Genomic DNA, 72,089 nt, shown 5'->3' on the forward strand with positions numbered 1-72,089 from the left:
TATGAAGGAAGTGCTTCCAGGAGAACCTGGGAAAGGAGTGAGGGAAGCAAGATAGGGAAGGGTGCAGTTTCAGGCAGCATGTTCCAGAGAGTAGCTTCAGCCTGAGCCCATGGAAAATACTGGAATGTAACTTGGGTCTTGGGATTTGTCCCAAGCATGATCAAAGCAACTGGGCTTTAAGATTTTATATTTTATAATCCCTCTCTAAAGGCTGTGGGATTTGAGGGGTTAGTGGTGGTGGGGGTGGTGTGTGGAAAGTGAACTTTTAGGCACTTTGGGATTTTTTATGCCTGTGGGCAAGGCACTCCAATGCCAAGAAGTGTTCGCCAAAGGAAAGTTTCAGGTGTGAGGTGGATGTGGGCATGCAAGCAAAAGTGCGGCTGGAGGATGGTGCACAGAAGATTTTACCAAGGATACCAGGGGATCTCAGCGGAGCTTAGAGAATTTCCACAGCCTCTCTTGGTTCTCTCTGTCCCTACTGTGTATCTTCAGCACAAGTCCCTGTGATTCTTTCTCTTCTGGGTTGCACGATATGTTCTTAACTAATATCCTCTGATCCGTAAATTCCTGTTGTCTTTTCTTTTCTTTCTTTCCTTTTTTTTTTTTTTTTTTTTTGAGACAGAGTTTCATTCTGTCACCAGGCTGGAGTACAATGGCATGGTCTCATCACACTGCAACCTCCACCTCCCGGGTTCCAGCGATTCTCCTGCCTCAGCCTCCCAAGTAGCTGGGACTACAGGTGTGTACCACCAAGCCCAGCTAATTTTTGTATTTTTAGTAGAGACGAGGTTTCACCATGTTGGCCAGGATGATCTCGATCTCGTGACCTCGTGATCCACCTACCTCGGCCTCCCAAAGTGCTGGGATTACAGGTGTGAACCGCAGCACCTGGCCATCTGTGATCTTTCTAAATCACAAATCTGTCAGTGCTAGTCCAGTGCTCACAACCCTTCAGTTCTTACCTAAAGTCCAAGCTCTTTAGCATGACTTGCCTGATACTCTTGATCTGACCCCAAACACTTACGGCTGTACTCAAATAGCACAGTGGGTGTTATGCACTGAATGTTTATGATCCCACCCCCAAATCCTAATACCAACCCCATGGTGATGTATTAGGAGACAGAGCCTTTGAGAGTGATTAAGTCATGAGGGTGAAATCCCCATGAATGAGATTAGTGTCCTCATAAAAACACTCCAGAGAGCTCTCTCACCCTTTCAGTCATGTGGGGATGTGGCAATAAAAATCCTGGGCCTTCTATGAAACAGGAAATGGGCCCTCAACAGACACTGAATTTCTTGACACCTTGATCTTGAACTTCCCAGCCTCTAGAACTTTGAGAAGCAAATATTTGTCATTTAAACCGCCCAGTCTATGACATTTTTGTTATAGTGGCCCAAATGAGTTAAGATGCTGGTATGGCTTGCTGCTCTCTGACCTCTGGAATTCTGTAATGTTATGCCTAATGTCTAGAAAATCTTTGCCCACCTCCTCACCTGGCTCACTGTTCCTTACCTTTGAAGATCTAGCTCAATCTTTATGGCCTCTGGCTTTCCACTGTACCCTGGGCTCATGCCATTGTAATATTTGCCACACTCGTTCTCCCACCAGACTGTGAGCCTCTTTAAGAGAGTCTTGTGCCCTGTTCACATCTACATTGCATCATTCTTGAATTCTATTAGAGGATAAAGTGAACTGAAGGAGGAGCAGGAAATCTGTCTTTGCAGGGATCTGCAGAATGAATGTGATTTAAGTTTCATGGGCCTCATTCTTCAAGAGTTAGGCCAAGAGAGTCAAAGCAAAAGGTTGGTCCCCTATTATGCGCCAGATAAGGGCTGGATGTACATTGTCACATTTAGGAGACTAAATGTACATCCAGCCCATTATCCGGCGCATAGCAGGGGACCAACCTTACCTTTGGAGATTCAGCTCAATCTTTATGGCCTGTGGCTTCCCACTATACCTTGGGCTCACGCCATTGTAGTATTTACCACACTCATTTTCTAAGAGGTAGCACCATCAAGAAATCATAAAATAGAATAAGGCTCTTGAGATCAGAGACTTTTCTGTTTTCAGAGCTTTTCTGGTTTCCTAACGGTGCTACCTCTGAGAAAGAAAAATTTAACGCATATACTCAATTTGGCCTGCATCTATACTGAAAGTGGAAGAGATATTTAAGCCAATTAAATGTATATTTTTGAGGGCCTTGGATTTCAGGCGAAGACTTGGCAGTGTAGTAGATGTCAAGTATGACATGAATTAAACATGGAACCTGATTGCTATGGGTTGAATCATGTCCCCTCAAAATTTATATGTTGAAGTCCTCACCTCCAGTATCTTGGAATATGACTTTATTTGGAAATCAGGTCACTGCAGTTAAAATTCAAGATGAGGTCATCCTGGAGTTGAGTGAGCCCCTAATCCCACTGGCATTCTTACAAAAAGAATGCCACACGAAGAATCAGATATGCATATCAGGAAAATGTCATGTGAAGATGAAGGCAGAGATCGGGATGATGCCTCTAGACGCCAAGAATGTCAAAGATTGTCAGCAAACCACCAGAAGCGAGGAAAGAGACATGGGACAGGTTCTCCCTCACAGTTCTCAGAAAAACAACTCTACTGACACCTTGATCTGGACTTGTTGCTTCCAGAACTGTGAGACTACACATTTCTTTTGTTTAAGCCACCCAATTTATGACAATTTGGTATAGCAGTTTTAGCAAATTTGCACACTAATCAGTCAACTAAGAGATAGATATTAAAAAAAAAACCAGTATGTTGCAGTGTGATGAGGCTAATAGTAGCATCTGTGCAACCTACAGATGCAGCACAGAGAAGAGAAGGATTGGCTCTGAGTTTTGGGAATGAGATCTACACAAGTGGGGGGTACTGGCGAAAGGAAGGTTGCACAGAAGAGTTGCGTGAGTCAGGTTTTGAAAGCTAAAGATGATGAAGACTGATCTCTCTCTATGGCGGTTATGGCAGTCACAGATAAAGCCAACTGCTGTCCATTATTACCCCTATTTTCTCTTAAAAATCTCTGGTGGGAGCTGTGCAGAGAGGCCTTAACAGATATGGGAGCAAGCAAGTAGATTTGGGGTCTAACAGTGGCATGTGGTAAGCAGCCTGTGATCTTGCACCAATGGGTGTCATTCCACTCCCATCCCCCACCTCTGATGCAGCACACCCTTTGTTCTCCCCTTTCTTTTTTCCTTTGAGTAAATCTATTTACTACCCAGAAAAACAAGGAAGGAATAGGCCAGTTGCCCAGGGCAGATGGTGCAATGTTAACAGATGACACACAGAAAGCAGAACTCCTCAGCTCCTATTTTCCTTTTACGTTCTCCAGCAAGGCTCTTCAAATGAAATAGAACAAAAGAAACATCATCAAGAAGAAACTGAAACACAAGTCCATGAGAGATAGTGAGGGAACCCACTATCTGGTTGATTTAAATGGTTTCGTGTCTTCAGATCCAAGTGAGTTATAACCAAATAATGAAAGAACTTACAGAAAATGCCAGTGAGCCACGGAGCAGACATTCTTTTCAGTGATTTTTCAAAAAGAATTTCTGGATAATTTAAAATGTGCTTCAAACCTAGAGAAAGGCAAATGTTGCTCTCATATTCAAAGAAATATAAAAGATAAACTCACAGAAAATACCAGTTCATCCTGATTCCCTGAAAACTTTTTTGTTATTTTATTTAACTTATGTACATACAAACATACAAAGAGGAAAGGAGGGAGCAAGGGGGAGAGAGAAAATGAAGGAATGAGAGAGACACAGAAAACGGGAGAGAAAACAGAGCAGAAAAGATAAAAAAGGGAGAACAAGTTTATTAGCTTTGTGAAAATACATTGAGTTTATAGCACTCAATTTACCTATGGTTGTAACTTCAGTAATCCTGCAAAATTTTATAACAGTCAATTAAATAAGCATGATGTGTGCCTTGAGAAAATTAAGGAGATGATTAATAAGAACCAGAGGTTAATGAGAAAAAATCATGCTAAACTTGGAGCTTTTTTCCTTCCCAATTTCCTTTGCCTTGTATTTTCTTGTTTCCCCAGTGTAAGAAATTTCCCCCCCATTTTTATTTCACCCAGAGATGCAGCACTACCTACATCAAACAGAATGTGAACGTCTGCAAGTTCTACACAGTATTTCCTGGAAGCTAATTGGATCAGAAGAAAAGGCAGTGCTGATCACAGAGTTTGCCTGTCAGTCCCCAAACTGTATTTTCTATTTTCCAAGTTCCTCATCCTGAGGCTTTCTTCCCTTTCTTTTTCTGTGAGTACCCACAAATCCTGGGCTTCTTCGTTATCCACTTCCCTCTTCTTCCTGTTCTGATAATCTTCCCAGTACATTTGTCCATCCAGGAGCTGGTTGCTGGCTTGCTTTGGTCAGATGACTCCTCCTAGGGTCTGGATCCTTGATTGATGGCTGGGACCAGGAACCTCTGAGCAATCCATCCGTCCAATGCAGACTGTCCTTATTCACTATGCTTACTATGAATTCCAGTTCCCTTCTCACACATTGGGCTCATTTCTTCTTCTTGAACTATGCCATTATTTTTCCTTTATTCCATATTATTTGGACACCAACTCCTCAAAACACATCATTACCCCAGGATTAAGAGCCTGGGCTTTGGAGTAAGACTGTGCTTTTTATCTCGAAAAGTTATAAATCAGATCATATTTCTCTCTTGTTTCAAACCTTCCACAAAGTTTTCACCATGTTTAGAATAAAATCCTAACTCTTTACCACGACCTGTAAGGATCTAGATAATCTGGTCACTGCCTACCTCTGTCATCATTGCACACCACTCTTTACCTTTTTTTTTTTTTTTTTAATATGCCTTCTTTCTGTTTTTTAAACATGTCAGGTCTGTTCTTGTCTCCCAGCCTTTACACTATTTTCCCTCAGATCATCACATTCCTGGATTGTTCTATTCATGAAATTTTCAGCTAAAGTTTCTTCTTGGGGGAACCTTCCTGACTACTCTGTCTAAATCAGTCCTCTTCTCCCACTACCAGTTAGTTCCTGGCACTTTATGGTGCTGTATTGTCTTTGTGACACTTAATATCCTCTAGAATTACCTTGTGCATTTATTTGATGACTTTGTTTATTTCCCTTGCCTTGACCTCCCAGAATGTAAGTACCATGAGCGCAGGGTCTCTATCCTCAGCCCGTAGACAGTTTCTGGTATGTAGTAGGTACTCAATAAATAAAACAAATCAGTGAATGCTTGCTCCATACTTTCTGTGCTACATGGCTACGAACTAATTGTTTCCATGGGTTTTAGTTCCCTATCTTTACAATGTGGTTGGCAACTCCTGTTTCATTGGGATTTTGTGAGTGTTGAATGAGATTACACAGGTAAGATGACTAGAGCGGAGTGGGGAATAGAACAGGCACACAATAACATGAAGGGTTATTATGATATGCCACTCTCCATGGGATGCCATAGGAACACAGAGATGATTCTAACGAAGTCCTTTTCCCAGAAGTTCCCAGTCATTATGTTTGAGCGGACATTAGAGTTGCTGCAGGCCTTGGACACCACACCCCACTTTCCCTGTTGAACCTCTCCTGGGAGCCAGACTCTCCCAGGGCCTGTCACATCTGGTTGTTGGGTCATGTTCCTAGGCCTGCTTATCCACATTGCCTTGTCTTATTGTGAATAAACAACCAAGATACACTGATAATCCCCGAGATTACAAAACTAACCCAATTCTCTTTTATGGATGAAGCTATTAGACAAGTATTTCTAGGTATAACACAGGGTCTTAGTGTCTCTGTATTTTAGCAGAGAATATGACAGACATTTAGATATTATAGATGAATATGAGAATATGCCTCTTTGACATTAATTACTATTTAATTAGATAAACCTGAAAAACTCCCAATGTTTTACAAGTTTAAAAAGCACTCTTAAGATTACAAACAGTAATGAAGATTCACGGGTAGAATACTGGATCTTTGAATTATAATTTGATTTGATTATACAGGGGGTGTCTAATTTATTCACTTCTCTACCAGTCTGTTGTCACAGTATCCTGAAAGATGATGAGCCTCTGAGCCTAGTATCTCTGTCTTCTAATTATCTGAACATAGTAAGAAGGCTACAAACTGATGTATGTAGCATGATACCATTCTGCTGAAAAATACATATTCATGCATGGAAGAAAAATAGCAGAAGGACACCAACATGTTAACAGTAGAAATAATATTTCAGTCTTTTTTTCCCCCTATGCTTTTCAAACTGTGCTGCTGCTTTGACTCGTTATGACTTTTGTAGGTGGAAAAAACTAATACAAATGAACTGCACACTTTTACAGGATGGGAGAAGGACGACCTGTGAACTTTTCTTGTTAGAAAAGTCTCAGGGACTGAGGTGATTGTCAGTCTCAGAGCAGCCATATCTGAGACGAGGACCAAGGACCAAAGACCAAGTAGCTGTTTCTGAGACAAGGATGACCTCCAGAACAGGTGGAGAGTAGTTCCCAATGGTGCATCATGACAGGTCTCGGTCCCACCTTTTAAGAATTGTTATTATTTTGAAGTTAGAGTGAAGTAAACTTTGGCTTAATTTTAAGAATAAATTTCTTATAAGTATAGCTATGGAGAGAACGGCCATTTTGTTAGATTGTACAGTCCATCGTCAGCAGGTGGCCTTTCTCAAACAGAGATGCTAAAAAGAGGATTTCTATACTGGAGGGGAGTTGGACAAGATGATATTTTATATTTTCTTCTAGGTTAGTAGACATCATTATCAAATCTGCCACTCTTTCTTCTTTATTAGTTATACTATCTCTATGAGATGGATATTATTTTTATTAGTGAAGAAATTGATGCTTAGACAGGTGAAATAATTTGCTGAATACTCGAGATCTTTCAAGTTTCTTAGCTGGGATTTGAGCTTAGATCTACTTGGCCTCCAAGACCAAAATATTCTATGGTGTTCTGCTACTTTCCAATCTGTGATTCTGTACCCACTTCTTCACTTTCTTTTTCTCTTCTCTTTGTAGATTTTCACATTGCTTTCTTTCTGTTTCCATGACTTAGACAACAATGGCATCTGGTAATATATTTGACTTTGATTTGGTTCTTGGTATTGATATTTAAGGCAACGAAATAAATGGCTGACTCTTGGATAGCAGAATCATTATTTATTATTATTATTAATTATTGTTTTTGATGTAGCTGAAGAGATACTGGATTATAATCTTAAAACTTCCAATGATGAGTGTCTAGAAAAAACAATCTTAAGTGTTTAAAGATTATTCTTTTTTAATACTGAAACTAACAGTATGAGGCTTTCACTAGAAAAGTAATAGGAGACAAATTGACAGCAAATGGAAAATAAAAGCATCTGCCTTAGTGCTGTTCTCATTCTGGATTCCCCACATTTCTTTTTCTTGAAGTGTGTACCTTCTTCTTTTTGTGTGGAATTGCCAATCCTTCTACATGGATTAGTCCCAAAGAGTAGTTTCTCTGCACATTCTCCACCAGACAGTAGCTCTTCATTAGGATGCCTTGATACTCTGGTGTGGTGCCACCACATGTAAGTTACACTGAGCTCCCTGGGACTTGCAGAAGCAGGGCCCATTCTACATATGCTTCAGCCCCACTGTCAAAATCTTTGTAGTGGTAGCTCCCCGCTACATTTGAATTCTGTTGCTGCAGCAACGAGCTCAAGAAGAGCTTCTGTATGGGAATAGAGCTAAGGAGGATGCTAAGGCCCAGGTGAACTGACCCCTTGACAGCCTAACATGGAGGCTTTTATCTTTGAATTTAACACATTTGTCAACTTGACAGGAAGCTTGGGCTGCAGATTCCTGCCCTTGTGAGACTCTGAGGCCTGGCAGAAAGAGCCCAGGCATGGGAGTCAGACTCACGGGAGGGTGTGGGGGTAAATCCTGGCCATGCAACTTCCTGCGCTAGGATCTTATTTCCCCTGGCTAGAATTCTATCATCTGTAAAATGGGATAATAATGACTGTTCATGGGATTTTAGAGAAAATAAATGGTTAATTATGCAGAAACAAGGATGTGGAGATAAACGGGAATATAAGACAAACAATAGGTTAAAAAAAATCATAGCCCTGCTTCACAAATCTTTATGCCTGATTTTTACCCTACTCAAATATTTGTGAACTGTCGTGGAGATATAGTCTTTGCCTGAGTATTTTGCCAGGCTCAAAAGAGCTATCTATCTTTCAATCTGAGCAGCTTGATAATAATGCCCCCAAAACACTGTGGGATTACACATGAAAATGAATGCCAAGGAAAATAAATAAAATTGATTAACAAAGAGTAATTGCTATTTAATCACAATTTGAGAAACACATTTTTGCCCTTTATTACAGTCATTCTGTCCTTTAAACTATTGTGTTTTGTCAAAAGAACATGCACTTGCAGTGCTTGAAAGTGAAAAATAATACATTTTTCAAGTGTTCACCATGTCAGTGTCAGAACGGCAATGAAAGTAGTTATTAAAAACCTTAGCTGCACTTTCAAGTAAGAAATAAAGTAAAACATAAATTGCTTTCATGAAATGAAGCTAGTTACCATGATCAATGGTCAATAATAGTATGTGTTATTTATTCTACCATGGAGCAAGGGGCAAAGAGGTTCGAAAATGACTGGTTAAATATCAGTCTATTTTATTTAATAAGTGATAGCTATTTCCTACATTAAACAAAACTCAGTCTACTTATCCAGAGCTCATATTTCAGTCTCAAATTCAGCTTTGGCTGAATAACCAGAAGCCATCATTGTGGGCCTAAGCTGGGAGATTTTTAGTAAGGATTCTGTGACATGGTCAAACAGAAAACCAAATGGATTTGGTGAAGGCTGGATTACTTACACAAAGTCCAAAGATAAATTTAGTTGAAAATTGGTCACAGGTAGCCTTGCAGTCTCAAAGGGCATTTCTGACTAGACAAACAGCATCTACCAACATCCCCTCCACTGAAATAAACAGCTGAGTGTTCCCTTGCCACAGGCTGGGTAAATACTAACTAAACCGTCTGCCTGTATGCCAGTCGGAGCAACACTCCCTATTTTTTAGCAAAATATTTTTCCACTCTGGCCATCCAAGAAACTCTCCAAATCCAATACATTTCAATGGAGTTTTTAGGCTTCCCGATTTTTCTCACTATTTATAGCTTTCAGATGTTGGCAGGTACGGGACTACATTTTCTTCAGAATAAAGTTATAAACGGCAGCAGTGCTGTTTCATCATATGCCACACAGTATGAAGTCAGTATTAAAACAATCCTTCTTCTTTATGAATGTCAACATTGACAGAGGCTAGAAAACAAAATAAATGCCTCACCAATATTATATCAGTGGTCATATTTATATTGTGCAGAGTTTTGTGGAGTGAGGAAGAGGGAATGGGATCCGGAGGGAAAGCCCAGTCTGTTCAGGGGTAACGTCTGTTCAGGGAATAGCATTTGTGAGGCTGAAGTACAAAAGTCCAGGAGGCCAGATCTGCCCCTTCTGCGAAACTAAGGCTGAGCAGGGCATAAAAGGAATGTAACAGTGCCTCCAGGCATATAGTATTTAATAAATTACCAACTGCTTGCAAACACAACACCTTACTGGTCCTTAGAACAACCCTGGGCAATAGAATAGGTAATTATTCACCCCACTTTATGGATGAGGAAACTCAGTTTCAGAGAGATGACTTAGCCGGGGTTACCTTGCTAGAATGTTGTAGAGCCAGAAGTGGAGGCCCAGTCTTCCGATGGCTAACCTTGCTTTTCTTCCCCAACTCACACTGCTTCTCCAAGAATTCAGCCCATGGAGCTTTCCCAGGCTCACTGGAGAGATAGTCTATTCACATGTAAAGGCCAGTGAATAAAGAGAAAGAGACAGTAAAGGGATGGATTAGAGAATAAAGCCCAATATTCCAGTTGCTAGAAAAGGATTATATTGGGCAGGTTAGGAGGTGATAATCAGGCACATCTGAAATGTGGAAAAGTTGAGTTTAAATCACCAGTTTTGTCACCAACCAGCTAGGTGACCTTGGTGTCCTCATCTGTAGAGCTTTAAGGACTCCCTGGGAATTGTGGTAAAATCACCACAATGAAGCCCTTTGGGGTCACTTGAGAGACAACCTTTAAGATCTTGCCCTAGGCCACCTGTGGCAGGATTCATCAAGGAGGCATGATGTGAACTAAGGAACTATAGCAACAGAGAGGGAAAGGAGAAGGGAAATATGGACCGGGAAATAGTTGAGTCCAGTTATGGTGGCAAGGGTGGGTGTGCTGCTTATGTGGGAGAGTAAGGAGATACTTGATGGATAGGTGATACAAAAACAAAATATGTGCAAAGTTCAACCATTACCAAGTCAGTTTTATCCATGGAGCTAATCAGTCTGGACATTTCAGGTCAAAATTTACTCCTTTATCCTTTAACCAATTATCAAGACAGTTGTCCTAAGTCTTCCTTCTTTCCCTCTCCCCTTCCTCCTGCCCTCCTTCCTTCTATCTACCTTCTTTCCTCCTTTCTTCCTTTCTGCCTCTCTCCTTTCCTTCCTTTCTCCCTCCCTTCCCTCCTGTCTTTCTCTTCCTCTCTCCTTTTCTTCCCTCTTTCCTCCCTCCCTCCCTTCTACTTTGCCTGCTTGAAGACACAGACTTCTCTGGAGTATATTTCAGGAGGGGTGGATTTGTTTGTCTAGGGCAGGGCTGTCAAATACAGGTCATGCATGCTGCCACGCCCCTGCCATGACAGACAATGCTAATCAATCACTGTACTCTGGGCATGATCTCAGGATTAATTTCAAGGTGCATGGGTTGGTTAGAGTTGGCTCAAGTGACGAGAGTTGTTTGCCAACATAAATCTAGGACACAAATGGATCAAATATGGCTTTCCATTTTCAAAAAGGTTAAAGTATACTAGAAAACATACTTCCTTTAACCTTTTAAAACATTCCACCCCCACCCCCTACTGTTTTAATCTCAGCAAGAGCCTCAAGCAAAAATAGACAAATGTTATTTGAAGACATCATCTAGTGAAGCGAGAGTCTAGCAAAGATTTTTTAGAAGCCTGAATATGTTTCATGAATGAATATCATCTTTTGAATATTTTGTCATACAAATTGACTTCTGGACATTTTGATGTTTGCTTCATGTAAATTTGAATTTCCCTAGTGCTAAAATTTGGTTTCTCTGCTTTAATGCAAATACGTTATATGTGTACATAGACGTGGAAGTTATGAGCTTAGTTTCTGAAGCCTATGTCGGAATCCCAGCTCTGTCTGTTTCTAGCTGAGTGCCCTGAGTGCCCTTGAACAAGTTAATGTTACCTTTCTGAGCTTCAGTTTTCTCATACTGAAAAAAGTAGTAATCATCATTGTTATCTCACAAGCTTATGGTGAAGAGTAAATGAGATAATTCATGTATAACATTTAGCATAGTATCTTGCACGTAATAATATTCCACAAATGTAAGTTTGTGTGTGTTGTATGTAACTAGTACTGTCTATCCAGGGTGAATTAAGGACTGTGATGCTTATTGAATTGTTTGGCTAAAGTTACATTTCTTTGCTTTTGTGGGTTTAAGTCAGAGTTTTAATGCTACTTGAATTCTGTTTTGTGGTTCTATCATGATTTTTGTGTGTGTTTAAACTCCAAGAAAAATGTCCTCTTTTTTGGTAGCTGATATATTCAAACCACCAGTGCTGGAAGAAAAATAATCTGTCATTGAAGTAGATGAGAGTTGACATGACAGACTGTGCACTCTATCTTAAACATTCATAACATGCATAATATGGTCCCTATGGAATGAAATAACTCCTTTAGAGTCTTTGCAGTCCCTTGTACCATGGGTCTCCTAGAGCGAAGCCATTATAATTCTAAAGCAGCTATGCCTGCTTGGGGAATAAAACATCAAGGAAAAAAAAAGGCATTTCACATACCAAACAATTGACATTTCTATATTGTTTAGATGTGTGTGCATACATGTGCACAAAAGTATGTGGATGGTGCACATAGGTGTGTGGTGTTTTGAACTCTGGTGTTTGATATATTATTGCTTACTGGCTAGAAGTAATTTATTCAGAATCTGAAACACTTGAAATCCTGATTTTATTATGTTATTGGTCATGTGATTTTGAAAAAGCTCCCTGTTAAAATCTTAGGTAACTCTCATTTAAAATGTGGATAACCATATCTTCATACTCTTTCATAGGAAGAATAAACTCATGTGAGATAATACATGTAAAATATATAGTAAATATTTGGCACATTTCAATTTCTCCAATAATAGAGCCATTAATAATGATAAATAAGTAAAACAAGTAATTAAAATAATGTCTATGGCAAGGCAAACTGGTTTTCAGCTTCATTATTCAATGTCCTGCTTTGATTTTTATTTTATAGAATAATCATTTGCCAGCTTAAGTAATACATCATTCCTTAATTGTAACTGTCAAGTGAAGACTTCACTAATTTATGCCTCTTTGGAGAAATATAAGCACTTGAGCAAATAACTAATATTCTGACCCTGAGTTTCCTAATCTAACAGGAAAGTCTATCTCAGTGACTGCATTCTGTCATAGCCATTCCTGTTGAAAGGATGAAATGAAATAATGGATTTTACAGGTCTGTGTGAGGCACAAGCTGGCCATACAACTGGAGAAAGGATATAAAATTGTATATACTTACGAAATACTCAAATATTAATAGGCAGTGTCTAAAGAAGACCAGAGCATTTGAATAAACAAACAAATAATCAGTCCAATGGCAAGTGGAGATTTTTATATTTTCTAAGTACTCTTCTCAATTGAGAGAGTTGACTTGTGCAGTGCATGCACTGCATAATGACATTTTGGTCACTAAGTGTGAACATATGACAGTGGTCTCATAAGATCATAATACTGTATTTTTACTGTACCATTTTATGTTTACATATGTTTAGATACACAAGTATTTCCATTATGTTACAGTTGCCTACAGGATTCAGTATTCAGTACCGTGACATGCCTTATAGATTTGTAGCCTTGGGGCAATAGGCTATACCATATACTTACTTGTGTAGTAGGCTATACCATCTAGGTTTGTGTAAGTACACTCTGATGTTTGCACAATGATGAAATTGCCTAATGATACATTTTTTTAGAATGCATCCCTTTCATTAACTGACACAGGTCTGTATTTGTTTTTAATAAGAAATTACAGTACATGGTAAATTTTGCCTTTAACATTTTTTTGGAAATAAATGGCATTCCCAAAAAGCCTCCTGGGCTTGTAACTGTGCTATATTTCCATGTTAGCTACATCAAGATAATAACATTTGATCAACACAGTCTACTTGGAGTGACCAGATACTACTGGGTCTCTGTTGGTCACACTACTGTGGATATGAGACAACGAACAGATTTTGCCAGATGTTCCAGTATAAACAGCTTCTCTGCTGTCAAAACCTAGAGTTGAAGTGCAGAAGAGGGATATTTCAACCTTCTTAATACTCCAGTAGAGAAGGAGTCATTATTATTTACCCAACTTTTCAAAGGTAAACATTAAATCAATTTAACAATTTAATTTTAAGAAGAGTGTATTTGAAATTGGGAAACAAATCTACCATTTACTTCCATGGTTTTTTTTTTCTGACATCTGTAAAACAAGGCTAATGATATCCACTTCACAAGACTCTTATACAACATTAAAAAATTTTCCTGAGAAATTCAATTGTACATAACAAAATACTGCAACTATGTAAATTAGTAAGATATTCGCCTAGTCTTTTTAAATTCTCGCTGAGGTTGTGCTTAGTTTGTGGTGTTTGGAAATTAACTTGAATATTAACTCACTCAGGTTAAAATTTGGCCTCCGGAGCAAAAAAACTGTATATTTGCACTCAATTATATCAAAAAACAAGCTTTAAGCCCAGCTGGTTCTGTCTGGGAAAGATGGCAGTGGCTGGGGCAGCATCCAAGGAGCCACTGGTGCAACGGTGCACCCAGCAGTTGGGGAAAACTTTCAGCCTGGATGTCAGCAAGGAGATCATGCACAGTGCTTCCAAAAAGATGAAACTTTAGATGGGCAGAAATCAAGGGACCAGCTAAAGCTGGGTAGGAGGAAAGGGAGAGACAGACAGGAAGTTCCTGTATTTGCTGAACCTGACACAACTGCAGAGGTAAAACACCTTTTAATTTGCCCAAGGCATGAGAGAACAGCAACTCCTTTAAGAGTAAGACAAAGTTTGTCAATTTACACACAAGAGAGGGACCCACAGGCTTGCAGTCTGCTCCCGGGTTGCCATCCTTGTGATTGCCTGGGCCAGAAGTACAAGCTCATCAGTAGCTGTCTGATCTGTGGGCCTGTTGTTTGTGAAAAAGAGGGTGCCAGCCCTTGCTTATTCTGTGTCACAACAGTATGTACTCATGAAGAACAGGATATTTTGCAGCATGAGTCAAATGAGAGCCAGAAACTGCTAAAGAAGCTTATGCCATTGATGGAGAATTCTGGAAAGATGGACAACTCTGCCAAGGACTTTCTATGTCATTGAGAATTTCAAATTATGTCTGGTCTGGAGAAGGATATCAAGCACAAAGACAGGCTGTTAGAGTTGCACAGAGCTAGTTTTCAAAGGACCCAAGTCATTGATGCTGATCAGATTTTTTTGCCAGTGACTCTAACCAGTGGTTTTCCAAACTTGAGTGGGAAACCAAATGAGAAGCAAGAAGAGGAGCTGAGAGAACTTCGACATGCCTCTTGACTCTCTAAGAAGGTCACCATTGAGTTTACAGCAGGAAGATCCTGGAAGAAGAAAATCCATTAGCAGAATATCACAGCAGACTAGACGAGACAATACAGGCCATTGCTAAGGAAACCTTGAATGAGACACTGACCCCATTTTATATATCTCCTGAAGAGCCTTTGGGAGTTCTGGTAAATCTCAGCACATACCAGTCCCCTCCCCAGTGGGTTGACCATGCAGGTGCAGCCTCACAGAATAAGGCTTTCCATTCAGCAGGATTGGGACTGGAATTCAACTCATTTCAGTACTTCTTGTGAATCCAGGACCAAGACTTTCAGGGAGGTTTGACAGTGGCTCATGTCTCTCTATACATCAGGCCTGGGTTTCTCAGCTTGTTAGAGGGATTAGAAAATGATGGAGTGCAGATCCTGGTATATCTCCCACAGAGGACAACTTTGGATAGCAGTCGTAGCCAAAACCTCCCTCTGCCTTCAAGAAGTCTCAGAACTCCAGGTTACGTATCATCTTCTTCATGGGAAAGATGTGGAATTCCCCAGTGACTATCCATCAGGTTGTCTTTTGGGCTGTCTGGACCTAATTGCTTGTTTCAGAGGCAATTTAAGGAGCAGTTTCCAGACATCAGTGAAGAATCATGTTCTCCACTTGTTTTCATCTGCAAAAGTCCTCAGGAAATGGTTGTGAAGCTTCCTATTAAAGGAAACAAAAAAATCTGGAAACTGGATTGCAAGATCCATTAAGGAGCAAAGAAAGGGTAAATGAAGCAGAATAAAGATTTCTGACTCAGGAGAAAAGAAACCATACAGCACAGTGGAGTTTGGTACACTAAAATTGCCATCCACTAGTTTTTTGGAATTGAAGCAGTAGAAATCTAAAGGCTTGGCATTAGGCTTGAATCTCTCAGAATTTAAACTCTTATCAAAATCTGTATATTTTTCTTAAGGAGTATAAGGAGTATAAGAAAATCTGTATATTTTTCTTATTTATGTAGTGGCTCAAAATCTTTGAATACATTATTTATTTATTTATTTATTTTTTATGTTTTTATTTTTATTTTTTGAGACGGAGTCTCGCACTGTTTGTTGCTCAGGCTGGAGTGCGGTGGCGCAATCTCTGCTCACTGCAACCTCCAGCTGCTGGGTTCACACCATTCTCCTGCCTCAGCCTCCTGAGTATCTGGGACTACAGATGCCTGCCACCACGCCAGGCTAATCTTTTGTATTTTTAGTAGAGACAGGGTTTCACCGTGTTAGCCAGAATGGTCTCGATCTCCTTACCTCATGATCTGCCTGCCTCAGCCTCTCAAAGTGCTGGGATTATAGATGTGAGCCACTGGGCCCAGCCTTAATACATTATTTATAAAAAAACTATTTGAAAAAAAGTTCAGGGTATTTCCTATTATTTGCAGGTTAGTGAGGCTACAATCTTGTGGGTTTCTAGATGAAAAATTTTCTCTCTCATCTTTCTTTTGACGTGGGAAAATACAAGTAAGATCATGGCAAAACATGAAAAGAGGAAGAGGAGTGTGCTGTATAAGACACTGGTTGAGAGCAAGAGGTATATAGTCAGATAGACCCAAATTTTAATATAACCTCGGTTACTCACTAAACTCATTGTTGTTTATAGATTAAATTAGGTAATACTTCTTTAAGACCTTTTCAAATCTGTGCTAAGATGATACCATCCTACAAATATCAGAAATACATGAAAAAATATTAATACTCAAATTGTCTCTCAGGTAGTAGGTGAATCCCCTTTTTCTTATGCAAGGGAGATGCCTCAACTTTAAAGTGCAAGAAGTGGATCAAGCAGTAGAGAAATGGAAGATTATAGTGATGACTATTGTCATGAATCTTTGAAAGGGGTTGAGACACAGAATTAGAAGTGCAGAGTGTAGAATTTCTAAAATTTACCTTGAGATAATGTGAAAACAAAAAGATCATTAACAAACAATGAACACACACACACACACACACACACACACACACACACATGACCCTTGAACAATGTAGAGGTTAGGGACACCAAGCTCCTGTGCAGTCAGAAATATGGGTATAACTTTTGATTTCCCCAGAACTTAGCTACTAATAGCTTACCATTGATTGGGAGCCTTACTGATAACATAAACAGTCCATTAACAAATATTTGTATGTTGTATGTATTATATATTGCATTCTTACAATCAAGTAAGCTACAGAAAAGAAAATGTTATTAAGAAAATCATGAGGAAGAGAAAAAGAAAATGTATTTGCTATTCATTAAGTAGAACTGGATTATCATAAAGGTCTTTATTCTCATTGTCTTCATATTGAATGGGCTGAGGAAGAGGAGGAAAAGGAGGGGTTGGTCTTGCTGTCTCAGGGATGGCAGAAGCAGAAGAGCTGGAGGAGGTGGGAAGGGAGGCAGGAGGAGAAGTCACACTCAGTGTAACTTTTATAGGAAACTTTTGTGCAAGTGCATCAGTGCAGTTCAAATCCATGTTACTCAAAAGCCGACTGTATATACATAACTTTATAGAAATACACAATTTAATACAGCATTTACTCACTGTATAGGTTTACTCACTGTAAGTATGGCTTAGTGATTTCTAGGAATTTTATAAACTGTACAACCATAACAAAAATTCAGTTTTTTTTTTTTGAGACAGTGTCTCACTCTGTTGTCCAGGCTGGAGTGCAGTGGCGTGTAACCTCTGCCTCCCAGGCAGGTTCAAGTGATTCTCCTGCCTCAGGCTCCCAAGCAACTGGGATTACAGGTGTGTGTCACCACGCCTGGCTAATTGTTGTATTTTCAGTTGAGGTGGGATTTTACCACGTTGGCCAAGCTGGTCTCCAACTCCTGACCTCAAGTGATCCACTGGCCTTGGTCTCCCAGAGTGCTGGGATTATATGTGTGAGCTACCACATCCAGCCAACGATTCAGTTTTAAAGTACTTCTATCATCAAAAAATTGTTAATATCTTAGTCCCTTTTGTAGTCAATCACCACTCCAAAATTAAGCTTCAGGCCACCAATATCCGCTTTCTGTCTCTATAGTTTTGTCTTTTTCAAAAATTTTATATAAGATAAGTGTTACACTATATATTTTTTGTACATGGCTTCTTTCACTTGGTGTAATTTTTTTAAGTTTATTCATATTGTAGATATATCAAAAGTTTATTCATTTTTATTGCTGTATAGTATTTCATTGAATAGATATACCATATTTTATCTGTTCACCAAATGATGAACATTTATGTTATTTCCAATTTTTGTCTATTATTAATAGTGCCACTATGAATGTTCACATATAAGTATTTGTGTGGACATATGCCTTCTATTCTCTTGGATAGGTATCTAGGAGTAAAATTTGCTAGATTATATGGTGTCAGTTTATTTTCAGTTGCTATAACAGAATATCTGAGACTGGGCAATTTCTCAAAACAACAAGAGATTTATTTTGGCTAATGTTTATGAAGCTGGGAAATCCAAAATTGGGTGACCACATTTGGTCAGGGTTTAGATGAGGGCCGTGTTCTGCATTGAACATGATGGAGAAGAGGAAGGATAAGTGGGCACATGTAAATGGGAAAAAGCAGTAGGGGCAGATTCACTTTAGAATAACCTGTTCTTGTGGTTACTAATCCTGTCCGTCAAATTCACTCAGTCCCTTGAGAATTAATCTAGTCTTGTAAGAGTTGTATTAGTCCTTTTTTTTTTTCTTTTTTTTTTTTTTCGAGACGGAGCCTCATTCTGTTGCCAGGCTGGAGTGCAGTGGCACGATCTTAGCTAACTGCAACCTCTGACTTCCTGGTTCAAGCGATTCTCCTGCCTCAGCCTCCCGAGTAGCTGTGATTACAGGCATGCACCAGCACGCCCAGATAATTTTTGTATTTTTAGTAGAGATGGGGTTTCACCATATTGACCAGGACGGTCTCAATCTCCTGACATCGTGATCCGATCGCCTCAGCCTCCCGAAGTGCTGGGATTACAGGCCTAAGCCACCGTGCCCAGCCATATTAATCCTTCTTAATGACCTAATCACCTCTTAAAGACCCCACCTCCCAGCTCTACCACACTGGGGACCAAATTTCCAACACATGAATTCTGGACAACACACTTAAATCATAGCATATGGTAAATGTGATTAACTATTTAAGAAACTATCAAACTATTTTCTGAAGCATCTATGCCATTTAGTTTCCCATCAGCAATCGATGAGGGTTTCTGTTTTTCCACATCCTCATCAATGCTTGGTATTATCAGTCTGTTGGATTATAGCCATTCCAGTAGATGTGCAGTGCATTTCATTGTGGTTTTAATTTGCATTTCTCTAATGACTAATGATGTTGAGCATTTTTTCACGAGCTAATTAGTCACTTGAATGTCTTCTTTGTTAAAATATCTACTTAAATCTTAAACTATTTTTTCTCTTTGTATTATTGAGTTGCAAGAGTTCTTTATGTTTTCTGTATATATAAAACTCTTTTATAAGATATATAATTTTCACATAATCAAATCATATATCTGTAGCTTGTCTGTGACTTGTCTTTTTATTTTCTTAATGGTGTCTTTTGAAAAATAAGTTTTAGTTGTTGATATCATAGTTTATTATGTTTTTCTTTTATGGATCTTGCTTTTGGTGTCATGTCTAAGAAGTCTTTGCCTAACAAAAGATCATAAAGATTATAGTGTTAGCTCTTACATTTTTAGTTAACTTTTATCTAAGGTTTACATTTACATTTTTTAAAACATAAACATCCAACTGTTTCAACACCATTTGTTGGAAAGGCTACACTTTATTCATTGAATTATCTTGGTATCTTTGTTGAAAGTCAATTAGTCATAGAAGTAAGAGTTTATTTTTGATTGTCTGTTTAGTTTCATTGATTGTTATATCTCTTCATAGACCAATACAACACTATCTTGATTATTGTAGCTTTATGGAAAGTTTTAAAATCGGTTAGTGTAAGTCTTCCAACTTTGTTATTTTTAAAAATTGATTTGTTAATCTAGGTCCTTTGGATCTCCATATAATTCTTAGGATCAACTTGTCAATTTCTTCAATAAACTGGCAGGGCTCTCAGCCTTTTTCTTTTTCTCCTATGCTTTTAATAATTTCATTAAATGAATGCTGTTATGCTCAACATTACCAACCAGTCTCTGAGGCTGTATTCACTTTTCTCTCTATTCTTTAGAATAAATATCTATTAATTGATCATCAAGCTTATTGATTCTTGTTCTGTCATCTTCAATCTGCTGTTGAGCCCATCTTAGGCATTTTTCATTTTGGTTATTTCTTTATCAATTCTAGATTTCTAAAATTCGTCTTTTTAAAATAGTATGCATTTTTCTACTGAGAGTCCCTATTCACTGAGTCATTGTTGTGATAATGTTGTGCCCCTCAGAGTCAGCCTCTGTTGACCACTTTTTTCCCATGTGTGTGGGTCACATGTTTTTTGGATTGTCTAGTAATTTTTGGTTGAAAATTGGACATTTTATAGACTGTAATAGATAATATTCCAACTCTGAGTTCTGATTTTTCTGCTTTTTTCATTTTTTTTTTTTTTGTACCTTGTCTGGACTTAAAATACAAAATGTCTCCCCAAATGGGGAGCTGCTGATATCTCTAGTTAGCTTTTTATTCTTATTTTTGCTTTTTAAAAATATACTTTTTTTTATCCTAAATTACTAGACTAGGGGTCATCTCTGTGTCTGTGGTCAGCCAATGATTTGGGTAAAGGTTGTACTCAAATACCCCCAGTCCATGAGAGTTTTACCTTCTGAAAATCAATATGCATGTGGTTTGGGGATCATATTCGAAATCAGCTCTTTTTCAAGTCATTTTTTGTTTTAACTTCTAACTAGGCTCTCTCAGGTTTCCCCTGTGCATACCTGTAGTTTCCCAGCCAAACATGAGGAGTCAGAACATTTCCATAGCCTGTAAATGGTGCTCTCTTTTCCAGGATCTCCACATATAACTATCTGTCTGTGCACTTCTTACCCCAAATAAGACCATTATCTCAAACTAGTAAAGTTGTGGGCTTTCCTTGTTTTTCTTTATAATATTTGCTAAAGCTGCTGATTTTCTGCTCAACCTGCTTTGATCATCAAATGAGTCAGGGAGAAGAACATGGATGGAAATATCCTCAGGCAAGAACTTCACAAGCACCAATTGTTTTAACCAAGAGCTCTAGAAATTTTCTAGAATAAATGTTTCTCAATTTGTAGTCTGCTTTTCGGTCACTTCACAGATCCTTGATATGGTTATTTATGACAATTTTGTCCTGTTGTTTTGTTTGTTTGTTTGTTTGTTTGTTTTTTTTTGGAGACAAAGTCTCACTCTGTCACCAGGCTGGAGTACAGTGGCATGATCTCAGCTCACTGCAACCTCCACCTCCCTGGTTCAAGCAATTCTCCTGCTTCAGCTTCCCGAGTAACTGGGACTACAGGTGTGCACCACCACACCCAGCTAATTTTTATATTTTTAGTAGAGACAAAGAATTTTGTCCTGTTTTATACTTGCTTTATGAAGAGAAGATTTCTCTGACCTCATGCTACCATAGTTGGTAGTTTCCCCTAGACCTGAAGATATATTTTCAATTTATAAATATGTACTTTTAAAGATGTGCCTTCCACTTTCCTTCTTCTCTTTCTGCATATGAATATTTATTTAAGTGTATAAACATAGTTTTTAAAAGATCATCTATGGATTATCTACTCTGTGCATGATCCATAGTGACTCCATTCCTGATATTGCCTAGTTAGGTCTCTTGACTCAGACAAAAGAATTCTAACAAAAGTGCATCGCAGTTAAAGACAAGGAGTTTACTATGTATAAATTTATGTGTGTCTATAATTTAAGAGCAAGTGAAATTTATTTGATTTGTGTTATCTGTTATGTCATAATTCACCTTTTAATTGCCAGAAAGCTACTTTTTCTGCTTCACTTCTACTTGGAAAAGCGTTCTTGGGAAAGTGCACTCGATGAGGGTAACTTAGGAAAATTTGATACCCAAAAAATACGTTTTTAAGCACTGTTCAAAAGCCATTTCCTGGTATGTGTACAGCACCATTATCACCTTCTCTCATTTCTATATAAAGTGATGATTTTCATGTAGGACATTTGGAGCAAATATTAAGAAAAAACCTTTGGGAGGCTGAGGTGGTTGGATCAGAAGGTCAGGAGATCGAGACCATCCTGGCTAACATGGTGAAACCCCGTCTCTACTAAAAATACAAAATATTAGCCAGGCATAGTGGTGGTCACTTGTAGTCCCAGTTACTCAGGAGGCTGAGGCTGGAGAATGGCGTGAACCTGGGAGGCGGAGTTTGCAGTGAGGCAAGATCACACCACTGCAAGTCAGCCTGGGCGATAGAGTGAGACTTGGTCTCAAAAAAAACCAAAAAAACAGTTCACATTTGCTCAAAGTAGTGTCACAAAATTACTACTTTTTTCATCAGTTAAAACTGTAAAAATTAAAAAATATAAAAGTAAAAATAAATATGTAAAATGTAAAAAATATAAAATGTTGATGATGTCATGGTACAAATAGTCTCAAATATTGCCAGTAGCAGGAATTTTGGTTTTAAAAGCCTATTTAGGTATGCCAACACATTGGATAAACTAAAATTAATAAACACATTTCTAGAAAAATGCAACCTGTCAAGACTGAATCATGAAGAGATAAAAAATCTGAATAGAACTATAACCAACAAGATCATTAAATTAGTAATGAAAACCTTCCAGTAAACAAAAACCCAGGACCAGATAGCTTCACTGGAAAAGTTTACCAAACAATTAAAGGATAATTAACACCACTCCTCAAACCTCCAAAAAATGAAAGAGTGGGAGTAAACACTTCCAAACTTATTCAATAAGCCCAGTGTTACCCTGATACCAAAAACAGACAGAAATACTTCCAGATAAGGAAACTGTAGACCAATATCTTTGATGGATATAGATGCAAAAACCTCAACAAAATCTTAGCAAACCAAATGTAACAACACATGAAAAGGATTATACATCATGATTAAGGGGGATTCATCTTGAATTAATGCAAGGATAGTTCAACATATGAAAATGAATCAATATGATATACCACATTAACAGAATAACAGACAAAGACCATATGATTATCTCAGTTGATGCAGAAAAATCATTTGACAAAATTCAACATGCTTTCATGATAAAAACACTTAACAAAATGAGCACAGAACGAAATTACCTAAGTGTAATAAAGGCCATATATGAAAAGCCTACAGCTAACTTCATACTCAATGGTGAATAATTGAAACCTTTCCTTCTAAGCTCAGAAACAAGTCAAAAGTGTCCACTCTCACCACTTTTATTCAACATATTACTGGAAGTCTTAGCCAGATCAGTTGATTAAGAAAAAATAATAAAGGCATACAAATTGTAAAGGAAAAAGTAAAACTATCGCTGTTCACAGATAACATGATCTTATAAATAGAAACCCTAAAGATTCTATAAAATAACTGTTAAAAGTAATAAACGAGGTCGGGCATGGTGGCTCACGCCTGTAATTCCAGCACTTTGAGAGGCCAAGGTGGGCGGATCATGAGGTCAGGAGATCGAGACCATTCTGGCTAACATGGTGAAACTCCGTCTCTACTAAAAATGCAAAAAAAATTAACTGGACTTGGTGGTGGGTGCCTGTAGTCCCAGCTACTCAGGAGGCTGAGGCAGGAGAATGGCATCAACCCAGGAGGCAGAGCTTGCAGTGAGCCCAGATCAGGCCACTGCATTCCAGCTTGGGTGACAGAGCAAGACTTCATCTAAAAAAAAAAAAAAAAAAAAAAAAATCAGCAAAGTAGCAGCATATGAAATCAGCATGCAGATATCAGGTGTGTTTTTGTACACTAACAATGAATAATCAGTAAAGGAGTTTAGGAAAACAATCCTATTTACCACAGCATCAAAAATAATAAAATACTTATAACTGAACTTAACCAAAGAAGTGAAAGATGTATACATGGAAATTTCATTTATAACAGCATCAAAAATAATAAAATACTTATAATTGAACTTAACCAAAGAAGTGAAAGATGTATACATGGAAAACTACAAAACATTGCTGAAAGAAATTTGAAAAAACATAAGTAAATGAAAAATATATTTTGTGTTCATTAATTGAAATAATTAATATTGTTAAAATGTTTATACTACCAAAAGTAATTTACAGATTCTGTGTAATTCCTATCGAAATGCCAGTGAAGTTTTTTTTTTTTTACAGAAGTAGAAAAAAATCCTAAAATTTACATGGAATTTTAAAGAACTTTAAGTAGCCAAAACAAGTTTACAAAGAAAAACAAAGCTACAGGTCTCATACTTCCTGATTTCAAAATATATTACAATGCTACAGTAATAAAAAGTATGGTATTGGCATAAAGACAGATATACAGACCAATGGAACAGAATAGAGAGTTCATAAATAAGCCCTTGGATATATGATCAAATAATCTTCAACAGGGGGATCAAGGTTACACAGTGGGAAAAAGTCTCTTCTACAAATGCTGTTAGGAAAACTGAAAAATCCACATGCAAAGCATAAAGTTGGCTGTTCTCCTTACAACATACAAAAATTAACTCAAAATAGATATGTGACCTACATGTAAGACATAAAACTATAAAACTCCTAGAAGAAAACATAGGCGAAAACTTCATGACTTTGGATTTTCATTGATTTGTTGCATATAAGGTCCACAGACAGTGTAAGCAAGAATAGATAAATAAGACTATATCAAACTGAAAAAGTCTGCACAAGAAAGGAAGAAACCAAGAGAGTGAAAAGACAACATATGGAATGGGAAAAATATTTGCAAACCGTATATCTGATAAGGAGTTAATATTCAGAAAATATAAAGAACTCCTACAACTCAACAACAAAAATGAAGCAATACAATTTTCAAATAGGCAAAGGACTTGAATAAAGATTTCTCCAAATCAGCTTATAGCTGATCTTTATAAGATGTCCAAAAACAGATCTTCCAGACAGAAAATCAACAAAGAAAAATTGGACTTAATCTGCACTATGGACCAAATGGACCTAATAGATATTTATAGAACATTTCATCCAAGAGCTGCAGAATACACATTCTTTTCCTCAGCACATGGATTATACTCAAAGATAGACCATATGTTAGGTCACAAAACAAGTCTTAAAACATTCAAAAATTGAAATAATGTCAAGCATCTTCTCTGACCACAATGGAATAAAACTAGAAATTAGTAACAAGAGAAATTTTAGAAACTATACGAATGCATGGAAATTAAACAATATGCTCCTAGATGACCAGTAGATCAATGAAGGATTTAAGAATAAAATTGAAAAATTTCCTGAAACAAATGATAATGGAAATAAAATATACCAAAACTTATGGGATACAACAAAAGCAGCACTAAAAGGGAAGTTTATAGCTATAAATGCATACATAAAAAAAGAGGAAAAACTTCAAATAAACAATCTTATAATGTATCTTAACTAGAAAAGCAAAAGCAAACAAAACCCAAAATTAGTAGTAAAAAAAAAAAAATAGGAAAGAGCAAGCAAAAATAAATGAAATTGAAAAAAATATATACAAAAGATCAATGAAACAAAAAGTTGGTTTTTTGGAAAGTTAAACAAAATTGACAAGCCTTTAGCTTATGAAAAAAAAAAAAAAGAGAGAGAGAGAGAGAGAAGACCCAAATAACTAAAATCAGAGGTGTAAAAGGAGGCATTATAACTGATAATGCAGAAATTTGAAGGATCATTAGTGGCTATTATGAGAAACTATACATCAATAAACTGAAAAATCTAGAAGAAATGGACAAATGCCTAGACACATACAACCTTCTAAGATTGAACCAGGAAGAAATTCAAAACCTGAATAGACCAATAACAAGTAAGGAGACTGATGCCATAATAAAAAGTCTTCTAGTAAAGAAAAGTCCAGAACCTTATGACTTCACTACTAAATTCTAGCAAACATTTTAAAAAGAATTAATAGTACTCTAAGTATGCCAAAAGGTAGAGCAGAAAAGAAAACTTCTAAACTCATTCTATAAGACCAATATTACCCTGATACCAAAATCAGACAAAGACGCATCAAAAAAAGAAAACTATAGGTCAGTATCTCTGATGAATACTGATGCAAAAATTCTCAACAAAATACTAGCAAACCAGATTTAACAATACATTAGAAAGATCATTCATTATGAAAAAGTGGGATTTATCCCTGGGATGCAAGCATGGTTCAACACATGCAAATCGATCAAATGATAGATTATATCAACAGAATGAAGGATAAAAACTATATGATCATTTCAATTGATAATGACGAAGCATTTGATAAAATTCAACATCCTTCATGATTAAAAAAAAAAAACCCACAACAGGTTGGGCGCAGTGGTTCATGCCTGTAATCCCAGCACTTCGGGAGCCCGAGGCAGGTGGACCACAAGGTCAGGACGTCGAGACCATTCTGGCTAACACAGTGAAACCCCGTCTCTACTAAAAATACAAAAAATTAGCCAGGCGTGGTGGTGGGCGCCTGTAGTCCCAGGTACTTGGGAGGCTGAGGCAGGAGAATGGTGTGAACCTGGGGGGTGGAGCTTGCAGTGAGCCGAGATCACGCCACTACACTCCAGCCTGGGCAACAGAGTGAGACTCTGTCAAAAACAAACAAACAAACAAAAACAAACAAACAAAACTGGTTATAGAGGGAACGTACCTCAGCATAATAAAAGCCATGTATGATAGACCCATAGATAGTATCATACCGAATGGGGAAAAGCTGGAAGCCTTTCCTGTAAGATCTACAACATGACAAGGATGCCCACTGTCACCTCTGTTATTCATCATAGTACTTGAAGTCCTAGCTAGAGCAATCAGACAAGAGAAAGACAAAGGGCATCCAAATTGAAAAGAAATAAGTCAAACCATCCTTGCTTGTTGATGATATGAACTTCCACTTGGAAAAGACTAAAGACTCCACAAAAAAACTATCAGAACTGATAAACAAATTCAGTAAAGTTAAAGGATACACAATTAACATACAAAAATCAGTAGCATTTTCATATGCCAAAAGTGAACAATGTGAAAAATAAATCAAAAAGGCACTACCTAGAAATTAACTTAACCAAAGAAGTGAAAGATCTCTGTATTGTAAACTACAAAACACTGATGAAGGAAATTGAAGAGGACACCACAGAATGGAAAAATATTCCATGTTCATGGATTGGAAAAGTCAACATTGTTAAAATGCCCAAAGTATTAATAATCTATGTATTTAATGCAATCTCTATCAAAATACAAATGACATTCTTCACAGAAATAGAAAAAAATCCTAAAATATATATGGAACCACAAAAGACCCAGAATAGCCAAAGCAAAAAAGAACAAAACTGGAGGCATCACATTACCTGACTTCAAATTATACTATAGGGCTATAATAACCAAAACGGCATGATACTGGCATAAAAACAGACATATAGACAAATAGAACAGAATAGGGAACCCAGAAACAAATCCACATAACTACAGTGAACTCATTTTTGCCAAGGTATGAAGAACATACACTGCGGAAAAGAAAGTCTGTTCAATAAATTGTTTTGGGAAAACTAGATGTCTAGATGCAAAAGAATGAAACTAGACCCCTATCTTTTGCTATGTATAAAAAATCAAATCAAAATGGATTAAAGACTTAAATCTAAGACCTAAAACTGTGAAACTACTACAAGAAAACATTGGAGAAAATCTCCTGGATACTGGTCTGGGCAAAGACTTCTTGAGCAATACCCCATAAGCACAGGCAACTGAAGCAAAAATGAACAAATGGGATCACATCACGTTAAAAAGTTTCTGTACAGCAAAGTATAGAGTCAACAAAGTGAAGAGGGAACCCACAGAATGGGAGAAGATATTTGCAAACTACCCTACCCACAAGGGATTAATAACCAGAATATATAAGGAGCTCAAACAACTCTACAGGAAAACAAATCTAATTATTCCAATTAAAAATGGGCAAAAGATCTGTATAGACATTGGTCAAAAGAACACATACAAATGGCAAACAGGCACATGAAATGATGCTCAACAACACTGATCATCAGAGAAATGCAAAACAAAACTACAATGAGATATCATCTCACTCCAGTTAAAATGACTTATATTCAAAAACCAGGCAATGACAAATGCTGCAGAGGACATAGAGAAAAAGGGAACATTTCAAAAAAAAAAAGAAAAGAAAGAAAGGGAACACTTGTACACTTGTTGGCGGGAATTTAAATTAGCATAATCACTATGGAGAACAGTTTGGAGGTTTCTCAAAAAACTCAAAATTGAGTTACTGTATGATCCAGCAATCCCACTGCTGGGTAAATACCCAAAGGAAGGAAATCAGTATATGGAACAGATATCTGTATTACTATGTTTGTTGCAACAATGTTTACAATAACTAAGGTTTGGAAGCAACCTAAGTGTCCATCGACAGATGAATGGATAAAGAAAATGTGGTACATAAGCACAATGGAGTAGTAATCAGCCATAAAAAAGAATGAGATCCAGTCATTTGCAACAACATGGTTTGAACTGGAGACCATCATGTTAAGTGAAATAAGCTAGGCAACAGAAAGACAAACATCACATGTTCCTACTTATTTGTGGGTCTAAAAATAAAATCAAGTGGACTCATGGACATAAAGCGTAGAAGGATAGTTACCAGAGGTTGGGAAGGACAGTGGAGATCTGGGGAGAGGTGAAGATAGTTAATGGGCACAAAAAATATAGAAAGAATGGGTAAGACCTACTATTTAATAGCACAATAGGGTGACTCTAGTCAATAATAACTCAATTGTATACTTAAAAATAAAGAATGTAATTGGATTGTTTGTAACTCAAAAGATAAATGCCTAAAGGAATGGATACCCCATTCTCCATGATGTAGTTATTTCACATTGCATGCCTGTATCAAAACCTCTCATGTATCCCATAGATATATACACCTACTATGCACCCATAAACACTTAAAAACAATAATTTAAAATTTTGAAAAAGATGTCCAACAAGAAGATGAAAAAATGCTTAACATTATTAATCACCAGAGAAATGCAACTCAAAACCACAGTGAGATATCACTTCACACCTGTTACAAGGTTACTATCAAACAAATGGTTAATGACAAGTGTTACAGAGGATATGAAGAAATTGGAATCCTTGTGCATTGTTAGTGAAAATGTAAAATAGTAGAGCTGCAATGGGAAACAATATGGAGGTTTCTCGAAAAATTAAAAATCATCGTATCATATGATCAAACAATCCCACTTCTAAATCTATAGCCAAAAGAATTGAAAACAGGATCTGGAAGTGATATTTGCACACCGTGTACATTGCACCTTTATTCTCAATATCCAAGAGGCAAAAGCAAACTAATGACATCAATGACAGATGAATGGATAAAGTGAATGTATTATATACATGCAATGGGATATTATTCAGCTTTTAAAAAGTTCTGTCATATGCTATAACATGAATGAATCTTTAGAACATTATAAGTGATATACACCAGTCATAAAAAGATAAATAGTGCATAATTCCACTTAAATGAGGTATCTAAAATATTCAAATTGTTAGAAGCAGAAAGTAAAATGGTAGTTGCCAGGGGCTGTTGGTAGGGAGAAAGGGGAAACTGTTTAACTGATAAAGAATTTTACTTTTGCAAGATAAAAAAGTTCTAGAGATCTGTTGTATGACAATGTACATACAGTTCTCACAGTGATGATCCAAGAAAGATCCCTTTATGGCACTAGCAGAAAGAGGGAAAGAGTGTCTATTCTAAAACATACCCAGAGCATTCTTCATACCAAAGGCTTGCTCTCCAGGTGAGAGGAATTTTCTAGAGCACAATTTTGAAATCTTATCCCAAATAAGGAAGTTTTCCTCACACCTATCCCTGCTTGTCCAACTTGTGACCTGTGGGCCACATGCGGCACAGGACGGCTTTGAATGCAGCCCAACACCAATTTACAAACTTTCTTTAAACATTATGAGATATTTTTGTGATCTTTTTCAGCTCATCAGTTATCGTTAGTGTTAGTATATTTTATGTGGGGCTCAAAACAATTCTTCTTCCAATGTGGCCCAGGGAAGCCAAAATATTGGACACCCCTCATCTAAGATAAAAAACAAATCTTAAAACAACAACAACAAAATATGATGTGGTCAACAAGGGGCATTGCTTCAAGGACATGGATTGGGAACATTGCATCCAGAGAAGAAAGAGGTTGATGTGAGGGAAGCTATAGCACTGGAGGAGGGACAGAAATACTTGTGAAGGCCACAGCACTGGGTCACAAGCCCACTAAAAGATTGAGTCTTTATGAGAAACTTACAGAACTTTCCTCTTCCCCCACACCCTGCAATAACAGATAGATAACATAAGCAGACAGATGGAAATTATAAGAAAGAATCAAAGGGAAATGCAACATATGACCAAGGAGCAAATAAATAAGCTTGAAGATAGGTTAACAGAAACTTCTCAGACTGAAATGCAAGGAGAAGAAATAAGGGAAAAACAAAACAAAACAGAAAAAATAGAACCTTCAAGAACTGTGGGACACTATCAAAAGGTGCAGCATAAGTACAATTGTAATATATGAAAGAGAACAAAGTGAGAATGAAACAGAAGAAATATCTGAAGTAAAAATGGCAGAGAACTTTCAGAAATTAATGACAGACACCAAACCGCAACTCACTGAAAGAACTCCCAGTGGTCAAATATACAATAATTTGAGCAAAATGAAGAAACAGTTGACCCAAAATATAAAATAAAAATGTCCATGAATCCGTGCTGATATAAATAAATATTGAATAAATACATCAATGGGAGAGAATAGTTTCCTCTTCCATGCAGGAGAATTTTAAATAATTTATGTAGCCACTTCTCTATCAAGGAGATGGAGCATAATTTCTACCATTTAAGTGTGGGCTGCATATAGTGACTTTCTTCCAATGAGTACAGTATGGAAAGAAGAAAAAGAGTAACTTCATAGTGGAGAAAACTGACAAGCACTTCCTCAGCCAGGTGATCAAAATTATCAACAGTGGTAAGTCATATTGATAGGATGTACTCATAGTATGATGTAATGAGAATGGCACTTTACCTCTGTGGCTTCCTTTTCCAAACCCCACAACTTTGGACTAATCGGAACTAAAACATTATACCAATTCAAATCAAGGGATATTCTACAAAACATCTTACCATCACCCCTAAAACGGTCAAGATAATCAATAGCAAGGAAAGTCTGAAAACCTGTTAGAATCGAGAGAAGCCTAAGGAAACATGAGGCTAAATGTAATGTGCCATCCTGTATGTAATTGTGAAACAGAAAAAGGATACTAGATAAAAACTAAATAAATCTGAACCATATGTTGACTTTAGTTAATAAATACAAATATTGGTTCTTTTATTGTGGCAAAAGTATCATACTAATTGAAGATTTTGGAAATAGAGGAACCACGTACGGGATATATGAGAACTCTCTGTACTATCTTTGTTGCCTCCCTATAAATTTAAAACTATTCTAAAATAAAAGTTTATTTTTAAAAAACCCTGTGAAGTCTCTTTAATACAATATATAAAAATCAATTGTAGATGGGCCAGTGTCTTAAATGTAAAAGGCAAAACTCTAAAATATTTAGAAGAAAAAAATTATCTAATGACTTAAGTAAGCAATGTTTTCTTTCTTTTTTTTCTTTTCTTTCTTTCTTTCTTTTTTTTTTTTTTTTGAGACAATCTTGCTCTGTCGCCCAGGCTGGAGTGCAGTGGTGTGATCTCGGCTCACTGCAACCTCTGCCTCCTGGGTTCACGCCATTCTCCTGCCTCAGCCTCCCAAGTAGCTGGGACACCAGGTGCCCGCCACCACTCCCGGCTAATTTTTTGTACTTTTAGTGGAGACGGGATTTCACCGTGTTAGCCAGGATGGTCTCGATCTCCTGACCTCGTGATCTGCCTGCCTCGGCCTCCCAAAGTAATGGGATTACAGGCATGAGCCATCGCGCCCAGCCTTAAGTAAATAATGATTTCTTAAACAGGACACAAAAGTTGTATACCATGAAGGTATGCATATGATAAATTGTATTTTAGAAAAACTAAAACCTCCTGTTTAGAAATGTTATCATAAAATGTGAAAAGAAAGGGCACAGTTTAGGAAAACAATATTAATCACCAAGGATTAATATGCAATAAAGACCTCCTATATATCAATAAAAGTGAGCTTAACTACTCAATATAAAAGTACTCAACATACATCAAGAGGCCTGTCACAAAGAGAAAAGAAAGTGGCTAATATGTATACAAAGAGATGTCCAATCTCACTAACAACCTGGAAAATTAAAAAAACCACAATGAGATGCTATGCCATACCCACAAAATGGATAAAATTAAAAATTGGATATTTAAAAAAATTTGACAAGAATGTGGAATTAAAACTCTATTACTAGTATGAGTGTAAAAAGTTGTACAACCATTTAGAGAATTAACCTGGTAATACCTAGGAAAGCTGAAGATGTGCACTTTCTATAATCCAGCCATTCCACTTGTGAGTAGAAACCTTAGAGAATCTGTTGCACCATATATAGGTACATTCATATACAGGTGTGTCCATATATAGTGCTTGTACCACATACATGCAGCATGTATATTTAGGAATGTTCATTGAAACATTGGTTGAAATAGCAAGGATTTGGAAATAATCTAAATGTGTATCAGTATTTGAATGGATAAATGATGGTCTATAAGTAGAAAAAAAGAACAAAGTAGACACATCAAAACAGACTGATCTCAAAGATAATTTTGAATAATAAAAACCAGTCTCAGAAGACTTTGTACAATATGATTCCATTTATAGAACATTGAGAAGCATGTCAAAAGTAAACAGAAGTTTTGTTTGGAAATATACAGACATTATATGTATACTGGAACACTGAGGTAATCAAATGTTATATAAACAAACTTTTTTGTGTTTTCTTTGAGGACTTGTAGCTAAATTTTATAGTTTTTCTCTCTTTTCCAGTTTATAGAATGTTAGCTTGCATTTTTCATTATGTTGAGTATGCCTGATTCTAGCAGTACTCCCCCATGTCCCTGTAATTTGCTGCTTTTTATTTTTGGTGGCCTAGGAAACAAGATAACTAAACTTGTTAGAATCTTGCATAAGACAAGCAGTCTCCAGATTTGGGCCTGGGGAACTCTCCTCTGAGCAAATTGCATGACCTTTTGTGCATGTGCAATATAACAGTCATTCATTAAACAAATATTTGGCAATTTCCTATCACATACCAGACACTATTCTGGGTTAAAAAAATACAGCAATGGACAGTAAGGCAAAGTCCCTAAACTTATGTAACTTGCTGTCTAGTGGCATATGTTTGGGCTCTTGACTCTATTTTAAATAGACAAGCCTGTTTCACAAAGACAATTTGGGTGAATGAGGAATTTCTGTACACACAAATACAGGTAATATTTACATTCCAGTGTGTGTATGTAGAAATATAAAGCCCATAGCCCTGTAGGTGCCAGCTCTATGTGTATGACTGTAGACGATGAGGAATTGCTCATAGATCTGATAATGATGCTACATGAAGGTATAATGGTATGGTACTATAGGACACATTCTGTATCCTAGATTATGTTTGCTATAGCCTAACCAAACCATGTTTGAAAGTAAAGCCAAACATTTAAACCCTCTTTTTTGGATAGCATTAAGTTTCCTTGGAAGTATACTAGATTAATATATATGATCAGTACGCAAAATAGGTGACATTTCTAAAGTTGAGTTGCAAAACTTTAAGAGTGACACCAAGCACTTCAAAATACAAACTGATCATCTAGGGGTATATGGCAATGTGTTAATAAGGTACTGGAAGACTTTCTTCTCTAAACATATTAGTCTTTATTTCTGAAAGGCTTGTTTTCACCTACCCCATCAGTCTTAAACTCAGTAGAAAAAACCAAAGAAATAAAATATGTCCATTCATTCAGGATGGTATATTAGAATCTATACTTGTGGTGTTTAACTATCTAATAGCATTTTCAAGCTATCTGGCACTTAAATTCAAAATGCACCTTCACGGATTGTTGTTCTAACTCTGTCATCTGGTTCAGAGACATGAGCCAATTTGAAATGTCCATTTCAGTTGTCATTTGAAAACATCTCTTTTTCACAATGCTCTGATGCTAATAGCAGTCTGGGAAGCATTTGAGAATAAGAGGACACTTGACTTTTTCTCAGGGTATGAAAGTGCATGGCCTCTGGACCCATATTCTCATTTCGCTGGGTAAAAATAATGACTAATCAATATGAGGGGCTAGGTGACATCGCAGGTTAATTCACTAGGAGTTAGCATCTTGACCTGGGGGTTTACATAAACATCTTGTCTCAAAATGAGTCTAGTGCAGTGGATTGTTTGTGGTGGGTTGGTTTCCTGCTCTCTCCCTGGTTTAAAACAACACATATTTTAAATAGTTTGATTCAAATCACATGATGATTGTTTCTCCTGAGGAAAATCCCAGTACTGGGTCAGCAGGTGGGTTACAGATTAGTGACGGCTGGGACGTGCTGACAGCTGTGTGCAAGGGTTGCCTAGCATCTCCTCCACCTCCCTCCGCATGGCCACTCGGGGCTTGTCGGTTACTCCCGGCCATTGCTGCTGTAATTTAGCTAATTCACTCAAACCGTAGTTTTGAAAGACAGTAAAACAGAGTCATCATCAACATGGAAGGTACATGTAATGCATAAGACCAGACACATCTTTTTTTAAAAAAGGTCTTACATTTTATAGTTCTAAGTGATTAGTTTTATACTGCTTTACAAAGTAAACTCAGTGTGGAGGTCATAAAGAATGAATCCCTAGATGTTTACCAAACCCCAAATTAAATTGTGTTCTTAATTGTTTGGCAAATACATTGGCTTACCTAATTAAATAGGCATGACTCTATGTTGCTACAGAGGATAGAATATTGAAGCCTTTAGGACTCATTTCAAATGAGCTAGTCTGCTTGATCAACAAATTTGGCCCATTCAGGTTTTTTGGTACTGTGAAATAATGTCATGCTATAAGAAACCACTGAAACAAAGGTTTTTAAAATATGCAAAATATTATTATTTTGGAGATTTATAAATAAAATATATTTACTTAATTTACTTGGAATAAAGAAATAAGATATGTTTACTTAATTTATTTGGAATTTCAAATTTTTCAATGTTTAAAATCACACTTTTTAATCTTATACATTTTTAAGAAATAAGTAAACAGAAGTTTAAAAAATCATAGTTACGGGGCCTTGCTCTGTGGCCCAGGTTGGTCTCAAAATAAAATTTTAAAATTACTTTTCTACATAGAAAAAGAAGAAAACTTGATTCATTTATATGTAAGTACCATAATAGAAGTAATATCAACAGAAGCAAACAAAATTTTTTAATTTTAAATCTCGATAATCTTCAAGTTTTCTAAAATATTTGGACCCACAATATTCCAATATCAAATTCTAAACTACAAGAAGGTAAAGTATAAACAGGTCTTTTTTTTTTTTTTTTTTTTTTGAGATGGAGTCTCGCTCTGTTGCTCGCTCTGTTGCCCAGGCTGGAGTGCAGTGACAAGATCACCGCAAGCCATTTTCCTACCTCAGCCTCCCGAGTAGCTGGGACTACAAGCACCCACCACCACACCTGGCTAATTTTGTTTTTGTATTTTTGGTAGAGACAGGGTTTCCCCATGTTAGTCAGGATGATCTCGATCTCCTGATCTTGTGATCTCCTCGCCTTGGCCTCCCAAAATGCTGGGATTACAGGCGTGAGCCACTGCACCTGGTCAGGTCTTATTTTTATCTTCATAAATTATTAATATTTGTTTATTTTCTTGTCTAATAAAATATTATATTGGAAAACATTTTGAAAAAGAGTGGCACAAAATAGGACTTGTGAATTTTTGTCATCTAACTTATTTTTTTTCCCAGTTTTTAAAACTCCATGAGACCTACTCTTTGCTTTTGAAAACAGTAATATTGACGGCACTGTTTACGTCGCATGAAAGGAGTTCCAGAGGTAACTTTGTTTTTAACAAAAATGTTTACAATTCAAAAATTCTTCAGAAGAAGCATGAAAAACAATTTCTCTTTTTGTAGATATCATCTGTTTTTCTTGTTACTCTTGTCGCATGAACACTTATGAGAGAAGGTTCTTTAACTGCAGTGATTGCCAGCAGACCATTTGCTTGAAAATATTTTTTCCCTCCGAGTTTTATCATGAACTCTCTGGATGGCCTGATATATGGTGTCACCAGGGTTTGGGGATCTGATAGTCATCAAGTTATGGGATGAAGGCGGCTGGTGTCTGTGCCACTTGCAAAGAGGAGTATAAGATAATTGGTTAATCATTTCTCTTTTTTTTGAGACAGAGTCTCGCACTGTTGCCAGGGCTGGAGTGCAATGGCACGATCTCAGCTTACCGCAACCTCTGCCTCTCAGGTTCACCCGATTCCCCTGCCTCAGCCTCCCAAGTAGCTGGGATTACAGATGCACACCACCACACCTGGCTAATTTTTTGTATTTTTAGTAGAGATGGAGTTTCACTATGTTGGCCAGACTGGTCTCGAACTCCTGACCTCAAGTGATCCACTTGCCTCAGTCTCCCAAAGTGCTGGGATCTGAGCCACCGTACCCGGTCTAATCATTTCATTAAGGGAAAAATATCTTAAAGAAATCAGAAATAGGCCAGGTGCAGTGGCTCATGCCTATAATCCCAGCACTTTGGGAGGCTGAGGCGGGCATGAGGTCAGAGTTCCAAATCCGTCTGGTCAACACAGTAAAACCTCGTCTCTACTAAAAATACAAAAAATTAGCTGGGTGTAGTGGTGTGCACTTGTAATCCCAGCTACTTGGGAGGCCGAAGCAGGAGAATTGCGTGAACCCGGGAGGCGTAGGTGTGGTGAGCTGGGATCGTGCCATTGCACTCCAGCCTGGGTGACAGTGTGAGACTCCTTCTCAAACAAAACAAAACAAAACAAAACAAAACAAAACAAGAAATCAGAAACAAATTTGTCTCTGTATTCCAGGCACAAGTATTTACATTTTGAACTTTTTTTCTTTTTCTCTTTTCTTTCTTTCTTTCTTTTTTTTTTTTTTTTGAGTGGGAGTCTTGCTTTGTTGTCCAGGCTGAAGTGCAATGGCACAATCTTGGCTCACTGCAACCTCCACCCCCTGGGTTCAAGCAATTCTCCTGCCTAAGCCTCCTGAGTAGCTGGGATTACAGGCATGAGCTACCATCCCTGGCTAATTTTTGTATTTTTAGTAGAGATGGGGTTTCATCATGTTGGCCAGACTGGTCTCAAACTCTTGACCTAGGTGATCCGCCCACCTCGGCCTCCCAAAGTGCTAGGATTACAGACATGAGCCACCTTGCCTGGCCTCCGCTTTGAACGTTTATGATCATTTTCTAAGAATGAGGTTTCTGAAGGAAAAGCCATCGCTTTTTTCATATTTCAATTATGAGGCTCACTGAATTTTTTCCCCCAGTGGGCACCAATTCCTAGGAATTCAAAGGACTGGAAAAAATTGGAGATATTTTGTTATGCTTTATTCTCCCTCTAAAGAATTTTTAAAATTTTTACAACATTCATTAAAAACAAAAATACCTTAGGAAACCTTCTTATGATAATAACATGCCCTGGGAGGAATCAGCTCAGATCACTATAGGAAAGTTTCTTTTTACTGCTATGGGGAGTATTTCAATTGCCAGTATTCCTCCAGGGGAGAATTAGGTGTGTGTTTGGCAAAAGAACAACAACAACAACAACAAACAAACAAACATACACTTAAGCAACAAAATATCTAAATGGCTTTTTATGTATTTATTTTATTTATTATTATTATTATTATTTTTTGAGACGGAGTCTCACTCTTGTTGCCCAGGCTGGAGTGCAATGAAGCGATTTCACTGCAACCTCCGCCTCCTGGGTTCAAGCGATTCTCCCGAGTAGCTGGAATTACAGGAGCACGGCACCACTCCCGGCTAATTTTTGTATTTTTAGTAGAGATGGGGTTTCACCATGTTGGCCAGGCTGGTCTCCAACCCCTGAGCCAGGTGATCCACCCGCCTTAGCCTCCCAAAGTGCTGGGATTACCAATGTGAGCCACCACGCCCGGCCCTAAATGGCTTTTTAAAAAGTGGTTACCTTTAACCAGAAGTCCCTTTGTTTTGTAAAATTATTTGATGAGTTGGATATGAAAGTTTAAAGATAGTAGTTAAGATAGAGATGCATTGCTCTGAAAAAAAATACAGAATAAGTGGGAAAGGAATAGGTCTCTCTCTCTCTGTTTCTTTTTTTTCTTTTTTTGAGACGGATTCTCGCTCTGCCGCCCAGGCTGGAGTGCAGTGGCACCACCTCTGCTCATTGCAAGCTCGGCCTCCCAGGTTCACGCCATTCTCCTGCCTCAGCCTCCCATGTAGCTGGGACTACAGGCGCCCGCCACCACGCCTGGCTAATTTTTTGTATTTTTAGTAGAGACGGGGTTTCACCGTATTAGCCAGGATGGTCTCGATCTCCTGACCTTGTGATCCGCCTGCCTTGGCCTCCCAAAGTGTTGGGATTACATGCGTGCGCTACCGCGCCTGGCCACTTTGTTTTTTTTGTTTTTTGTTTTCTGTTTTTGTTTGTTTGTTTGTTTGTTTGCTTTTTGCTGAGTCTCACTCTGTTGCCCAGGCTGGGGTGCAGTGGCACAATTTCACTGCAACCTCCGCCTCCTGGGTTCAAGTGATTCTCTCACCTCAGCCTCCCTAGTAGCTGGGATCACAGGCGCAAGTGCCACCACGTCCGGCTAATTTTTGTATTTTTTAGTGGAGATGGGGTTTCTCCAGTTTGGCCAGGCTGGTCTCCAACTCCTGACCTCAAGTGATCTGCCTGCCTTGGCCTCCCAAAGTGTTGGGATTACAGGCATGAGCCACCGCGCCTGGCAAGATGTTCTTGAGGAAAGGGAAAATGTGGAAAGGGGTGGGGGAGAAATTAGGTTGTATTCTTTACAAAGGAAAAGAGAGAAAAAAAAAAAAATCAAAACCTCTGGAGCAGCTTGCCTGAGCAGGGACTTAAAAGAATAGAAATTTCTGATAAGGTTTTCGAGTTGTTTGCAGAGATAACTGAGAATTAATGCCCTTTGTTCCTCCCCTACGTATTTTCAATAAAGGCTGCGTTGCTTACTAACATTAGAGTGAATACCTTCTTTTGGGTGAGATCAAATAGGTATTGAGTTCTGCATCTGGATGTGGATGAAAACAGCAGATACAGACACTGACCTTGGGGTCACAGTGGAATTCACCCTTTTCATAGTGGCAGAACATTTCTAATTTAAGGTGGAAGCCTTCTTTGAGAAAGTGACTTATATAAATGACCTTGAAGTATCTTTATCTTCACGTATAGAATTACATAACAAAGCCAGTTTCTAAATATAGACAGGCATTAAATGGCAAAGATGAGTGTCCATCTATATGGAATTCAAGTCCTAAAACCTGGAAGGTTATTTACATCCCAACTGGCTCCATGACAGTGGGCTACGAATAGCTAGGACCCTCAATTTTGATAGGTTTGCAGTTAATTTGAAATATGATAGTCTTAGAGGAGCTGCATAAAAATAGATCCAGGGCTTGCCTTGGCTCTAAGACCTCATGGAAGTCCAATCTTAGCTTTATTATGTGCAAAATAAGAAATGTGGGTAAATGACCTCTAGGGTCCCATTCAAGTCTAATATGATGAGTTTATCATTAGAAAATGTTACTCCTTAAGTGGCTATAAATGTTGCTTTGATCTTTCTCAAGGCCTTAGTTTTTCAAATGGCCCGTACCTCCTGAAAATACTACCATAAATCTACAGGTAACCTTTAGTTTTAAAATTACCCTCCAGCCACAGTATGGTACTTCTGGAGTCTTTGTATGCTCTCTTTTCAATGGGATTTGGTTTTCATGAAAACATTTTATAAATAATGGAAATATAAAATCTAAATAATTAAAGAATGTCATAATAGTTATAAAGTGCTGAGCTACAAAGGCAATTATACTGACAATAAACCAGTTATGATAATGATGATAATAGTAAAAAACCAAATCATAACTAATCTTTATACTCAAAGCACTCCTCTATTCATGATAAAGAGCTTCATAAATTATGGGTATTTGAAAAGTGATTAAACAATTAGGATATTTCTTAATTTTTCAGGTACATAAAACATGTCTGTTGATTAATAAGTGGATTCACTCAATCACTTCTTCATTTGATATGGGAATATAATGGTAAAAAAAAAAGTCAGACATTGTCTTCATCTACATAAAGTTTACAGTCTAATAGAAGGTCAGAAATTTATGAAATAAATACCTATATGAAAGTGAAATTGCCACTGTGATGCTAGAAGCATCTGATCCTTCAAGGAGGATAGAGAGAAGGTTTCCCTGAGAAAGTGATATCTCTATTATCATCTTTAGAAAGAGTAAGAGTCAATAAGTGACCTCGGCTCACTGCAACCTCTGCCTCCTGGGTTCAAGTGATTCTTCCGCCTCAGCCACCAGAGTAGCTGAGTAGTACGTAGGTGCGCACCACCACACTTGGCTAATTTTTGTATTTTTAGTAGAGACGGGGTTTCACCATGTTGGCCAGGATGGTCACAATCTCCTGACCTCGTGATCCACCCGCCTCAGCCTCCCAAAGTGCTGGGATTAAAGGCCTGGGCCACTGCACCCGGCTGTCACTGAAGATTTTAAGCAAGCTGTTTTAGTTGTTAGCAGGGAGGTGGCGGTGGGGCTGACATTATATTATCATAGTTAAAATTTAGAAAGATGACACAGGCTACAGTTTGGAAAACAAATGGGAGGGGCGCCAGTTTGAATGTGGTTAGATTAGATAAAAGATGATTGCAGAACTCTGGGAGAAAGTTCGTAGCAACTGACTAGAACGGTAACGGTGGAAGTGAAAAGAAGTGGCCGGGTTTCCAGGGCTGAGAGAGTGATCAGATTTTTTTCAGCAAATACCTGGTCAGGTTTAGGGATATTTCAAGAAGGCCACTATAGCAACTCCCATACTTAAGTAGAATATTACCTTTTTCCCATATTGGAACTCCAGATGGCATAAGAAATAGCTGAAGTTTTCTATAGCTTTCCTTATTTTTGCCTTCTTCATGTTGACTTCCGGACATGAGGAGTTTAAAAGCAATTGACTTTGGGTCTGCAAAGACTTATCTGGATTATTCGAAAGCTGCCTGGCAAAGCAGGACCTCACTCTCTGGAAGATACTTGTTGACTCCTTCCTTTTTCAGAGATCTCTAGCTCTCCATTTTATCACTACTGCCAAGGTTGGGCTTAGGTTGTGGGCTCTTCATAACGTCAAATATTAACATGTATTGGAGATAATGGAAAACCTTGAAGACAATTCTCCCTCTGCAAAAAAATGAAAGCTAAAGAAAACATTTGTCTATAATCTTTCTATTCCATCTTCTTGCCAGGGATGTTTTCCCTTGGCAGAGGCTCCTAGTGTAGTGGCTTCTATCTATATGTGATAATAGGACAGTATATTACCCAAAATTCGATGAAGTAGGAAGAAGTGTGTGTGTGTGTGTGTATGTGTGTGTATGTGTTTCTGTGCGTGTGTGTTCTTTTTTTTTCTTTCTTTCTTTCTTTTTTTTTTCTTTTTGCAAAGCTTTCTTCTGTTTAAACTGTACTCCTTAGGGAGAACAATTTCCTCCGCTGCAAGAAATACCTTAATTGTACTATGAATAGTGGGCTAAAGGTCCTGGTGTCAGTCTAGATGGGGGAGCATGAAAAAGGGACTCAAAGTTCTCTAATACCACAGGAATTTAGAGCTTCTCTGCTGGTAGCTGTGGAAAAGAGAAGAGAAGAAGAAAGTCTAAGGAGAGTTGGAAAGAATGGTTCCCTGCAACCTGGCTGCAGTCTAGAATGTAAATTTATATAGTTGGTGAGAAATTTCTATTCACTGAGGGGAGACAAGTTTCAGGGAAAAGAAACATCTGGATTTAAAGCCATGCAGATGTTTCAGCTCTGTGCTGTAATTATTCCCATTATTCCCCCAACTTTCAGTAAGTGCCCATGCCATGGAGAATCAGACCAGAGAGGAAACAGCAGCTTTGTCAAAAAGAGATGGGAAGCAGTGAACAGGCAATTGAGTTGAGAGCAGAAATTTTAATGGGCAATGATGGAAAACATGAGTGCAGACCTCATCCCATGCCTTAGAAATCCTGACATGTTAAAGAGGGCACCGGGATTTATGCAGCACCAGGAATGGGGCTCGGGTCACTTTTCTTGGATATTAAAGGGTTACACCAGAAGGCTGGAGAATTGGAGGCTACCTTGGTTGTAATCGGCTTAGGGCTGTTTCTAGGGGTAGAATTAGCAAGCTAATGTGCCCTGGGTCCCAAATTACCTCGGATCAGATGGATGGTCAGTGGTTTATAGGGCACTGGATACAGACATGAAACCTGGGACCCATGAACTTGGTTATATATATATTTGGTCATTAAATTGATTCTTTCCCCAACCCGATTACTATAAACTTCTACAAAGTCCCTGAAGATTGCTTATCACTCTTCTCTGCTTTTGCTATTAGAGGAGGTCGTGATATTTAAGACAAAGTAAAAAAATGAGTTGATGACAACACTCACACAACATTGAGTACCCTCTCTGCTAGGTATGTGCACACATGAATTTAAAGGTTATTGCAGTAACTTTTTTTGAGACGGAGTCTCACTCTGTTGCCCAGGCTGGAGTACATTGGCGTGATCTCAGCTCACTGCAATCTCCACCTCCCGGGTTCAAGCGATTCTCCTGCCTCAGCCTCCCAAGTAGCTGGGATTGCAGGTGCCCATCATCATGCCCAGCTTATTTTTGTATCTTTGGTAGATACAGGGTTTCACCATGTTGGCTAGGATGGTCTCGATCTCTTGACCTCATGATCTGCCAGCCTCGGCCTCCCAAAGTACTGGTATCACAGGCATGCGCCCCACATCCCACCTGCAATAACTTTTTTTTTTTTTTTTGAGATGGAGTCTCGTTCTGTCACCCAGGCTGGAGTGCAGTGGTGCAATCTCGGCTCACTGCAAGCTCTGCCCCCTGGGTTCATGCCATTCTTCTGCCTCAGCCTCTCAAGTAGCTGGGACTACAGGTGCCCACCACCACACCCGGCTATTTTTCTTTTTTTGTATTTTTAGTAGACATGGGGGTTTCACCATGTTAGCCAGGATGGTCTGGATCTCCTGACCTCGTGATCTGCCCACCTCGGCCTCCCAAAGTGCTGGGATTACAAGCGTGAGCCACTGCGCCTGGCCTGCAATAACTTTTTAATAGAGTTAGTATTATATTCATTTTGCATATTTTTAAAAATGAGATGTACACATGTTCTCACTCAAAGGTGGGAATTGAACAATGAGAACACTTGGGCACAGGGTGAGGAACATCACACACTGGGGCCTGTCGTGGGATGGGGGGAGGGGGGAGGGATAGCATTAGGAGGTATACCTAATGTAAATGTAACGTAACGTAATATATAACCTAACGTAAATGATGAGTTAATGTGTGCAGCACACCAACATGGCACATGTGTACTTATGTAACAAACCTGCACCTTGTGCACATGTACCCTAGAACTTAAAGTATAATTAAAAAAAAAATGAGGTGTAGAGAAGCTGTGATTTCCTCAAGGTGACACTGCTTGTGTGTTCTTGAACCCAAGACCTTTGATTCCAATCCAGTGTTCTTTTTATTATGCTAATTTCCCTAAATTTACTGTAATTCAAAAGCACTGGAGAGAACAGTTTTGTTCACTGTGATTTTCCACAACTGCCAAACCCCATTGCATAAGCCCTGCGTAGAAAAGTGTGTTAGGGGTCTGTTTTGATTACATTGCGGTATTTTATACTAATTTTTTTTACAGCCATAGAGTAACAAACAATGAGATACAAAACCATGAGTAAGTTGGAGTTCTTTAATTGGAAATCTATTTTCATGTTCAGTTAATTTTTCTTTAGTAGGTAAATAATACACCATTTTGGAGAACTGCAAGAACATTCTCATCATAAGTAGTACTTAGGATTTACTAGAGTTTAGGGGAATGGCTTTTCAATCTGGCAATTGGTTTTTATGTATTTTCACTTCCTGTTACTCCAGGAACTCAAGTGAAATACTGTTTTTTCCTTTGATAAATTATTTCAGATCTTTACAATGATAAGACACCACATACATGCAAGTTTTCACTTTTTTAACATATTAATTCCGGAGAAACAAGAACAAAACTGCTTGAGATTTCATTGCAACTTGGCCTTATTCCTAGCTTTACGGGCTAGTGAATGACCTGAAAAGTCACTGCCTCCAGCCCCTGCTTCTAGTTGTGTGATGTTTAAGCAATTCAAAAAGAGCATTTCTGCTGTTCTTCAAATTCCACAATTTAGCTTGGTAACCTAAATCTCTGTAAGGCTATACACTCTACCTCAAAATACATCCTTCTATTTAACTTAAATCCATCTTTTCCATTTCCATCTGGTAACTTCAGTTTAGAGCTCTGTGTTCTGTTCCCAGTAGAGACAAGGCTCACATGGTCAGCCACCTCTGTGTCAAAATGACTCACAGATTGAATACATGTTCTAGGTCAGCTCTCAACTAGACCAAATCATGTCATTTTTAAAGCCTTTTGTTATCTGGGTCCAATGTTCCATTCTTGAAGCCACTTTAATAGATCTCTTTTATAATTTTGTCATTTATTCATTTTTCCTTAAACAGTTGAGTCAAGATTATGCCTGCCTGTGAATGGGTCTGAATACTCTTAGGTCTCGCTTTGTTGCCTAGGCTGGCTTTGAACTCCTGGGCTCAAGTGATCCTCCTGTCTCAGCCTCTCAAGTAGCTGGGACTACAGGTACATGTCACTGCACTCAGATTTTTAAGACTTCATTTGGAAATTACCACATCTAGTGTTTTAGGTACTGCCTTTTTTTTCTGGTAATGTAAAAAGGGGAGAAGCTGCTAACAAGGTCCATGAAGTTTTCATTTTTATTATTTAAAAATATTTATTATTAAGTGCCTACTAAGTGACACTTATTAAGTCTCAGGCCCTGTTCTAGAGATTTGGGATACATAAATGAACAAAAGAAGAATCTCTGCTCTCTTTGAGCTTACATGACAGGTGTCATGTATCGTACTCATCATGTCACATGTATTTATGGTCCCTGTCAACATGCAGTCATGGTCTGTAATATATCTGGAGCATTTACACACCTGGGAAGGTTCTTATCCTCACATTCTCATAAGCTGGGGTAGTCAGACAATGGAAAGTATGGGCTGCTGGCTCAGCAGAAAACCATACTAGGAATATATGCTCAAATAAAACATTGCATATTTGGTGGCTACTTGTTTTGTGATACTTTTTGTATTTAGTAGGCCTTCAGTGGTATATGTAATATCATACCCTCTCTATGTGACATTGTAGAAAATGTGTTTTGCATCTCAAACAATTGACTTACAATTGAACATTTGGAACACATACATTGAAAATTGTGCAGTGTATATATACATCTACACAGTGTATGAGTGTGTTTACTCAAATGTAAACATGTAGCCACAGAAATATAGCAAAAGCAAGATAGAAGCTATTTATTAAACACATACTTATTGTGTACCTATTCTTTATAAACTTGGTGGTGGAGTCTTTCTCTTAGTGATAGAAATGAGAAATGCATGGTAGTTGGGTTGAGAGTTTGTTTCAAAATCGGACTTTGATGTTTAGGATACAACTTGCTAATTGTATAATCTTGAGGAAGTCGTTTAACCTTTTGAGCTAATTTCCTTATGTGGAAATTTGGATAATAGCCTCCAAGTTATAGTACCTACCATTGTTAGGATTAAATAAGATGATATTTATGAATGGCACTGAGCTCTTAATAAAGGCTATTTTTAAAAAGTAGAAACAGAGCCTTCCTTAAATGAAGAATAAAACACATGCATCTATTACTCCTGTAAGAGACAGAAAGAGACACAGATAAATGGATGCTGGCTGATTATCAGGATGTGTGATAGACCAGGAATGAGGACATTTACTGGAGCAACAGACATTTGAGCAGAATGGCATTTTTACATGAGAAGATGGATAAGGTTAGTCTAGCCTGAAATAAGATCATGAGTGGCTGTGCGTGGTGGCTCACGCCTATAATCCCAGCACTTTCGGAGGCCGAGGCAGGCGGATCGCGAGGTCAGAAGTTCGAGAGAAGCCTGGCCAACATGGTGAAACCCCGTCCCTATTAAAAATACAAAAATTAGCCGGGCATGATGGTACATGCCTGTAATCCCAGCTACTTGGGAGGCTGAGGTAGGGGAATTGCTTGAACCCGGGAGGCAGAGGTTGCAGTGAGCCGAGACCGCACTGTTGCACTCCAGCCTGGGTGACAGAGTGAGACTCCATCTCAAAAAAAAAAAAAAAAAAAAAAAAAAAAAGAAAATCAGTAAGGTGAGCTCTCATGTATCCCATACAGGAAACTTTGAATAACCACCCATGCGTACCCATCCTTTATGTTGAGAATATTATCTATGTCTTCTCAGTGTGTGCTATGTGATTTAAGAGACTAACTTTTGATTGGAGACTACAGTCAGTTCACCCAATGACCAGATTCCAAAAGGAGGTGATTTTTGAACATTTAAATTCAGAAGAATTACCTGATTTCTAACTGTCAGGTATCACATCTTTGCTCTTCACGCTAATGGCATAATTTAACATACACATAACAATTAGTTTAAAAATGAAAAGTATTCCAAAATACTCATCAGAATGATAGACAGTCAACAATAATCCAACTTCTTAATGGTCTCAAGGGTTTGTAAAACATGCAATAAATTTACATGGTAACCTTATGGGCTAATTCCAGGCCCAATTCATCTTAGATATATGGAGTCCTCTTCTGCTTTCTTCTCCAGCCTCCTATGTCACGATCCCCACCTTCCCTCTCAACACACATACACAGACACAGAGACACACACACCTCACTGGCCTCCAGACACACAAAGCTAGTCAGGGTTCCTGGGATGGATCTGATTTGTTCATGCTTCCATGGCTTTGCAAAGATTTCCTCTCTGCCTGGAATACCACTCCACTCTCCCCTCTGCTAGCTTAAGGCACTGGCTTCTCTTTCCTGATCAACTCAAATGCAATTTTTCTGTAAAGATGTCCTGATGCTTACAAAGAAAATAGTTCTTTATGCTACCTCTGTACCCCAGTTTCAGCACTTATCACCCAATACTGTCATTAAATTTGTTTCTGACCATCTTCCCTATTATGGTATGAGATCCCTCAGGGAAGGGCTTATGTTTTAGAAAATTCTTATATAGCCTAGACTTATATAGTAGACATTTAGAAAATATTTATTAATTGAATAAATAAATGAAAAAGATTGAAATGATATGGGACCTGATATTTCTACACCCAGAGTAACTGAATTCAGTTAAGCACACACTATGGGATAAACCAACCAATGGGGAAAAACTAAGAGTGAGGATAAGGAGAAAAATGGGACAGCTCTGATCTGTCTTTTCCAGGCTATTTTGGAGAAAAATTATCCAACTCCTAAAAGAGTGGGTCTCAGACTGTGGCTGTATATTAGATTCACTTGGGGAGTTTTATAAACATCCTTTATAAACAGAATGCCTTGGTCTCAGTTGTAGAGACTTTGATTTAATTGGTATTCACTGTGGGCTGAGTCTTAGCTTCCCAGGTGATTCTAATATACAGACAAAATAGTCTCCCAGTCCTCATCACAGACTTTTCTTAGTACTTCTCTGAGAATGAAAGTAATGTGGATAGCAACACTGTGGGAGAGAGAGTAAAAAATTATACAATTCCTAATCCTAGGTCAAGGAAGCGGATTAGTGGTATACAGGTCATAAAGGTGCTTTTGAATTTATTAATATTTAAAAGTTTCAAAGTGCAAATCTAAAATAAATAAGAACGATGTTTATTAAGTACATTTTTAAGTAGTCTACCCAAAGAAGTCATTTTAAAGTCAAAGTCTCCTGTGAGTTTTCAAAGTCATTTAGCTTTTGCTTGAAAGTTGATTCATTTTTAAGCTTCTAATTTTGGGCTAAATAAACACACAAGTAGATTATCTAGATAATTGAAGCCAAACCTATTTTAGGCTCTAATTATCCCCACTACTTCAGGTGAAAGTGAGCCTTTACTTTGAATTATTTAGCTAATTGAGGACAAAGCACAGTTTTGGTCTGCTTTCTCTGGATAATTGACAAGTATCATTGCAGCTTTAATGTCTTCATTTTCTGGAGGAAACTGTAGGTGACACATTGTTGTGATGGGAATGTCAGCTTATAGCTAGCTAGTACTAATGCCTCATGATCTGGAGTTTTTCTGAAATATAAGAAGGGAGTTTATAGAATTAAATCGTGAAAAGTTGCTTTTAAACAAGAACATTGGCTGCATGATCCTATATTCCAATCCTAGATCCAGTTGAATACTTTGGGCCTCTTCCAAGATTGCCCAGAGCCAATGATGGGCTCTGATTCTCTTCCCTTCCACCAAAGCCTGAAATCTCTTGGCATCAAGACTAGGTTTAAACTGAATCAAAGGCTGGGGACCGAGATGCACTGACAGGATAGAATTATTTTTATTTCTATTGTTGTGTCAATGTGGAATGTATCAGAACATTTTTTTTCTCTATTTAAACTTTTCACATGGTAGGAAGTCTGTTGGAGCAACAGTCCTCATTTCAAAGGTCATTAGTGTGCAAAGAGTATTTTCTTTCTTTACTGTACTCTCCACAAAAGGGACAAAAAGCCATGATAACTTGTTATAATATACGTTCTGCTATCCTTAGAATGCAGTATAGTATAGACCCATCTTGGACCCTGTCTATGGTAAAACCATTTGGAGATCCTTATTATTGTAATTGTAAGGTTCTGAGGAGTATGGCAATCTTTGAGTGGAAATAAATACAAAATAGAGAAGTAGATATTTGTGGGAACAATTCACATCATAGCACAAACTGCTAAATATATTCTTAGAACTGATGAGACTTTAGTAAAAGTCTAGTAATACCATCTGAAATTGTATTTTTAAATATTATTTTATTTAAATACACTTCCATATGTCTTCTCTAAATTCAGTATAAAAATAGGAACTGATGTAGGTTGTTTGCTCTTGCATAGTTATCTTCAAAATTAGCTATTTTTATCTCCATTTACTAAAAAATAATGACTCACCAAGAAGTGTGCAATCCATAGCTACATACATTGAAATGAGGTCTTTTAAGACATCATCCTCAGCTTATTGATGTTGTGGGTTATATAAATAAGTTTTCTAATATTTCAAGGCTTTCAGTCCCTTTGGGTTTTCATGTACATGTCTCCAAGAGCTTGGCTAATGTGGCTTGTTCCTGAGTAATGAAGGCAGTCTTGGTTTTTGTAATCTTCCTTCTGGTTTCCGAGACCTTCTGAGTATCTCTCCCTCTTCCCCTTAAAGATAACTAATCCCGTTTAATAAATCAATATGGGCGATGTGAGTCTAAGAGTGGTTAGGTTTAGGACGTTAAAACCAGAGAAAACCTTTTCACTCTCCTATAACACCCCCTATGTTAATTTAAAGTCAAAGTTAGGAAAGAGTCCAGAGTCATCTAGGCCAGTCATCATACTATTGGTGCCCATGGGTTGCCAATGAAAACCTCCTGGTAGCATTTTCCGGTTTGTTTTTAAGGAAATGGGGCTTTGAAAATTGTGATTCCAGATATGTCTGTGGGAGCTTGTACACGGTTGGTGAGTGATGGGCTAGTGATTATGATAAAAGCTAATTTACTGAGTAAACTGTGATAGATACTTTTCAAAGCACTTTATATGCATTGACTCTTTAATCCTCATAACAACCTTATGAGGCAGGTACTATTATAATCCTTATTTTACAGATGAGGAAAATGAGAGGTTAAGTAAATAGCCCAAGGTCAACGGTGAGTAAATGGAAGAGATGGAATTCAAACCACAGTATCTGCTTTTCTACAACGCTATTACTGTGCCACGCTATGCTCTTCCAGAAGAAGACAATTTTAGTTACTGGAAATAAGAATATTTTTCAGAGGTCTTATTTATGGTACAGATGTCTGTGTAAAACCTGACACCCAAGGACACTTTTAGAGCTTTCTCTGTGATTATCTGACAGCAAAGCATTGTAACCCCATAAGAACTCTGAAATTTGAGAAATTACTTTGAAAAATTAGAATCCGTATGCAACAATAAGAAGGTTTTTACTTTATTAGAAGTAAATTGACTAGTAAGGATTTCAGAATCGTCGTTCAACTGCTGACTTTCTATAAACCAAGAAAACGTGATTTCTGAAACTGATAATAGCATGCAGAAGCAGTTAGAGAACAAACTGAGGGCTAAATTGTAATGCCTTATGTTTTATTTTATTTGTTTTAAGATATGGTACCTTCTCCAGGAGAAAAAAATTCTGTTAACTTAAGAAAATATGTTTTTGAGCATAGAAGTCCAGTTGGCATATTTTGCTAAAATCCAAGAGAATTATACTTATTCAACCATAAAATCATAAAGCAGAGAGTTCAACTGAAAATGTACTCTCATGATAAATAATTAGATTGTAAAGGAGAGAAAATGTAACCTGACAGCTGAAATTTTAAAGCTTATTTTTTCCATTATGGAGTTTTGCAATAGAGTTTTGGAAAAATTTGCAAGATAGTTGGAGAAACATCAGGAATGATTTTAAATCATGGTTGTTAACAAATCCACACATCTTATTACCCAAACACATTCTGTGTTTTAATACTCATAAAAGAGATAAGCTGTATATATAATAGTTAAAGCACTTTAACTGCTTCATGATTTTCTATCTTGACATTTTTTTTTGTCTTGACTTAAAGTTTCTTGTCCTACCTAGATGTGTGATATCCACTGATGTAACCAAGTTGAAAATTTGAGCTGCTATTGTGTTATGATCGTGACACACAGTTGCTGAAAAATCAGATTTCTTGTGATTTGATTGATGCTAAAATCACAATGAAAATTTTCTGTTGTTTAATTATCTTGCTTTCTTGTGTTTTGCCCTTTTCTTTTTATAGTTGAACAGTTGCTTTGAAAATATCCAACTCAGATAAAAACTTAAAGTGGTAGAAATATATGAGGTGTGAAATAGAGCTGAACATTCTATGTGTCCAACACATCGAGGGACTCAACTTTGAAATGTGAAAGTTTTGTTGCTCTTCACCTTGAAAAGTTAAAGACATAGGATTTCAGTCTGCTTCCACTTAGACACTTATTTCTTGTTTTTGAGTCATTCCCATACCACTTTCACACATTTTTGCTGTCTACCACCTACACTATTACTTAGTAGATATTTTAAAAATTGACTTATTTTTATACTTAACCTTATCTTAAGCAACAGTATTCATGAAATCATAGGTTTGATGTACTAGCTTTATATATTGCTTTATATATTTGCATTACTTAGTAAGATAAGTACCAAAGTATTAAAATTTAAATTGCTGTATCCTGGTACCACCCAATATCTGTAGTGCTAACATGGACAAAAAACTGTCCTGGTATAACAACGGGGCATTTAAAGTATTTCAAACTTTTCTCTCTCTCCTCTTCTTTCTCTCCCTTTTAGAATGTGGAAATGGTGCAACAACTTGTAAAGTTACCATTCAAGTATTTCTCAATCTGTTTTTCTCCATATAGAAATTATGGCTATCTTTCCGTCCAGTGCAAATCTCTGAGCCAACTTGGGCTTTCGGTTATTCTAGACAGGTTTTCCATAACTCCGCCACTCTCTTTCCTGCTAAAGAAAGTATAATGGAATGCAAGTGAGCTAACCTTGATTTTCTGTATTTTTAAAAGTAAATCATTTACAAACTCAGTCCTTTAATTATGACTAGTAAAAAACAATTTCCTTGCAACACGCCCCTCTACTGATTGCAACACCATGCTTGAGAGCCTCTGTTCTTACAAATTAAAAGGCACTGCCAGAATTTTTGTTTTTATTTTAAATTTGCATCAAGTAACAGTGTGCTTGGGATTATTTTTTAAAACTACAAAGGGTTGCTTTAACTCTGTTTATTTCAATTATTTTTTAGTTTCAAAAAAATTCTTTTAATCTCATAATTTTAAAAAAGTGCTACATTGAGAACTGTATGTAACTTGACTGATTATTTTGGCAATGAATGCATGACCAGCTCATCTCAGTTGGCCTGGGACTTTTTTACTTTCAGCACTGAAGTTCCACATCCTAGGAAATCCTTCAGCTCTGGGCAAATGGGACAGTTGGTCACCCTGAAGCAGGCTGACATAAATTGAGAATGTATCTGGTTAGGTTTTCAGTTAGTACCTAATTTTATAATCCTTATATTTATGCAGAAATCTTGGACATCAATCTAATGATCTCAGCTAAAAATTGAGAGATCTCTCTATTGCTCAACTTGCCCATTTTCCAGGTTGCCATTATAGTGAGCTATCAAAAACACACATCTTAATCATGCCACTGCATTACACAACATGGCTTCTCATTCATTTCTGGATTAAGCCCAAACTCTTGAAAGTGGCTCATCTGGCCTTGTTTGATTTAGTCCAATGGTTCTCAAACTGCACTCTGATAACTGCCAGCTAGATAATTTGTTAGAAAGGAAGATTCCTGTGCCCCTGCTTCAAAGGGAATGAATCTAGATAGTAGTAAAAAACATTTTTTTTTTAACAACAACAACAACAACAACAAGATTATAGTGGGTCATTGTGTTTTAGGTGGTCTTTGAACAATGTTTTGAGAAAAAACAACCTAGTTCCTTTTTTCTTTTCTAGGTTTAATCTGTTGCACTCTCCCCTTACACTGTATTACCTGGATTTACTATAATTTCTTTAGGCTTTTTAGTGTTCCAGGTCCTTAACACACATGCTGGGCCTGCTCTCTGAATCTGGCTCCTACATTTGTGGGCTGATCAGATTTCTACCTAGAAACCCCCTTCTCAGTGAAGCCTTTGCTGAAGCCCCTGTTAGAGTTTTCTCTCCCATTGCCTCCATCAGAACCCTCTCTCCTCCAGCCAGGTGCACACAGCATGACATTGAACCTGCCTATTCCTTGTGTGTATCTCCCTTTAAAATAAAGTCCCTACAGACACCTCTCATTTATCTTATCTATGATTGCCTCCCCAGTTTCTAGTTCATTGCTGAACACATGTTAAGAGCTTAAGATTGTTTACTGAAGAATTAAATTACCTTGTTAATGGAGAGATTGGTGTCACACAAGGTCCTAACTGGGCTAGAACCTAGACTTATGCATCTGGTATTGGGTTACTCCCCTACTGAGTCCTATTGATTATATTTATTGATATGTTTGGGTGCTTTTATTCTTGGGCTAAAGGAGTAAGTAGCAGGCAATTTGATGATGGGGAAGAATGCAGGGCCACCTGAGAGGGAGGCAAGGGAAAGAAAATATAGTGGGTTAGAGAAATGGCATTTCATTCCTCCCCATCTGGACATGAGGGGCTGGTCTGGAGCATAGGAAGAGAAATGGGCAGTGGCAGCTCCATCCAAGTCACTGGCTCAAGGGGTAGATGTGAGACAGCTAGGGGGTTTGGGAACAAGAAGCCACATACACCCACCTCAACACACAGAGATGCACACATACACACACATCACATACACATACCACATCCCCCCCTCCCCCACCACACACAGTTTCCCTCTCCACCATCACCAAGGACACAACTCTTCCCCCAGAGTGCTCTGGGCAGCTACCATCAAGTGCTTTCTCAGAGGCAAACAGCAGTACAATTATCCTGAGCACTCTGGAATCCCTGATCCTCCTGGAAATCCCATGAAAAAAAAACAAAAGAGATTTGGTGATGGTATTGAAGGCAAAGTCACAAGCTGAGATCTTGTATTAATAAATGCAGACTGAACATTTTTGTAATTTGAACTTTGTGCAAACTGGACATTTGAATGTGGCTGAGAATAAACCAAATCCAGCATTTAGACAAAGTCCATCATGAAACATCAGCCTCAGACTGCCAAGATGAGACTTTCTCATAATAGTGGACAGTGAGGTCTATGAAATGGGTTGGCTGAATTTTAACATTTTATTGCTTTATGGACTTTTTATATGTCATTTAACATGAAAGACAACTGGTGGTACTGTGGAGTATTTTTCTAGTCCTTGGGAAATTTCCGCTGAGTGAGTGTACATCAGGTCTTGATATCAAATCTGTTTTTGAACAACTAGCATTGACCTTGTTGGTTGTGATACTAGTGATGAGCTGCCATCACTAGTGATACTAGTGATGAGGCCATATTAGCAGCTTAGGCAGTGGGGAAGAGTGAACACACAGCTAATTTCTGCCTGAGAGATTCTTACAATTGTGTGGCTGGTAACTGCAGGAAGATTCAGTGGGAACTCTACACATTTACTCAAAATGGTATTAACATCCTGCATTAGTTCGGTCTCACACTGCCTTAAAGGACTGCCTAAGACTGGGCAATTTATAAAGGAAAGAGGTTTAATTGACTCACAGTTCTGCATGGCTGGGGAGGCCTCAGGGAACTTACAACTATGGCAGAAGGGGAAACAAACACATCCTTCTTTACATGATGGCAGGAGAGGTGCTGAGAAAAAGGGGGAAAAGCCCCTTATAAAACCATCAGATCTTGTGAGAACTCACTATCACGAGAACAGCATGGGAGTAACTGCCCCCATGATTCAATTATTTCCCACTGGGTCCCTCCCAGGACATGTGGGGATTATGGGAACTACAACTTAAGATGAGATTTGGGTGGGGACACAGCCAAGCCCTATCACATCCCCTGGTGAATGCTCTTATTATGCTACTTGACGATATGCATATGTACTTCCTGAGCAGTCTCTTGAGCTAAGCACCTCGCTTTGTACTCGCAACAAGAGGAGAATTTAGTATTTCGGTGGAGCTGCCTTGAAATATGCCTTAAATTTTGGAAGACTAAAAAAAAATACATAAATAAGTAGCCACGATGGACATTTCCTAAAGAAATAAAACATAGTAGTTTAAAATTCTGAGTTTCCTATTATTGGATGTTAGATCAAGGTATATAATTTGTATAAAAAATTTTGGTGGCAAGCTGGGCACGGTGGCTCATGCCACCGTAATCCCAGCACTTTGGGAGGCTGAGGCAGGCGGATCACAAGGTCAGGAGATCAAGAGCATCCTGGCTAACATGGTGAAACTGCGTCTCTACTAAAAATACAAAATTAGCCAGGTGTGGTGGTGGGCGCCTGTAGTCCCAGGTACTCGAGAGGCTGAGGCAGGAGAATGGTGTGAACCCGGGAGGCGGAGCTTGCGGTGAGCCGAGATGGCGCCACTGCATTCCAGCCTGGGCAACAGAGTGAGACTCTATCTCTAAAAACAAACAAACAAAAAAAAACCCCACAAAAAACAAAAAACAAACAAACAAAAAAATTTGGTGGTCTTGGTCTTTATATACCATTGACCCTTGAACAATGGGAGTTAGAGACATTGAACCCCCACCTTGTGCAGTTGAAAGTCCACATATAACTTTTTCATTCCCTGTAACTTAACTACTAATGGCCTACTGTTGACTAGAAGCCTACCAAAAACGTAAAGAGTTAATTAACACATATTTTGTATGTTGTGTGCATTATATACTCTATTCTTACAATAAAGAAAGCAGGTGAAAATAACATATTGTTAAGGAAATCGTAAGGAATAGAAAACATAGATTCATTAAGTGGAAGTGAATCATCATAAAAGTCTTCCCTCTTGTCATTACAATGAGTTTGCTGACAAAGAGGAGGATGAGGAGGGGTTGGCCTTGCTGTCTCAGGGGTGGCAGAGGTGGGAAAAAATCTACATACAAGTGTACCCACACAGTTCAAACCCATGTTATTCAAAGATGAGCTGCAATTGTAAACTGTTATTTTCATTGCTTTTTAAAATAGGAGAGTGTTATTTTGGAGGAAAAAATATCAATGTAATTAGAAAGGTGGAGGGACTAACTGGTGACTGAGTGATATATACATTTATTTTAAAGATCACACATTTAAAAATTTTTAAAAAGAGAAAGAGGGAGAGGAAAGTGTTAAGGCAAATTTACTGAAATTTCACATTGTTAATGCAAATTACATTGAATGTTTGAGAGATACCAGAACTCTCATAAATGTATAAGGCCAAGGAAAGCTTATGCTTGACTTTCAACTGGGAAGCAGGAAGAGATGCCAAGTGTGATGAATCGGAATTCCAGAAAAGAGAGAATTAGATGGCTTCAAATTCTGATTAGAAACTGGAGGGAGGATTGTGGCTGTCTGCATTTTAGCAGAAAAGGCAGCCATAAAATAAAGTAGTTCCTAAGACCACAAAGTAGTTATAGACGAGAGGAATGAGCTCACAGAAGACCCCTGGGTGAGAGTGGTTATATATGTCAGTCAGTGAAATGGAGAAGCAGAAGCTTCTGAGACAGGGCCAATTCACTGATTTCTGCCTCTAAACCAGCACACCCAACCATTACATAATCCAGTCCAATGGAAGAAAATACGTGTCTATTTCTAAGCTCAAGCCAAGAGTTGGGGTGCGCAGGCAGGGTTTGGAGGCAAAAATGATATACCCCATTAAACCTTGAACATAGGAAAATAACTCTGAGAATTAAAATGTAAACACATTTAATGAATCCCATTAGAAATATGCAAATTTACCCTACAGTGTAATTCTTAAAATGGTGGCAGTGGTGAGCTTTTTCCTAACCACTATCATAATGGAATCATCTTGCTTTTTAACCACCCCATCACACCCCTACCTAGATTCACTACTATCATTTACCCAAGTTATTGGTGGTAATGTGTCATTCTTTTCAGGTATGCTGGAGTGTGGGGAAAAAAAACCAAAACAAAAATCCTGTGATTTCCCTTGTCTCCAAGTGACTGAATATCTATAGATTTGCCTGGAATATGACAAAAGGTAATAGATATAAAGAAAGACTATAATGGCAGTCAGCCATGGAAACTGACACTGAAAAGGTTGAGGAACAGGGATAAGCAGCAGTACTCTTCATCCATGCACGTTCAGGACCACCTGACCTATGATTGAGTTAATTGCAGTCTAGCCCCATGAGCAGAGATGAAAGCATACAGCTCTCAGAGCTTAATGACAGTCAGCCTAACTAAATCCTCTTGCTTTATGTAATTCCATGCTCAACAAATGATACCATTTCTTCAAGGAATACTTTTACTCCTAATGTAGATATATCTATGGGTGGAACATACTCAGCACACACACGTAACTATTCCATTAGTATTTTAGGCCACGTTTTAAATAAATGAATTGGCAATGTGGTTTTCTATACATTATTCTCTGTGAGCTTTATTAACATAAATCCATCCCTGAAATGTGAATCATTTCTTCATGGGTTGACAAATTTAGTTTCTTTACCTTAAGGGCTAATGGTCAGACCCTTGATGAATTTCCAAGTTGATGTCAGCTTTGTGACTTTTGGCTGGGTGACTAGCCTTCCCTGGGACATAGACCTTGTAGCTGACCCTTATTCTATGCCTTAATGTGTTGAGGAGCAAAAATTCCTTTTCTGGCATAAAGTTCTTAGGAGTTGTATGTAGACATTTTATTTGTTAGTAATATACCTATTTGTAAGATGTAAGTGCATAGTTATATTTGACTTAGGGAAAAGGCTTAGTAAGTTTTCTCATTGGGGAAGGTGTAGTGGTAGTCAGCTTCCAGTGATCATCAGTGTTTATACCCTTCTGTAGTCCCTTTCAAGTGAATGAAGGCTGGCTTGTGTGACAAATTATACATAGTGGAAATAATAATGTGCAACTACTATAGTTTTTTTTGTCCTTATCAAAATTCATATTGAAATTTGATTTCTAATGTGGCAGTGTTGGGAGGTGGGGCCTGGTAAGAGGTGTTTGAATCAAGGGGGTGGATTCCTTATTAATGGCTTGGTGCTATTCTCGAGGTAGTAAGTTCTTGATCTCATGAGATTGCATTAGTTCTTACAGGAATGGATTAGTTCCTGAGAGAGCAGATTGTTATAAAGCAAGGTTTGATCCCCTCTTCACACATGCCCCCTTCCCCTTTGACCTCCTCCATGATGTTTTGACATAGCACAAAAGACCTCACCAGAAGCTGAGAAGATGCCATTGCCATGCTTCTTATAGAGCCTGCAGAACTGCTAAACAAATAAACTCACATTCTTTATAAACTACTTGGCCTCAGGTATTCTGTTATAGCAATACAAAATGCAATAAGATGGTAACTTCCAAGGCAAACTTATAAATTACACTGCAACTTCCACTTTGCTTTCTTAGATTACTCAGTCTGGGAAGAGCCAGCACCATATTTTGAAGCAGTCTTGTGTAGAGGCCCACATGGAGAAGAACGTACTTGCCAGCCATATGTTTGAGCTACCTCCTCCAGGCCTGGTCAAGCTTTCAGGTTCCTATAACCCTAGCCAACACTTGATTACAACGTTATGGATGCTCCTGAGTAGGGGCTACCTAATCAAGCTACTCTGGAATTCATGAACTACAGAAACCATGAGAGTTGATAAATAATTATTGTTTTAAGCCTCTAAGTTTTGGGTGATTTGTTACACAACAATAGATAACCAATATAGAATTTGGTGCCCTTAAATTGGGATGATGATGTAACAAAAATAGAGAGCCTAGAGGGATGAGCCAACAATCATGGGAAATCATTTTCAGGTAGAAGTAGGGCTGAGCCGTAATCAAGAAGTTGGCAACATGTGCCCAGCTATTATTTCAGAACTGCTATGGATCAATGACTTCTGTGTGTTTCCTGTTTCACTCTGTTTAAATGAGAGTGTCTATAATGGTTACCCTATGCCTGTCCCATCATTTCATATCTGGTGTGTTTGGGGCAGGTAATGTGTCTCTTTATTTCATAGATTTTTAGATTAAGAGGAACCATACTTGAGAATTATTTGAAGAACTACACACCTGACAATTCTCATCTGTACCTGGACCTCATCTAAACATCAATATCCTGGACTTTGAGCATGAGTTAATGCTGTAATGGGGTTAGAATTTTGGTGGCCATGGACTGGGGTTAAGTGGGGTGTGTGTGTGTGTGTGTGTGTGTGTGTGTGTGCGTGCATATCATTGGGCATCAGAAAATGGGCTATGGCAGTTAGCCTGCAAGGGGGCCCCTAACAATCAGCATCTTCGGTATTCAGTCCCCTTCTACACTGAATCAGTATCAGCCTGTGTGGCCAATAAATTGTGACCATGTAATTTAATGAAATGATGATGTGTATCTTATGAGGTTGGTCATAAAAGGCACTGCAGCTCTGAGGAAAGCCAGCTGGTGCTATGTAAAGGCACTCAAGCATCCCTGTGGAGAGGCCCACATGGAGAAGACTTCCCAGCACCAACTTGACAATCATGTAGACCACATTGAAAATAATTTCTCAATTTCCTTTGGGTGACTGCAGCCCCAGATGACCTCTGACTCCAACCTTGTAAGAAAGTTTGATACAAAACCACCCAAATGAGCCATTTTTAAACTCCTGACCCAGAGGAACCATAAAAATGGATCAGATTAATATTGTTGTTTTAAGCCATTAAGCATTGTAGTGATTTGTTTTACACTGGTAGAGAAGTAATATGGGACATAAAGATTAATAAATGATACTTATACACTTCTTCTTTATTTACTTAGAACAAATTCAGGATAATATACTGGAAAAGTTTGGGTCACAATCTTAAATGATGCCAAGAAATACCAGCACTGAAATGTGAAAAGGGAATGTCTTTTTTTTTTTTTTTTTTAAGAAAAGACCCATTAATTTGACATTATCAAAGGATTCATTCATTCACTTACTGAGGGGCTTTGTATCTGATACTTTGCTGAATAGTTTGCAAGCATTGTCTCATTTATTCTTCATAACAATACGATGATACAGCTAATATTATTATTCCCATTTTTTGGATGAGGAAGTTGTTGTTTAATGTGTTGAATGGAGTGATTTAAGGATATACAGCTATTAAAGATCGGGTCTTCCTGACTACAAAATTTGTAGGAATTGTGTCTTACGTCTTTATTTGAAAATTGTGCTTTGGGGAGGGCTTGAATTTAAAATATAGAACATAGGTTCTAGCTGTGCAGGGTCTATAGCTAGAGTGCCAGGGAGGTTTAAGCTAACAACATAAGATCTGTTTCATTCTTTAAACGATTCTTATTTCAAAATCGCCATTGTTAATTTGTGTAATAGGAATCACATAGATCACACTCTGGTAGTTATACAGGAAGATAAATGAGATGAGTCCATGCTACAACTAATGACTTCTGGGCCTTGATTTCCTGCTTGCATTTCCTAACTGAAGACACTTACTGGGATCGCAGGCTGTCACTAAAGTTAAACAAAATAAATCATGGGTCGTAAAATTAAAAACAATAAACCGATTTTATGGCTGTTTTGCTCACACTGTAAGAGCATTGAGTATAATGGTCATGGCTGAACCAAGCTTAGATATTGCTAAGGCCAATTTTATGCCTTGTCATGCTTTTCATTTTCCTTTGCTTCAAGCTAATGATAAAACAATTGGAATATTACTTTGAATCAAATATATCACTACAGAAACTTTAAAGAAGAGACTATATTAGTGTAATAGCTCAATAAAGCAAAATTCAAATGTTCCTTTTGGTAAAAGTTTCACTTAATTTTAACTCAAATTTTCTAGGATACTTCAAAAGGTAATGAATTGGCAAATTATTTGGCATTTCTAGTTGCATATTTAAGTGAAGATAAATCTTTATGGTTTTTATATCAAAGTTATGAGTGACAATTCTCTTTCATTGGAAATTAAAAATTCCTCTATCAACCACAAGCAAGAATGGTATAGGCATATCTATGTGTGATTGTGTGTGGGTAGTGGGGAGAGAGAGGAGTTGTGGGGGCATTCAGAAAGGCAGAGGTAGTGTGGGGGAAGAGTCACAGAGTAGAACCATAAGAATATTGAAGCTCAAATTATTGTTAGAACTGGAGGGAACTCAGGTATGGGAGAACAGTCATGTGTTTCTAAATCAATTTAAATCTCCTGCCAATTGAACAGTAGATTCTATCTCAGTCATTGAGTATGCTAGGGTCATCAATAAAAACTAAAATGCTGCCTGAAAAATTGGGTTGCTGTTGATAACCTCGTGGTCCATGCCCAACAGGTCTTCAAATGTGGATGGCTCCGTTGTCCCAATACCAAGTAGGCGTTTGCCTGAGCTGGGAGCTCCACTTCCTAGGATCTAGCTTTCTGGATTCACCGCATAGCCATATCTTTTCAAATTTTTTGCTACCTTTCAAAATACTGCAAGAAAGTGAGACATGTACCCTCACCACCAATGGGGCCTTCCATTCTTTTCCCTTCCCAGGAAAACATCCAGATTCCCACTGTGGCTTCCTACCTTTCCTGCCCAAAGTATCCCCTTATTTTCTTGCCTCTCCATGAACCATAGCTTAATCCCCACAAGGAATCCAGGTTTTCTGTGCAAAATCAGGAAGGAGACAGGAACAAGAAGAGGACAGGAATGTTTTCAGGAAATGTCTGTAATAAAAATCTCCCTTGAGACCAGCAGCACAGAGCTCCTGGCTGCCTTTTTTTTTTTGGAATGGGGTGGTGGTAGGTAGGAACAAAAAAAATGCAGGGATAAACAAAACCTAAATTAATGTCTTGATTTGTTAACTCATTGCACTATCAGAGTACAGACTCCTGGCAAGAAGATGCCAAAATTGGTAACATGTCCAGATTGGCTCCAGTCCAGCAGAAGTTCAGTTGTTGAAGAGCATGTATAAAGTCTTCATAAATACTGTTAGGCCACATCCATTCATTACTTTGGGCGTAGTTCCTTTAGGGAGTACCAACCAGTGCCCTCTTTATTTTATATTAAGGGTCAGAGAGGATGAAATTTGGTGAGGCACTTCAGGGGGATTTTCCAATAGGTTTGAAGGAGTCTTAGAGAAAATTGTATACTTCAAACTCCTTGGAGAAGAGCTTCCTGGGATAAATGTTAAATTTGTATCAGAACAGAGCACAGCTCTTGTCACTGTTTGGTGCCTGGGTCTGTTGCTGGAAAATTCCTCTTGCCTTATGCTGTCAAGTGAGCTAGCTAAATTCTGGAGAAAGTTGCTCATAAAACTGATAAGGGCCCTCTCTTAAACAACCTAATTTGAACTTTATCCCAGAGACCTTGAGAAACTGGGTCTGCACTTTTATAATCTAAGAATTGAATATGGTCCTGCACGGTTGGGTAACATTTGACCTTGAAATGTTGTTCTAAAAGTCATGTTTCCCCCCTTGCTGGCTTTGCTGTTATCTGTGCATCAGTGAACACTTTATCATGGTAACGCTTCAGGAATGTGCAGAATAGTTGAGGAGCTTGAATGCCACAGCAGTTTTAAGTCTGCTGGGCTCTTGTTACCAGCTCACTGGGTTGGTGGCTAGAAGACTGCTATAGCACATATGTTGCAGAACTGACGTTCATTACCAGGTCACTTTCAAAGTATTGGCTAACAAGGCTGTAGTTAGTTCATGTTTTTCTCCTTGAGTATATTGTCATTGCTACTGAGATATGCCACAGAAAATGCCTATATTTTTATTTTGGCTTCAGGCAGAACTATTAGATGTTTGCAAAGGAGTGCTTGAATTTAACTTTAAAAACTGGAGTACCATAGTGCAGTGCTTAATAAGCACCTGGGCTTTGGTATCACAGGCTTGGGTTTGAATCTAGGTCTTAATTTAGTAACTGTTAGACTTGGAGTCATTATCTTCACATCTGTGAACCTCAGTTTCCTAATGTGCAAAATGGGTAGAATAATACTTTTCCAGACTGTTGGAAGTTGCGTGTTATGTTAAAGGGGAAAATGCACACCATGCCCTTCGTATAATAAGAAGTAGGAAGAACTCAATAATTCTTCTCTGGTTTTATTTGCCCTGTTTATTCTACCTGTCCAAATGGACTGCAAATTTATTGAAAGAAGAAATCATAGCTTTTCTTGCTTTACATTCTCATGCCAAGAAGAATGCCAAGGACATAGCAGGCAGTCAATAAATATTTGTTAGTTCTTGTTGTTTCTTTTGAAATTATTCCACTTTCAAGCCAGTTACACAGAACAGTTCTTCTTTGGAGATGATCAGACTAAGACCTTCCTTTTTAATGTTTGTTGGAAAGTCATAGAATGTAAATAACACTGGAAGATTTTTTTAAAGTCTCTGTGTCTGGTAGGTTTTCTTAAAATTTTGATTCTATGCATTGCAAGGACTTTTGACAGTAGTAAAAAAAAAAGTACTTGAATGCACATAGGCATAGAGTTCTTAAATCAACATTCATTGGTTTTGTCTTTCCAGTTAACATGAGCACTTCATGTATCTTGGTAATTTGTTTAAGGGACAATATGCACTTCTAGCCTATCTCTGTCTTTGCAGCTTCATAGTTATCAATAAGATCCTGAATGAAATTGAGCTATGCACCCACACAATCAACATTTTGATGGCAGTATCTGCAGGGTGCAGTAGAAGCAAGGAAGGGGGTTGAAGAGAGGACAACCTCCAGGGCCAAGATCTATAGCAGCCCTGTGGCTGCCACAATTCAGATGTTTCTTTTTTGTCATCACTCTAACTAGAAAGACTGTATGAGATTCCAAGTCCGTTTTTAGGCTTTTTGGAAGGACAAAAAAAGCATCCTTCATCAAATATTAATAAATGCTTATGACTGGTTCATATTTTTAATTCCCTAAGTTTCTTAACATACTAGGAGAAATGGCAGGCATCATACCATTCAGCCTTCACGGAGAGCAATATGCGACATATTTTCTCTGTAGAATTGAACTAAATGTAGACTTGAACTAGTAACACTACCAATGACTTTGAAGAAAATCTAAACTTTGGGGGTTAACATTGAAAAGGAAAAGAGAAAGGATGGGTATTAGCTTTTAAAAACTTTTAATATAATTAAAAAAATTTTAGAATAGTCTTAGATTTACAGAAAGTTTGCGAAGATAGTGTAGAGGGTTCCCATAAGCCTTGCACCCAGTTATTTACTGTATTATTAGCATCTTACATTAACATGGTATGCTTGTCAAAATCAGTGAGTCAATACTGATATGTTATTATTAACTACATTCCACATATTATTCAAATTTCCTTAAATTTTACCTCATGTACTTCTTCTGTTCCAACATCCCATCAGGCTCTCTATTTTTTTGAGATGGAGTTTCGCTCTTGTTGCACAGGTTGGAGTGCAATGGTATGATCCCGGCTCACTGCAATCTCCACTCCTGGGTTCAAGTGATTCTCCTGCTTTATCCTCCCTAGTAGCTGAGATTACAGGTGCCTGCCACCATGCCCAGCTTATATACACACACACACACACACACACACACACACACACACACACACACACACATATATATATATATATAGTGAAGATGGGGTTTCCCCATGTTGGTCAGGCTGGTCGCGAACTCCTGACCTCAAGTGATCCACCTGCCTTGGCCTCCCAAAGTGCTGGGATTACAGGTGTGAGCCACCATGCCCAGCCCAGGCTCTCATATTGATACTAACATTTGTGAAGAGCTGATTTAGTACCAGATGCATTTATGTCACCATTTCATTTAATTTTCATACATATTATTTAGGTAGGCATTATTTTCTCATTCTAAGAATGACACAACTGATATCAGAGAGGGTAATTGACTTTCTCAGAGTAACTCAGAACCCAGGAAACAGTGAAGCAATGATTCATATCCAAGCCATCTGGTTCCTATCCCATTTTTTTCCTTCTCGTATCTTGCTCTTTCTCACTTGTAATACAATGATCAAATTTATATTTGAAACACGTATTGCACATATAGTGTTGCATTCACATTTTGGAAAGTAGTTATACAGGAGCTTCCTTACTTGCTTTAATGCAAGTAGAATTGTTTGTAAGACTTTCCATCTGATTTCTCACAGTCAGAGAGATTTATCTGAGCTGCAGAAATCTAAATTAGAGCTGCCAAAGAATAATTGGTCATTGAATGATAGATGACTTATTGCTATAATATGTTTAATAATGCCTTGTTTTCTTATTGAAGGTTCTATATTACAGAAGATGCATTTCAACTTCTATTTCACTCAGAGGTGATATAAAAGAATGTGAGCCATATTTTGAGTTGAGTCATATATTATTAGAGGTTTTTTGTCTATTTTATTCTGAGTTAACAAGGTTACTCACAAACAATTCACACCAGAAACAAAACATATGGTCATTGGAAAGGGAATTCATGGGATTTTTCACAATCTTTAGTTATTTACATCATACTTCATTACAATTCAGTTACATGAAATCCCCATTCTAGAGTTTCAACTCTTCTCAAATATACAGTATCAGTTGTCCTTTGGTTGACAGGAAAATTGAGCTTTCAAAAATTTTGGATGTGCTGGAGAAAAAGGTAAAAAATAAACACAATAGGATAAACAGTCATTATTTTCAGCAGAATCTTTTTCTCTCACAACTGTGTTTCACCTGCTTAACAATAATCATTAAAAGGATCGAAAAATAGTCCTATAGGAGCCAAAGGTTTCAATAACAGATTAGAATTACTGACTGGCCATTTCTTGTGGTTCATAACAGATCTATTGTGTTGACTTAAAACATAAAAGGGTGATTATTCCCAACAGATATTTTCTTCTTCACGTAAAACAGGAAAGTCCACAAAAAAAAAACAACAACAAAAAACTGACTGTTCATGGTAAGTAGATTTTAATTTGTATCTACATAGTGTTCTTCTCACTTCATTAGGCTTAGAATTTGTGACTGAACAGCACTGTTTGGGCAGCCTGCTGCCTAGTTGGCGATGTCAGAAGCAATTACTTTCACAGATTTAAGATTTTGTTATCACACACATCCTGTCTTTAGTTATCTGAGTGGACAGCCCCATCAAGGACAATATGTATTTCATCATATCTTTCTCGTGCGATTTTAAAAACGGCTCAAGGATCATCCCCCTTTGCACAACAGGAATGCATCAGTTGGATGAATGGTTAAATGGAGTCATCCAAATTCAGAAATGTACTTCAAATTTTTTCTGTAGAATAAATGTCGAGTACATTTACCCGGTTTCTTTATTTTGGGCTCATGGTCCCTGGAGGAAGGGGATTGATATCTCCTTTTTTTTTTTTTTTTTAAATTTATGGCAGAAACCTAGAAATCATTATAGATTTTAACTTGGCTTTCCTCATTCAATCAGAGACCAAATCTTGTGGACTTTCTTCTTTGACATGTATCATTTCACTATTTCTTAATAAGCTTCCACCCCTAGTTTAGTTTTTTCTTGCCTGAGCTGTTACAATAGTGTTCTTATTTTTTTGCCTAATTCTTTCCTTCACATAGTCACTGCAAAGAAAGGGTTTGAGACATGCAGATTTGATCACAGTTTCCCTAATTTTCAGCCTTCCAAGATTTCTTATTGCCTTCAGGCAAAAGTGCAAACTCTCTCCATGACCTCACTTTTCTAATATCTTCTCCTGGGGGCATGTATACTCTGAAACATCAGGCTGTTTCACACTTGCTTCTACCAAGTCTGCATCTTATATTTTCTGGGTCTTTGTCTCTTGAAGAACAAACAAATACACCTCCTTTAGGACTCAATATCATGTCACATGCTTTCTGAGGATTTTCCTGACCCAATGGGACACACATAACCACTCTTTTGTTCAACAACCTGTGCGTACCTCTTTCACGACCCTGTAATATATTATGATACAAATTGTCTACAGGTCTGTAGACTCCCTACAGATTTAGCTTTTCATATTTAAGACGTGAATCACATGTTTTTTCTTTTTAGGCACACTGAGGTTTGAGAATTCCTGATGGTCTTAAAGATCAATAAATGTGTGAGCCACTGTCACTGTGGCTAACCATGTGCTTGGCTTAGGGCAGAGACACTCAAACTTATTGAATGTGAGAATTGCCCAGATGTTGGATGATATTCAAATTCTTGGAATGCATTCCCAGAAATTTTGATTCAAAAGCAATGAGGAGGGACCCAGAAATCCATTGTTTTTACAGGCACCCCAGGTACTTGTGACACAGATGTATGAGGAATAAACATTGAGAAACTGACTCTTCCAGTTATCTATGGTTGCGTAACAAACCACCCTCAGGGACATAAACAAACCACTTGGAGGAAATAGAAAACAACTGTTTATTATGCCCATGGACTCTGAAGTTCTGGAATTTGTACATGACACAGCAGGAATGACTTGGCTCTGCTCTATGATGTCTGGGGAAGGAGGGAGGCTCAGATGTTTGGGGGGTACTTGAATGGTTGAGGACTGGAATAGATGGGCTGTAGGATCTCTTGTGTTATAGTTTTCTTACTCACGTCCTTGATTCTTGGGCTGGGATGAGTTAAAGACTGGGTTCAGCAGAGATGGTCAACAAGAGCACCTACATGTGACTTGGACTTCTCAGCATGGGAGCTGGGTTCTGAGAGGGAGCACCCCAAGAAAGTAAGCATGCCAAAAGAACTAGACAGAAGCTGCTTTGCGTTTTATGACTTGGCTTCACTTTGCTCAAACGGCTGAGGTGGTCTCAAGCCCACCCAGATTCAAGGTATGAGGCATATACCCCACCTCTCAATGGAAGGAGTTTCAAAAAAAAGGACAGCAATGTTTTAAAAGTGCCATTTTGAACTTTGATTTATCTGTGTGTGTGTATACTACTTGGAGGAAATAGAAAACAACATATATATATATAACATATATAAACATATATATATAAACATATATATATAAAACATATATATATATATGTTTTCTCTACTGGATCTGTGAGCTGTTTGAAGATAAAGATGGTATCTTATTTAGTTTTGAGCCTTTGGGATCTGGTACAAGCCTTGGTGCTTAATATAAACCCAGTAAATACTTGTTGCTTTTAACTTATCTAAAGGTCAACAACCATAACCTTTCAATAACTGGTTATTATGGAGTATTATTGATCTAGACACGCTTCTTCAGCAAGAAATTCTTTGCAAAAGACATGGACTTGCCTCATAAAAGTTGACTGAATTTTTTTTTTTTTTTTTTTATTGCTACTTGAATCCTAGTTGTACTATTTTGTGACTGTGATCTTGGGTGAATTACATAAATTCTCCATACTTCTATTTACTCTTACTTACCTCCGATGTGGGGAAAACAGTGGTATTTACTTCAGAGTTCTAGGGTAAGGAACAAATGAAATACATAAAGTTCTTAGATAAGCACAGGTAGTGGGGTTGAATAGAAAAGTCCCTCCTTGTGAAAATATTATCATTCTTACAATAGCCATTGATGACTACAGTTAATCAACTACTAATGTGAATAACAGTTAAATTACTTCAATACAACCCCATAAGCTTTATTTGTGTATGAAGGTATGCACATATATGTTGATATGTAAGTAGTTTTATAAAAGTATGCTTTTTAGTGAAGCATATTTATTCACCACATTATAAATCATAAGTGAACAGCTCAAAACATTCTTACAGTGAATATGTTTATTCAAACACTATGTAAATCGAGAAAAAGAAGCTCCTGTACCCCCAGAAACTTCCTTGTCATTCTACCAGTCTTACTTTATCAAGAATATCTACTCTTCTGACTTCCATGACTACATTTTTTTGGCCTAATTTTGAATTTTATATACATGGAATAAGATAGTATGTAGTCTTTTGTGCCTGCCTTTTTTTGTTCAATATTATACTTGTGAGATTCATCCATGTTGTTGCACACAAGAGTATTTCTTTCATTTTCACTGTGGTGTAGTATTCTATTATTTGTACATTCCAACATTGACTAACATTTGGGTTATTTCCATTTTTGGCTACTATGAAGAATGCAGCTATGAACACCCTTGTGTATATCTTTTGGCACTCATATGTATTCATCTCTTGTATATGTAGGGAGGAAAAAATTTCTAAGTCATAGAGTAAGACGATTAGGTTTTCTGTTTTTCCTTGCTGTTCCGTTGGGGGGAAATGGTGTATATATACACACATACATATATCTGAGTATGTACGTACATATGTATCTGTCTAGATGATAATCTTTTGTTGAATATATTATATGTATTGCATATATCTTCTCCTTTTCTGTGGTTACCTTTTCATTAATCAAATAACTTTCAATGAATAGAAGTTCTTAATTTTAATAAAGTCCAATTTATCAATCTTTTCCTTTATATAATACTTAGTACTATTCATGTCATGTTTAAAAAAATTTGACTCACCCAAGATTATGAATATATCTTGTGCTTAGTTCTAAAATATTTATTATTTTAAAATGAAATTTAGGTTTATAATTGCCCAGAATTGATTTTTGTCTACAGAATAACGACAATTAGACAATATAGACAATATAAAATATTTTCTATAGAGATTATTATTTAGTCTCATATGGGTAGAAAAACCAGCACTAATTTTCGAAAAGATTATCCTTTCTTCAAGTCCACTTCAGAGGCATCATTGCCATAATCAACTCTGGTTTTAGACTATTTATTCTGATTCATGGGTTTAATGTCTATCCTTGTCCCAAGACCTAACTGTTTACTGTCTTAATTACAGGAGTTTTATAATAAATCTCAATATATAGTAGCTTCAATTCTTCCATTTCTTTCTTTTTCAAGATCATCTTAGCTATCCTTGCTTCTTGCATTTTCATTAATTTTAGAATCAGCTTGTTGATTTACACACACACACACACACACACACACAAATCCTACTAGGATTTTGGCTGAGTTTTTATTACCTGTATAAGTTAACTTGGGGAAAACTGACATTGTTACAATATTTAATGGTATCTCAAACAAGGTATATCCCTTCATTTATTTAAGATTTATTGATTTCCCTCAGTAATGCTATACTACTTGTAATGTAAAGACTTTTACATATTTCTATAGATTAATTTCTAAGTATTTGATGTTTTAATGCTATTGTAAATAGTATCAATTTAAAATTTCATTTTATAATTGTGCTTGCTCATATATACAAATATTTTTTTATGTTGCATAACATCTGGCAGCCTGGTTAAAATCACGTAGTAATTTTAATAGTTTACTGTTGATTCTTTTGGATTTTCTAAATGCACAATCATATCACCATGAATAGTGATAATTTTTTAATCTTTCTTTTCAATCTACATAAATTTTATTCATTTTTCCTCACTTTATTGTGTAGCTAGGAACCACAGTTACATAACTTACAAAATTCAGCAGTAGACATTCTTTTTCTTATTCTTATGCCCAAATCATACAATTCAATATTTAGCTAAGTACATTTTTTTTTTGCATTAGGAATTTTGGAGACATACTTTATGAGATTAAGAGATACTGTATTCTATTCCTGATTTGCTGTATTTCTGTCTTGAACATGTTCAATTTTATCAATAGAATTGTGTCAGTTGAACTGGTCACATTTTTTTCTCCTTTATTCTGTTAGTGTGTGAACAACGTTGATTGATTTTTAAATACCTAAAAAAAAATTGCATTCTGGAATAAAAACCTTGTAGTGACTTAGAAATCTTTTTATATATAGCTGGATTTGTTTGCCAGTATTTTGCTTCAGATTTTTTTCACCCATATTCATGAGAGAAATTGGCCTATAATTTTTCCTTTTTTAATGTCCTTGCCAGATGATGTGCAGGTTATGCAGAACTAATAAAACTAGTTGAGAAATATTCTCCTTTTTTTCTGTTTACTTCATGAGTTTGAGTAAGATTTTTTTTTTTTTTCTTAAATGTTGGAAATAATTCTATGGTAAAGATATCTGCACCTTGAATTTTCTTTGAAGGTTTTAAATTATGGATTTATGTTATTTAATAAACTACTCAGATTTTTCTCTTCCTTTTATGTGTCAGATTTGATAAACTGTGTATTTTAAAGGATTTAAAGTTTTTACCTAATTATTCAAATGTATGGACATTAAGTTGTCCATAATATCCTTGTTATTTTTAACGTCATTGAGGTACGTAATGGTGTTTTCCTTTTATTCCTGAAATTTGGTATTTAGTATCATCACTTTTTGTTTGTTTTTGGTTCAGTCCTGCTGAAGTTTATCTTTTTGATGAAATGACCTTGGGTATTATTGATTTTCTTTATTATAATTATACTTTGTTTTATATTTTTTTAATTTGTAGTTTTATCCTTATAGTTTCTTTATTCATACTTTCTTTCTTTCTTTCTTTCTTTCTTTCTTTCTTTCTTTCTTTTTTTGAGACGGAGTCTCGCTCTGTCGCCCAGGCTGGAGTGCAGTGGCGCGATCTCGGCTCACTGCAAGCTCCGCCCCCCGGGTTCACGCCATTCTCCTGCCTCAGCCTCCCAAGTAGCTGGGACTACAGGCGCCCACCACCACGCCTGGTTAATTTTTTGTATTTTTAGTAGAGACGGGGTTTCACCATGTTAGCTAGGATGGTCTCAATCTCCTGACCTCATGATCCGCCCACCTCGGCCTTCCAAAGTGCTGGGATTACAGGCATGAGCCATGGCGCCCGGCCTACTCATACTTTCTTTAGATTAAATTTGCTATTCTTTTTCTACTTTTTCAAATGAACACTTGGATCATGGATTGCTTGCCTTTCTTCTTTTCCAAGACATGCCATTTATTGTTGTAAGTCTACAAGGACTGCTTTAGCTGCATCTCACAGGATTTGATATATTCCCTTTTCTTAATTATAATTCAATTCAAAGTATTTTCTAATTTCCTTTTTAATTGTTTTACATTATTTTAGAGAAGTATTGATGAATCTTAAAACATTATAAAATGTTTTAATTCTTCCTTTATTACCGATTCCTAGTTTAATTTTACTCCAGTCAGTAAATATACACTACTGTGTATAATTTATATCATCTAAAATGTTTGGAGAATTTTTAAATTTCACAGCATTTGGGCTGGACACTTTGGCAGATGTTCCATGTGGATTTGAAAAAAAAAAGCGTATTCTAGAATTGTTGGGAATAGAATTTTATATAAGTAAATTAGGTCAAGTTTGTTATTCAAAGCTTCCGTATCTCTTTTTTCTTCCTCTGTGTATTTATCTTGTTCTACCATGTACTAAAAGAGATATACTGAATTGTCCAAATATTTTGTGGATTTTTCTATTTTTTGTTTCTCATACTACTAATATTTGCTTCATGTATTTTAAATTTAAATACATTTGGAATTATATCTTTTTGGTGGATTTAAAATTTTATTTTAATGACATGTCTCTATCTTTAGCAATTTTTTCCTTAAGGTATGCTTTGACTAGTAATAGTAATGTCAATTTTATTTT

General features: G+C 37.5%; 1 pseudogene; it reads left to right on the forward strand.

The window, feature by feature from the left end:
- Nucleotides 1–2,511: 2,511 nt before the first annotated feature.
- On the forward strand, nt 2,512–15,058 carry LOC144340606 (activating signal cointegrator 1-like; annotated as a pseudogene).
- The last annotated feature ends 57,031 nt before the right edge of the window (nt 15,059–72,089 follow it).

This window comes from Macaca mulatta, chromosome 4 (genome assembly GCF_049350105.2).
Source record: "Macaca mulatta isolate MMU2019108-1 chromosome 4, T2T-MMU8v2.0, whole genome shotgun sequence".
Taxonomy (NCBI): Eukaryota; Metazoa; Chordata; class Mammalia; order Primates; family Cercopithecidae; genus Macaca; species Macaca mulatta.